This window comes from Acinonyx jubatus, chromosome A1 (genome assembly GCF_027475565.1).
Source record: "Acinonyx jubatus isolate Ajub_Pintada_27869175 chromosome A1, VMU_Ajub_asm_v1.0, whole genome shotgun sequence".
Classification (NCBI taxonomy): Eukaryota; Metazoa; Chordata; class Mammalia; order Carnivora; family Felidae; genus Acinonyx; species Acinonyx jubatus.
In genome coordinates this window covers 88118222-88190310 of record NC_069380.1, presented here as the reverse complement: position 1 = coordinate 88190310, position 72089 = coordinate 88118222, and the positions used below count along the sequence as shown (strand labels likewise).

Below are 72089 nucleotides of genomic sequence, written 5' to 3'. Positions count from 1 at the left end.
GAGGATGTAGAGAAAGGGGAACCCTCTTGCACTGTTGGTCAGAATGCAAACTGGTGCAGCCACTCTGGAAAACAGTATGGAGGTTCTCAAAAAATTAAAAATAGAACTACCCTATAATCCAGCAATTGCACTTCTAGGTTTTCATCTAAAGAATACAAAAACAGTAATTGAAAGGAATCTGTGCACTTCAAAATTTATAGCAGTAACATTTACAATAGCCAAATTATGGAAACAGCTCAAGTGTCCATAAAATTGATTCACGGATAAAGAAGTACTCAGCCATAAAGAAGATTGAAATCTTGCCATTTACAACAACATGGATGGAGCTAGAGAGTATCATGCAAAGAAAATAAGTCAGTCAGAGAAAGACAGATACCATATGATTTCACGCATATGTGGAATTTAAGAAACAAAACAATCATAGGAAAAAAAGAGGGAGAGAGGCAAACCAGGAAGTGGACTCTTAACTATAGAGAACAAACCGATTGTTATCAGAAGGGAAGTGGTTGGGGGAATGGGTTACATATGGGATGAGGAGTAAGGAGCACACTTGTGATGCACACTGGGTATTGTGTAAAAGTTTTTAATCACTATATTGTACACCTGAAAATAATATTACACACTATGGTAGCTAGCTGGAAATTTTAAAACTTTTAAAAATGTTTATTTAAGTCCAGAAATGTAGATGTTCTCAGTACCCCATCCATAGTCTCTAGGTATTCAAGGTACCATTGCACAACAGCAAATGTTGCAAACACTCTGCCACTCTGCCTGTGTCTTCTCTGGATGGGGTGTGGGGTTAGCCACCTGCAGGGGAGACCAGTGGTGCTGAGGAATTCATACCCCTGAGAGCAGCCTACAGCCCATTCATAGGACGGTGGAAAAATGACCCAGCTTCCTTGCCCTTTGAGTTGGGTTCTGTGAACAACTTGCAAGAATGTATTGCACACTCCCTGAAGTCATGACAGGACTTAACCCCACTCATCCATATTTGTGGCCCTGTGTTGGCCCTTTCCATTCCACTTTTCTCTACTTACTTTCTGTGGTCACCTTCCAAATACAATACTTGCCTAGATTCCTAGTCCCAGGTATGCCAACATAAGACAAATGGTTATGGTTAACATGTGAAGGACTATTTTCTCTTCTACTGATCTTAATAACCTAATAGATATTAAAAGAATTGGGGCAGAAAAGTAGAAAGATGAGAAAAACTAAAAATGAAGAAAAAAATAATTTTGAAAAGACGGAGGCCTTTTTCACAGCCAAAGGAGAGAAAAGCACAGAGAGATGCATTATATTACATGAATCTGAACACTTTCTTGGGATATACAAGTGATAACAAGGTTGAGAAGGAAAGAGAAAATTGGTGAATGCTGCAAAACTCATCCTTAATAGAATGTTGTCAATTTCCCCAAAGTACATTGAAAGGCCACAGATGTCTAGTCCTACTGCAGGTGAGCCTGGAATTCCTCCCCATCTTCTTTGTTTTAGATTTCACCTATGAGTCGATCCATCAGATGAACTTGATGTTAAACGAGGCAACCTCTTCTGAGCTGGAGCATCATCCACTGGAAGTAGGAATGAACATCAAATAAGCAACACAACCCTATCCTAATGTGAGACCTCAGAGCAGAGCAAGGTAGTTGAGAAGCCGTTATAGCACATCAGGGAGATCCATCTTAAGCATGAGTTCTGAGGTCTTTCCTTTGATTCCTCTCTCAGCTGACATAGATGAGAATTGTGAGATAGCCATGGGAACCCCTCTAACATAGCCTTAATTGAGATAATAGGCAGTGTCATCCCATCCTCTTCTCAATGCTTCTCAAGCTTTTTCAGGGAGAAATAACCACCTGGTAGATATTCCTCAATAATGCAGATTCCAGGTTCCTACTTCCAGGGATAAGTCATCACATTGCTGTGATACAACATACAAACCAACAATGGCTGGATCATGGCACAAAAATAGAACTCTGACCCACAAACTATAGCAATTTGTCCAGGAATCAACCCCCTTATCTATAATAAACAGCCTAGGAAGTCAGCCTGCCATAAGTCCAACTTGGAAGAAATCGGACTTCTAACTTTAGTAAAATCTAGGAAGATAAACGGTAATTTCTGTAACAATAGTACTCAAATTAATATTTTTGGTTAATAACTTCCAGCTTCCCTAATTCTCCACTTCCAACTTAAGACAAACCAGAGAAATCCCAACATGTCCCTAACCACCCTGCTTTTAGTTAACCTATCTCCTTCTTTCCTATGCCAACAATTCCCAGTTGGAGCAAACCTGAAGCTTCTCTTTTTTTCCACTCTAAAGTTTAACCACTCTACCTTTGAGTCTCTGCCAAAATACAAGTGGAAGTGGCTGACTGCCTTGATATGAAAGCTCTGAATAAATAGCCTTTTCTTTTCTCATTTGGCTGGTCTTCATTTATGTCCACAGTGCTCAGTAAGTATTTGTTGAATGACCAATCAAATAAAATAGAACATCAACTGAGTACAAGTTTTGCAGAATAACTGACCAGGGTCCTGTCATGCATGACAAAACTCCCAGATTGTAGGTTTAGGTATTCACTCTGACCCTCAGTGATGATCATGTTCTCTTCCAGCACCCATGGGTGAGGTAAGGGTGAAGACCTCTGAGAGAAGTGTGAGTGAATATGTCAGGGGATGTCCCGTAGGTGCCTTCTTCCTTTGTTTAGATGCAATCTGGGGTGTTTTTCAGAGTTATGGCTATGGGGAATGAACTTTTTCCTGAAGTCAATTCATTAATTTTGGCTTCTTCCTTAGTGTGGAGATTCTGTCTATTCCCTGAGCTCATTATGAGCTGGATTAGGTGTCCTGAAACATCTGATATGCAACTAGAGATATAAACCTGGGACATGAGCTCATTGTCAGTTTTATGAGAAACAGAAGAGCATCTTGGATGTTTAGTTCCATAAGTTTTTATTTTGGGGCCTTAGAGTTTGGAGGAAAGTGTGTGTAAAGCCTTTCCCAAGCCACCATTTGGTCACACATTGCCCTAAGGATTAGACATTTGCATGGTTCTTGGGTCTAGCACATCTCAGCTGAGATTCACAAGGTGGAGCAGAAGGTGAACTGTGGTGAACTGAATGGGGTTGGGAGGTGCTGAAGGGTGTGAGGGAAGACCTGACAGATGAGATACTAAAAGTGACCAAGAAGTGAGAGAAGTTCTTCTGACTTCAGTCTTCAGCCTAGAGACTTACACTGGACACAGATACCTCCTTGATGTCAGGTGACAAAAGTTGTTGGCATCAGAGACCAGATAGATGGTAATCTAGTTTAACTGGGCAAAATTGTGTCCTTGTTTATCCATTCTCTAGTCTCTGGACTGAGCTCCACAGTCAGCAGGCAGACCTGTTGACCCTTCCCACACATGTTTCCATGCCACTCTGGTGACTGTGGCTGTGTTCCATTCCTGCCTGTGCTGATATTGGAATCTACATCCCTGAGCTGTGTTCTGGCTCCATTTACTGGAATGTCTCTGTAACTTGCTATGTCTTATGACTTTCCTATCTACTGCCATGATCTGACTCTAGACAGCTTTCTCACCACTTCCAAAATAAAGCCAGAGTTATGCACACAGATGGCCCTATTCCAGTGCATGTAAACCTATTTCCCCATCATAATCACCTGGAGGGCTTTTAAAAATCCACATATAAGGGACCTTTTTCATACTCAGTGACCCAGAGACCCAGGGGTGGTATCAAGGCATCTTTACTTAATAAATAAATTTTAAAAAAGGATATCCCCTGGAGTTCTACCACTTCTGGAGTGAGCACTGGCTGTTCCTTCCTTAGTAAATTCAGTGAGAGTGTCTTAGAATATTCAGTGGTTCTAATTAGGTTAGTACCTAACCTAGGTTTGGCACTATGTGAAGTGACTGGTGTACAACTGGGAGATAGGCATATTCCAGTCTCTTCTCTCCTTTCCAAGGAAGAGAGTGGTGGATATGTCCAGAGAGGCATCATGAGATTCTCATGATACATTTGACATCAATATTTAGCTCTGTTTCAGTACCTGTATTGGATAAACACAATAAGTAAATCACATAAATAAATAAGGAAACAAACAAATAAAATGAAAATCTTCATCCAACATAGAAAACATTTTTATTTTTGAACAAGCATTAAACCAGAATGTGATGCCCATTACTGAGGTAATCTGCTGAGAGAATGCAAAACAGAAGAAATATCACCCTTTTATAGACAGGCAGTAACACCCCATTACAAATATGCTTTTGAGATAAACAAGAACTGGTCTTCAAGTAAGAGGATTTGACAGTACCATTTGTGACACGTAGCTCATCTTAGATTCACCTGGTAAAGGGGGTTGCAATCTGTGTTAGTTAATTGGCTTTATCCAAAGGAAAAATAAACTTCTCACACTTTATGACAAGAGGTGGTTTTGCCACTTAGAGCATGGTGCCTGCTGAATTAGGGTCCTACTCTCCCACAGAGCCTGGGAGATAGGGGCACTACCTTCCTTGATAATTACATTTCAAGGAGATGGATCCTAGGTTCTTGAGAAAGACACTCCTGGATCAGAAAGCTGGCAAGAAGCTTACTTAGTTTTTAAAAGTTTTAAATAAAAGGCAGAAACAAGGAGGTTTACAATGAAAAGTTTTCTAAAGTAAATGCTCTAAGAGGGGGTAATCACTTCTTTTATTTTTTTATAAATGTTTATTTACTTGTTTCTTTTAATGGGGAGATGGGGCATAATAAGTATCCTAAGCAGGCTCTTCAGTGTCAGCGCAGAGCCCCCAACGTGAGGCTCAATCCCACAAACAGTAGATCATGACTTGAGCCAAAATCAAGAGTTGGGAGCATAACTGACTGAGCCACCCAGGTGCTCCTAATTTTTAGTTTGCATTTATCCTTACACCTGTCATCCCTTTTCTCTCCTCGTTTCTCTTTCTTGTCTCCCAATACCTCACTTCCCCTCTTAAACCTATGTCTTAAGTCTACAGCTATTCACCTGTCATTTAAGCCCCTTATCTCTATCCCTTGCATTCACTGGCTCCCTTCCTCTGGGGTTCTGCTCCTTGTGTTTTGAGAGAAGTAAGGATCACATCTTGGTAGATAAGGATCTGAGGGAAGCTGAAGAAAAAATGGATTTTCACTGCAGGAGGAAAGGGTGGGGCCATGTCAGAGGGTCAGGCTCTGTCTTTTAGAAGAAACAGGAGAAATATGGTTATTTGGAGATGCCAGATTAGTAGTTTCATTTGTTTGCTCCTTTGTTCTCAGGATCTCAGCCATAGAGCTCTGGAGCCGCACCTCCCTACCAGACTTCATCGTTTTGGGACTGTTCAGTTACTCAACATATGATTTCCTCTTTTTTTTTTTTTCCCTTATCCTTCTGGCCTTTGTTGCTGCCCTGGTTGGCAACATCTTTCTCCTGCTCATCCAGGCTAATAGGCACCTGCACACTCCAATGTACTTTTTCCTCACCCAACTCTCCATAATGGATCTGATCATGATGAACACAGTGGTGCCCAAGATGGCAGCTAATCTCTTGGGCCATAAGTTCATCTGTTGGGGTGGCTGTTCTACTCAGGTCTTCCTAGTGGTCAGGGTAGGAGGAGCAGAGTGCTTCCTCTTGGCAATCATGGCCTATGACCGGTATGTGGCAGTCTGCCACCCCCTGCAGTATCCTGTGCTTATGAACTGGCAGGTTTGCTCCCTCCTGGCCCTGGCATCCTGGATGGGTGGGGTGGCTGACAGTGTTATGGATGTGGGCATGGTCTTAAGTTCCCCCTGCTGTCACTCTCTGGAGGTGGATCACTTCTTCTGTGAGGTCCCTGCCTTGCTGCACCTCTCATGTGCTGACACCTCGCTCTTTGAGGATCTCATCTATGCTTGCTGTGTGGTCATGCTGCTGCTGCCGCCCCTTGGTGTCATTGTGGTTTCCTATGCCCAGGTCCTTGAAGCTGTCATTAGGATTCCCTCCACTGAGGGTAAACAGAAGGCTCTGACCACTTGTTCCTCCCACCTGGCTGTGGTGGGTCTGTACTATGGAGGAGCCATGTTCAGCTACATGCAGTGGGCCTCTACTAAAACACCAGTGAGAGACCAAGCCACCTCCATCTTCTACACCATCCTCACTCCAATGCTCAACCCACTCATTTACAGTCTGAGGAACAGGGACTGTTTTAAACAGGGACTGTTTTACTTTTAAAAGTAAAAACTCTGATTTGAATTTTGGCATGACGAATCACCCATGGTCTCTTGCCCTTTAAGGAATACCTGGCTCCCTTTTTGTGGTTCGCAGGGCCTCCCAGTCTGGCCTCCAAGCCACCTCCAGTCACGTATTGTACCCCAGCCCTGCTGCAGCTTTCAGGTTTTCAAAGGATTTCTTGCTTTTGTTGCATGAACTGTGCCTTTTCCCACTCTGTGGTGCTTTCTTCTGGGGATCGAGCTAACTCCTCATCTTTCAGGCCTCTTTCCTCCCAGAGACCTTCCTTGTCCCCACCTTATCCCCTGCTCAGGCAGGGAGCCCATCATACACCCACTTCACTCCACAGTTTCTCAGTTCCCAGCCCTTATGCTCCTGCTATATGTAAGTGGTCGATGCCTTTACTCCCTGCTAGGCCATAAAATACAGCCCCTGGTGCAAGGCATGACACCTTCTAGGCTTTAAGCACATTGGCCATATCCACAATGGATGACTTTACCAAGTACCTGGTGCCAGGTGAAGCTTCTTGTTCTCTGAAAAAGGGACCACAATGGTCCCAGTCCCAGTCCACCTGAGCTTCTGCTCTGTCTGAGGTCTATGCAGTTCAGCACCACTCCATGTCTGCCCTGCCTGACTTTTACAGAGGTCTTTTGCTACCACGTGGGTCTCTACTGTTTCTTTCTTTCTTTTTTTTTTAAATTTATATCCAAGTTAGTTAGCATATAGTGAAACAATGACTTCAGGGGCAGATTCCTTAATGCCCCTTACCATTTTAGCCCATCCCCCCCCACAACCCCTCCAGTAACCCTCTGTTTGCTCTCCATATTTAAGAGCCTCTTATGTTTTGTCCCCCTCCCTGTTTTTTCTATTATTTTTGCTTCCCTTCCCTTGTGTTCATCTGTTTTGTCTCTCAAAGTCTTCATATGAATGAAATCATATGATATTTGTCTTTCTCTGACTGACTAATTTCACTTAGCATAATACCCTCTAGTTCCATCCACGTAGTTGCAAATGGCAAGATTTCATTCTTTTTGATTGCTGAGTAATACTCCATTGTATATGTATATACAATATGTATATGTGATATATATATGTTACATCTTATTTATCCATTCATCCATTGATGGACATTTGGGATCTTTCCATACTTTGGCTATTGTTGATAAACATTGGGGTGCATGTGCTCTTTTGAAACAGCACACCTATATCCCTTGGATAAATACGTGTTAGTGCAACTTTTGGGTCATAGGGTAGTGCTATTTTTAATTTTTTGAGAAACCTCCACACTGCTTTCCAGAGTGGTGGCACCAGGTTGCATTCCCACCAGCAGTGCAAAAGAGATCCTCTTTCTCTGCATCCTTGCCAACATCTGTTGTTGCCTGAGTTGTTAATTTTAGCCATTCTGACAGATGTGAGGTGATATCTCATTGAGCTTTTAATTTGTCTTTCCATGATGATGAGTGATATTGAGCATTTTTTCATGTGTCTATTAGCCATCTGGATGTCTTCTTTGGAGAAGTGTGTATTCATGTCTTTTGCCCATTTCTTCACTGGATTATTGGTTTTTTTGGGCGTTGAGTTTGATAAGTTCTTTATAGATTTTGGATACTAGCCCTTTATCTGATATGTCCTTTGCAGATATCTTCTCCCATTCTGTCGGTTGCCTTTTAGTTTTGCTAATTATTTCCTTTGCTGTGCAGAAGCTTTTCATTTTGAATAGGTCCCAATAGTTCATTTTTGCTTTTGTTGCCCTTGCCTTTGGAGCCATGTTGAGTAAGAAATTTCTGTGGCTGAGGTCAAAGGGAGTTTTGCCTGCTTTCCTGTCTAGGATTTTGATGGCTTTCTGTCTTATGTTTGGGTCTGCCATCCATTTTGAGTTTATTTTTGTGTATGGTGTAAGAAAGTGGCCCAGGTTCATTCTTCTGCATGTCGCTGTCCAGTTTTCCCAGCGCCAGTTGCTGAAGAGACTGTCTTTATTCCGCTGGATATTCTTTCCTGCTTTGTCAAATATTAGTTGGCCATACGTTTGTGGGTCCATTTCTCGGTTCTCTGTTCTGTTCCCTTGATCTGAGTGTCTGTTTTTGTACCAGTACCATACTGTCTCAATGATTACAGCTTTGTAATACATCTTGAAGTCCAGGATTGTGATGCCTCCAGCTTTGGTTTTCTATTTCAGGATTTCTTTGGGTATTTGGGGTCTGTTGTGGTTCCATACAAATTGTAGGATTGTTTGTTATAGCTCTGTGAAGAATGCTGGTGTTATCTTGATAGGGATTACATTGAATATGTTAATTGCTATGGGTAGTATTGACATTTTAACATTATTCTTCCAATCCAGGAGCATGGAATATTTTCCCTTTTTTGTGTGTCTTCAATTTCTTTCAGAAGTTTAATATAGTTTTCAGTGTATTGATTTTTCACCTCTTTGGTTGGGTTTATACCTAGGTATTTTATGGTTTATGGTGCAATTGTAAATAGGATCAATTCCCTGGTTTCTCTTTCTGTTGCTTCATTATTGGTGTATAGGAATTCACCCCATTTCTGTGAACTGATTTTATATTGTTATTTTGCTGAATTCATGGATCAGTTCCAGAAGGTTTCTGGTGGAATTTTTGGGTTTTCCATATAGAGTATCATGTCGCCTGCAAAGAGTATCTTACTGATTGTCTGACTGCTAAGGCTAAGACTTCCAATACTATGTTGAATAACAGTGGTGAGAGTGGACATTCCTGTCTTGTTCCTGACCCTAGGGGGAAAGCTCTCGGTTTTTTCCCCATTGAGGATATTAGTGGCGGCTCTTTCACTTATGGCTTTTATGATCTCGAGGTATGATCCTTGTATCCCTACTTTCTTGAGGGTTTTTATCAAGAAAGGATGCGTATTTTGTCAAAAGCTTTCTCTGCAGCTATTGAGAGGATCATGTCGTTCTTGTCCTTCTTTTATTGATATGATGTATCACATTGCTTGTTTTGCAGATATTGAACTGGCCCTGCAACCAAGATATAAATCCCCCTTGGTGGTGGTGAATAATTCTTTTAATGTACTGTTGGATCCGGTTGGCAAGTGTCTTGAGTATTTTTGCATCCATGTCCATTAGGGAATTTGGTCTGTAGTTCTCCTTTTTAGTGGGGTCTTTGGTTTTGCAATCAAGTTAATGCTGGCTTCATACAATGAGTTTGCAACTTTTCTTCCATTTCAATTTTTTTGGAACAACTTCGAAAGAATAGGCGCTAACTCTTCCTTAGATGTTTGGTAGAATGTCTCTGGAAAGCCATATGACCCTGGACTCTGGTTTTTTGGGAGATTATTGTTTACTGCTTGATTCCTTTTTTTTTAATATGAAATTTATTGTCAAATTGGTTTCCATACAACACCCAGTGCTCATCCCAACAGGTGCCTCCTCAATACCCATCACCCACCCAACAATTTGTTCTCAGTTTTTAAGCGTCTCTTATGTTTTGGGTCCCGCCCTCTCTAACCTTTTTTTTTCTTCCTCTCCCCCATCGCCTTCTATTAAGTTTCTCAGGATCCACATAAGAGTGTAAACAGATCCACATAAGAGTGAAAAGTCTGTATGACTTTTTTCAATTAGCATAACAGTCTCCAGTTCCATCCACGTTGCTACAAAAGGCCATATTTCATTCTTTCTCATTGCCAAGTCGTATTCCATTGTGTATATAAACCACAATTTCTTTATCCATTCATCACTTGATGGACATTTAGACTCTTTCCATAATTTGGCTATTGTTGGAAGTGCTGTTATAAACATTGGGGTACAAGTGCCCCTGTGCCTCAGCACTCCTGTATCCTGTGGGTAAATTCCTAGCAGTGCTACTGCTGGGTCATACGGTAGGTCTATTTTTAATTTTCTGAGGAACCTCCACACTGTTTTCCAGAGAGGCTGCACCAGTTTGCATTCCCACCAACAGTGCAAGAGGGTTCCCATTTCTACACATCCTCTCCAGCATCTATACTCTCCTGATTTGTTCATTTTAGCCACCCTGACTGACGAGAGGTGGTATCTGAGTATGGTTTTGATTTGTATTTCCCTGATGAGGAGCGACGTTGAGCATCTTTTCATGTGCCTGTTGTTGGCCAGCTGGATGTCTTCTTTGGAAAAGTGTCTATTCATGTTAACTTCCCATTTCTTCACTGGGTTATTTGTTTTTCGGGTGTGGAGTTTCGTGAGCTCTTTATAGATTTTGGATACTAGCCCTTTGTCCGATATGTCATTTGCAAATATCTTTTCCCATTCCTTTGGTTGCCTTTTAGTTTTGTTGGTTGTTTCCTTTGCTGTGCAGAAGCTTTTTATCTTCATAAGGTCCCAGTAGTTCATTTTTGCTTTTAATTCCCTTGCCTTTGGGGATGTGTCGAGTAAGAGATTGCTACGGCTGAGGTCACAGAGGTCTTTTCCTGCTTTCTCCTCTAAGGTTTGGATGGTTTCCTGTCTCACATTCAGGTCCTTTATCCATTTTGAGTTTATTTTTGTGAATGGTGTGAGAAGGTGGTCTAGTTTCAACTTTCTGCATGTTGCTGTCCAGTTCTCCCAGCACCATTTGTTAAAGAGACTGTCTTTTTTCCATTGGATGTTCTTTCCTGCTTTGTCAAAGATTCGTTGGCCATACTTTTGTGAGTCTAGTTCTGGGGTTTCTATTCTATTCCATTGGTCTATGTGTCTGTTTTTGTGCCAATACCATGCTGTCTTGATGATTACAGCTTTGTAGGAGAGGCTAAAGTCTGGGATTGTGACGCCTCCTGCTTTGGTCTTCTTCTTCAAAATTCCTTTGGCTATTCGGGGCCTTTTGTGGTTCCATATGAATTTTAGGATTGCTTGTTCTAGTTTCGAGAAGAATGCTGGTGCAATTTTGATTGGGATTGCATTGAATGTGTAGATAGCTTTGGGTAGTATTGACATTTTGACAATATTTATTCTTCCAATCCATGAGCAGGGAATGTCTTTCCATTTCTTTAAATCTTCTTCAATTAACTTCATAAGTTTTCTATAGTTTTCAGCATACAGATCTTTTACATCTTTGGTTAGATTTATTCCTAGGTATTTTATGCTTCTTGGTGCCATTGTGAATGGGATCAGTTTCTTTATGTGTCTTTCTGTTGCTTCATTGTTAGTGTATAAGAATGCAACTGATTTCTGTACATTGATTTTGTATCCTGCAACTTTGCTGAATTCATGTATCAGTTCTAGCAGACTTTTGGTGGAGTCTATCGGATTTTCCATGTATAATATCACGTCATCTGCAAAAAGCGAAAGCTTGACTTCATCTTTGCCAATTTTGATGTCTTTGATTTCCTTTTGTTGTCTGATTGCTGATGCTAGCACTTCCAGCACTATGTTAAACAACAGCGGTGAGAGTGGGCATCCCTGTCGTGTTCCTGATCTCAGGGAAAAAGCTCTCAGTTTTTCCCCGTTGAGGATGATGTTAGCTGTGGGCTTTTCATAAATGGCTTTTATGATCTTTAAGTATGTTCCTTCTATCCCGACTTTCTCAAGGGTTTTTATTAAGAAAGGGTGCTGGATTTTGTCAAAGGCCTTTTCTGCATCGATTGACAGGATCATATGGTTCTTCTCTTTTTTTTTTGTTAATGTGATGTATCACGTTGATTGATTTGCGAATGTTGAACCAGCCCTGCATCCCAGGAATGAATCCCACTTGATCATGGTGAATAATTCTTTTTATATGCCGTTGAATTCGATTTGCTAGTATCTTATTGAGAATTTTTGCATCCATATTCATCAGGGATATTGGCCGGTAGTTCTCTTTTTTTAGTGGGTCTCTGTCTGGTTTAGGAATCAAAGTAATACTGGCTTCATAGAATGAGTCTGGAAGTTTTCCTTCTCTTTCTATTTCTTGGAATAGCTTGAGAAGGATAGGTATTATCTCTGCTTTAAACGTCTGGTAGAACTCCCCTGGGAAGCCATCTGGTCCTGGACTCTTATTTGTTGGGAGATTTTTGATAACCGATTCAATTTCCTCGCTGGTTATGGGTCTGTTCAAGCTTTCTCTTTCCTCCTGATTGAGTTTTGGAAGAGTGTGGGTGCTCAGGAATTTGTCCATTTCTTCCAGGTTGTCCAATTTGTTGGCATATAATTTTTCATAGTATTCCCTGATAATTGTTTGTATCTCTGAGGGATTGGTTGTAATAATTCCATTTTCATTCATGATTTTATCTATTTGGGTCATCTCCCTTTTCTTTTTGAGAAGCCTGGCTAGAGGTTTGTCAATTTTGTTTATTTTTTTCAAAAAACCAACTCTTGGTTTCGTTGATCTGCTCTACAGTTTTTTTAGATTCTATATTGTTTATTTCTGCTCTGATCTTTATTATTTCTCTTCTTCTGCTGGGTTTAGGCTGCCTTTGCTGTTCTGCTTCTATTTCCTTTAGGTGTGCTGTTAGATTTTGTATTTGGGATTTTTCTTGTTTCTTGAGATAGGCCTGGATTGCAATGTATTTTCCTCTCAGGACTGCCTTCGCTGCGTCCCAAAGCGTTTGGACTGTTGTATTTTCATTTTCGTTTGTTTCCATATATTTTTTAATTTCTTCTCTAATTGCCTGGTTGACCCACTCATTCGTTAGTAGGGTGTTCTTTAACATCCATGCTTTTGGAGGTTTTCCAGACTTTTTCCTGTGGTTGATTTCAAGCTTCCTAGCATTGTGGTCTGAAAGTATGCATGGTATAATTTCAATTCTGGTAAACTTATGAAGGGCTGTTTTGTGACCCAGTATATGATCTATCTTGGTGAATGTTCCATGTGCACTCGAGAAGAAAGTGTATTCTGTTGCTTTGGGATGCAGAGTTCTAAATATACCTGTCAAGTCCATCTGATCCAATGTCTCATTCAGGGCCCTTGTTTCTTTATTGACCGTGTGTCTAGATGATCTATCCATTTCTGTAAGTGGGGTGTTAAAGTTCCCTGCAATTACCACATTCTTATCAATAAGGTTGCTTATGTTTATGAGTAGTTGTTTTATATATTTGGGGGCTCCGGTATTCGGCGCATAGACATTTATAATTGTTAGCTCTTCCTGATGGATAGACCCTGTAACTGTTATATAATGTCCTTCTTCATCTCTTGTTACAGCCTTTAATTTAAAGTCTAGTTTGTCTGATATAAGTATGGCTACTCCCACAGTCTTTGACTTCCAGTGGCATGATAAATAATTCTCCATCCCCTCACCCTCAATCTGAAGTTGTCCTCAGGTCTAAAATGAGTCTCTTGTAGACAGCAAATAGATGGGTCTTGTTTTTTTATCCATTCTGATACCCTATGTCTTTTGGTTGGCGCATTTAATCCATTTACATTCAGTGTTATTATAGAAAGATACGGGTTTAGAGTCATTGTGATGTCTGTATGTTTTATGCTTGTAGTGATGTCTCTGGTACTTTGTCTCACAGGGTCCCCCTTAGGATCTCTTGTAGGGCTGGTTTAGTGGTGACAAATTCCTTCAGTTTTTGTTTGTTTGGGAAGACCTTTATCTCTCCTTCTATTCTAAATGACAGACTTGCTGGATAAAGGATTCTCGGCTGCATATTTTTTCTGCTTAGCACACTGAAGATATCGTGCCAATCCTTTCTGGCCTGCCAAGTTTCAAAAGAGAGATCAGTCACGAGTCTTATAGGTCTCCCTTTATATGTGAGGGCACGTTTATCCCTTGCTGCTTTCAGAATTTTCTCTTTATCCTTGTATTTTGCCAGTTTCACTATGATATGTCGTGCAGAAGATCGATTCAAGCTATGTCTGAAGGGAGTTCTCTGTGCCTCTTGGATTTCAATGCCTTTTTCCTTCCCCGGTTCAGGGAAGTTCTCAGCTATAATTTCTTCAAGTACCCGTTCAGCACCTTTCCCCCTCTCTTCCTCCTCTGGGATACCAATTATGCGTATATTATTTCTTTTTAGTGTATCACTTAGTTCTCTAATTTTCCCCTCATACTCCTGGATTTTTTTGTCTCTCTTTTTCTCAGCTTCCTCTTTTTCCATAACTTTATCTTCTAGTTCACCTATTCTCTCCTCTGCCTCTTCAATCCGAGCCGTGGTGGTTTCCATTTTGTTTTGCATTTCGTTTAAAGCGTTTTTCAGCTCCTCGTGACTGTTCCTTAGTCCCTTGATCTCTGTAGCAAGAGATTCTCTGCTGTCCTCTATACTGTTTTCAAGCCCAGCGATTAATTTTATCACTATTACTCTAAATTCACTTTCTGTTATATTATTTAAATCCTTTTTGATCAGCTCATTAGCTGTTGTTATTTCCTGGAGATTCTTCTGAGGGGAATTCTTCCGCTTGGTCATTTTGGATAGTCCCTGGCGTGGTGAGGACCTGCAGGGCACTTCCCCTGTGCTGTGGTGTATAACTGGAGTTGGTGGGCGGGGCCACAGTCTGACCTGATGTCTGCCCCCAGCCCACCCCTGGGGCCACAGTCAGACTGGTGTGTGCCTTCTCTTCCCCTCTCCTAGGGGCGGGATTCACTGTGGGGTGGGGGTGGCGTGGCCCGTCTGGGCTACTTGCACACTGCGAGGCTTGTGGTGCTGGGGATCTGGCATATTAGCTGGGGTGGGTAGGCAAGGTGCACGGGGGCAGGAGGGGCAGGCTTAGCTCGCTTCTCCTTAGGTGATCCACTTCAGGAGGGGCCCTGTGGCAGCGGGAGGGAGTCAGATCCGCTGCCGGAGGTTTGGCTCCGCAGAAGCACAGAGTTGGGTGTTTGCGCGGAGCGAGCAAGTTCCCTGGCAGGAACTGGTTCCCTTTGGGATTTTGGCTGGGGGATGGGGGGGTGGGAGATGGTGCTGGCGAGCGCCTTTGTTCCCCACCAAACTGAGCTCTGTCGTCCATCCGGGGGCTCAGCAGCTCTCCCTCCCTTTGTCCTCCAGCCTTCCCGCCCTCAGAGCAGAGCTGTTAACTTATGACCTCCCAGACGCTAAGTCGCGCTTGCTGTCGGAACACAGTCCGTCCGGCCCCTCTGCTTTTGCCAGCCAGACTCGGGGGGCTCTGCTTGGCCGACGAGCCGCCCCTCCACCCCGGCTCCCTCCCGCCAGTCCGTGGAGCGCGCACCGCCTCGCCGCCCTTCCTACCCTCTTCCGTGGGCCTCTCGTCTGCGCTTGGCTCCGGAGACTCCGTTCTGCTAATCCTCTGGCGGTTTTCTGGGTTATTTAGGCAGGTGTAGGTGGAATCTAAGTGATCAGCAGGACGCGCGGTGAGCCCAGCGTCCTCCTACGCCGCCATCTTCCCTCATCCCTGTACCAATTTCTAAATGTGAGCATCCTCTGACTGAAAAGTTACATTTCAAGAATCTGATCTACATAAATATTCATACCAGCACCTAAATATATAAGAGGATGTTCACTGCAGCAGTGAAAGCAAGGGTGGAATACCACATACTTGCTACTAGGAGAACAGATAAAAATGGTCTGTATATGCTATGGGCACTGTTGCACCATAAATTTTACAGGGAGTGTGTGTTATTGCTTTTATAATTAAAAAAGTAAGCCAATGCTTTTTTCCATCTGCTTCATGCAAATGGAAACAATTTCAAGAAAACATTTTTTAAATTTTTTTCATTTATTTATTTTTGAGAGACAGAGAAAGCACAAGTGGGGAGGGGCAGAGAGAGAAGGAGACAGAATCCAAAGCAGGCTTCAGGCTCTGAGCTGTCAGCACAGAGGCTGACACGGGGCTCGAACTCACAAACTGTGAGATCATGACCTGAGCCGAAGTCAGACGCTTAACTGACTGAGCCACCCAGGTGCCCCTACAAGAAAATATTTTTAAAATATATAATTGTAAGTCAAAACCATCTGCTTGGATAGTCTTAACACTACAAGGTAGTGACATGACATGTTTTCGTGTCTGTCATAGTTTTCAAATCACTGCCTTTGATTGCCTCTGTAGATAGAGCCCTTCTTTCTTGTTCCTCAATGGCAGATCCCACAATGTTCATATAACTTTATTAAGTGATGTGTCCAGTTTGCAAACTCTGGTCTCCTATCCAACTCTGACATCTGACAAGTTGTGTGCCTGCTGTGGGAGGGGGCTGTTCTGCTTCTAGAGACCTTCTCTTCCTCCCTCTGACAGCTTTTGCTGTTCTCTCTCAATAATGAGGCAAGAAGGAGAGATGAAGGAAACAGTTCAGCCATACCTCCCCTGGGTCCTCCCCATTCCTCAGTTGCCCCAGCTTGGGCTGAACCCCTAACCTCTGCTCCATTTGTTCATGCCAGGATATACCAATGCTCCTGTGATATTGGGTCCGCTCACTTGGAGACTACATTCTTGGGATGGATAGTGCATCAAAGTGGCTCAATTTAGATAGCTTTCCAGATATTTTTTTTTACAGAGGAAACACACACCTTGTGTGTGTGCTGTGTTAAAGCAGGAGTTGGGCAGGCTGTCTCCAAGGACCACACCCTTCAATTTTCTCTTTCTCTGGGCAGACCAACAATCCCATCACATAAGATGCAAAACATTGGGTGGTACACACCACAAAATTATATATAATTTTTGTAGGGTTGGTCTAGGGGAGTGGCAAGTACCCCCACCCTCCTCTCCATGGAGGATAGGAATTGCATCTCACCATGAACATTCCACTCCTAAGGCTTTGGTGACTCCCCCTTTCCAGTATCTTTCCCATTCTCTTCCCCACACAAAACAAATGAGCTCCTCTTTTAGCCACGTATTTATGTCACACGTTTTAAATTAGTTTATGGTCAATGCAAATCAATTCTATAATGAGTAATCAAAACATAAATATGAAAATTCAAAATAAGTATTCAACACAAAAAATACAAGCATAAAAGCAGGTTCATTCATACACACACAGCAACATAAGATCCAGTAGATGCTGTTTCAGAGGATAGCAATGCTTGTTCTTCCCCTTAAAGACTATGGCCACATCAGAGGTAGAAAGCCTAAGCTTATCATTATGTGTTCACACATGAGACAAAATTTGTTTTTAAAAATGTTTTTTATATTGAAACTATTGTAAAAGATATATTTTCCAGAATTAAGCCTCCTCTCTGGCTGCAGTATAGTTTCTAACATCTAAAATCTGACTGTTACAGAAAGTATTCCAAATGTAACCATCTGGCTCTTAAGTGTTAAAAAAAGGTTTTTTTTCAAAAATAATTTAAAGGGATTATTGCAAACTTAACAATGCTGGCATTCTCCCAACCTTACTCCAGCATGGGGGTCTTTGGTTTGGTATCCACAACCTTGGGTCTGACCTTCACCCCATTCCCATCATTCCATGTGCTTCCTTCCCAGGGTCTTCCACTGGCTCCTCCACCCTGGATCCAGGCAGCATTGTGTCTGGTGACTGTGCCTGCTTCCAAAGTCCTGGCTTGGAACTTGTTCCCACACACACCAAGATTCATGGTCCCTCCACACACTGAGGAGACTTGGGAGGCTCTTCCTCCAGCCAGCAGACCCCTGTGTACAGGCTGCCACAACTGGCATCAGGCTGAGGAACTCTCATTGTCTTCCTCTCTCCCAGCAACAATTTGGAGATGATTTTGTAGACCAAGGCCCAAAGCCATGCCATTGTGGGGTTGTGTGTATCTGTCATGGCTGCTTGCCTCCCTGATATGTTCTCCAAACCTCTCCTGGAAAGTGATCTTGGTGAAGAGTTGGTCAGCAAGAGATTTGGGAGAGACCTAGAACTGGGAAACAGAAGTAGTGGGTGGAGTTGGTTAGCATGGGGGCACTGATGAGAGGTTTTTTTTGGCCTGAAGTTGGTTTTGGAAGAGTGAACCCCACACAGACGGGGGCCCATCTGTCATCTGACATCTACTAACCTGGGAGCTCACAACCTCATTGTAGGATCAGGTACTGACCACATTTTTAAACTGTCACTTTCCTGATGGACAAGTTGCTCTCAGTATGTCAAAGAAGAAAGAAAAGGGACAAACTGTATTAAGCTAAACAAGGTCAATACAAGAAAAAGGGGTTATTGGAGAGAGGGAAGATGGCGGCGTAGGAGGACGCTGGGCTCACCGCGCGTCCTGCTGATCACTTAGATTCCACCTACACCTGCCTAAATAACCCAGAAAACCGCCAGAGGATTAGCAGAACGGAGTCTCCGGAGCCAAGCGCAGACGAGAGGCCCACGGAAGAGGGTAGGAAGGGCGGCGAGGCGGTGCGCGCTCCACGGACTGGCGGGAGGGAGCCGGGTGGAGGGGCGGCTCGTCGGCCAAGCAGAGCCCCCCGAGTCTGGCTGGCAAAAGCAGAGGGGCCGGACGGACTGTGTTCCGACAGCAAGCGCGACTTAGCGTCTGGGAGGTCATAAGTTAACAGCTCTGCTCTGAGGGCGGGAAGGCTGGAGGACAAAGGGAGGGAGAGCTGCTGAGCCCCCGGATGGACGACAGAGCTCAGTTTGGTGGGGAACAAAGGCGCTCGCCAGCACCATCTCCCACCCCCCCATCCCCCAGCCAAAATCCCAAAGGGAACCAGTTCCTGCCAGGGAACTTGCTCGCTCCGCGCAAACACCCAACTCTGTGCTTCTGCGGAGCCAAACCTCCGGCAGCGGATCTGACTCCCTCCCGCTGCCACAGGGCCCCTCCTGAAGTGGATCACCTAAGGAGAAGCGAGCTAAGCCTGCCCCTCCTGCCCCCGTGCACCTTGCCTACCCACCCCAGCTAATATGCCAGATCCCCAGCACCACAAGCCTCGCAGTGTGCAAGTAGCCCAGACGGGCCACGCCACCCCCACCCCACAGTGAATCCCGCCCCTAGGAGAGGGGAAGAGAAGGCACACACCAGTCTGACTGTGGCCCCAGGGGTGGGCTGGGGGCAGACATCAGGTCAGACTGTGGCCCCGCCCACCAACTCCAGTTATACACCACAGCACAGGGGAAGTGCCCTGCAGGTCCTCACCACGCCAGGGACTATCCAAAATGACCAAGCGGAAGAATTCCCCTCAGAAGAATCTCCAGGAAATAACAACAGCTAATGAGCTGATCAAAAAGGATTTAAATAATATAACAGAAAGTGAATTTAGAGTAATAGTGATAAAATTAATCGCTGGGCTTGAAAACAGTATAGAGGACAGCAGAGAATCTCTTGCTACAGAGATCAAGGGACTAAGGAACAGTCACGAGGAGCTGAAAAACGCTTTAAACGAAATGCAAAACAAAATGGAAACCACCACGGCTCGGATTGAAGAGGCAGAGGAGAGAATAGGTGAACTAGAAGATAAAGTTATGGAAAAAGAGGAAGCTGAGAAAAAGAGAGACAAAAAAATCCAGGAGTATGAGGGGAAAATTAGAGAACTAAGTGATACACTAAAAAGAAATAATATACGCATAATTGGTATCCCAGAGGAGGAAGAGAGGGGGAAAGGTGCTGAACGGGTACTTGAAGAAATTATAGCTGAGAACTTCCCTGAACCGGGGAAGGAAAAAGGCATTGAAATCCAAGAGGCACAGAGAACTCCCTTCAGACATAGCTTGAATCGATCTTCTGCACGACATATCATAGTGAAACTGGCAAAATACAAGGATAAAGAGAAAATTCTGAAAGCAGCAAGGGATAAACGTGCCCTCACATATAAAGGGAGACCTATAAGACTCGTGACTGATCTCTCTTTTGAAACTTGGCAGGCCAGAAAGGATTGGCACGATATCTTCAGTGTGCTAAGCAGAAAAAATATGCAGCCGAGAATCCTTTATCCAGCAAGTCTGTCATTTAGAATAGAAGGAGAGATAAAGGTCTTCCCAAACAAACAAAAACTGAAGGAATTTGTCACCACTAAACCAGCCCTACAAGAGATCCTAAGGGGGACCCTGTGAGACAAAGTACCAGAGACATCACTACAAGCATAAAACATACAGACATCACAATGACTCTAAACCCGTATCTTTCTATAATAACACTGAATGTAAATGGATTAAATGCGCCAACCAAAAGACATAGGGTATCAGAATGGATAAAAAAACAAGACCCATCTATTTGCTGTCTACAAGAGACTCATTTTAGACCTGAGGACAACTTCAGATTGAGGGTGAGGGGATGGAGAATTATTTATCATGCCACTGGAAGTCAAAGACTGTGGGAGTAGCCATACTTATATCAGACAAACTAGACTTTAAATTAAAGGCTGTAACAAGAGATGAAGAAGGACATTATATAACAGTTACAGGGTCTATCCATCAGGAAGAGCTAACAATTATAAATGTCTATGCGCCGAATACCGGAGCCCCCAAATATATAAAACAACTACTCATAAACATAAGCAACCTTATTGATAAGAATGTGGTAATTGCAGGGAACTTTAACACCCCACTTACAGAAATGGATAGATCATCTAGACACACGGTCAATAAAGAAACAAGGGCCCTGAATGAGACATTGGATCAGATGGACTTGACAGGTATATTTAGAACTCTGCATCCCAAAGCAACAGAATACACTTTCTTCTCGAGTGCACATGGAACATTCACCAAGATAGATCATATACTGGGTCACAAAACAGCCCTTCATAAGTTTACCAGAATTGAAATTATACCATGCATACTTTCAGACCACAATGCTAGGAAGCTTGAAATCAACCACAGGAAAAAGTCTGGAAAACCTCCAAAAGCATGGATGTTAAAGAACACCCTACTAACGAATGAGTGGGTCAACCAGGCAATTAGAGAAGAAATTAAAAAATATATGGAAACAAACGAAAATGAAAATACAACAGTCCAAACGCTTTGGGACGCAGCGAAGGCAGTCCTGAGAGGAAAATACATTGCAATCCAGGCCTATCTCAAGAAACAAGAAAAATCCCAAATACAAAATCTAACAGCACACCTAAAGGAAATAGAAGCAGAACAGCAAAGGCAGCCTAAACCCAGCAGAAGAAGAGAAATAATAAAGATCAGAGCAGAAATAAACAATATAGAATCTAAAAAAACTGTAGAGCAGATCAACGAAACCAAGAGTTGGTTTTTTGAAAAAAATAAACAAAATTGACAAACCTCTAGCCAGGCTTCTCAAAAAGAAAAGGGAGATGACCCAAATAGATAAAATCATGAATGAAAATGGAATTATTACAACCAATCCCTCAGAGATACAAACAATTATCAGGGAATACTATGAAAAATTATATGCCAACAAATTGGACAACCTGGAAGAAATGGACAAATTCCTGAGCACCCACACTCTTCCAAAACTCAATCAGGAGGAAAGAGAAAGCTTGAACAGACCCATAACCAGCGAGGAAATTGAATCGGTTATCAAAAATCTCCCAACAAATAAGAGTCCAGGACCAGATGGCTTCCCAGGGGAGTTCTACCAGACGTTTAAAGCAGAGATAATACCTATCCTTCTCAAGCTATTCCAAGAAATAGAAAGAGAAGGAAAACTTCCAGACTCATTCTATGAAGCCAGTATTACTTTGATTCCTAAACCAGACAGAGACCCACTAAAAAAAGAGAACTACCGGCCAATATCCCTGATGAATATGGATGCAAAAATTCTCAATAAGATACTAGCAAATCGAATTCAACGGCATATAAAAAGAATTATTCACCATGATCAAGTGGGATTCATTCCTGGGATGCAGGGCTGGTTCAACATTCGCAAATCAATCAACGTGATACATCACATTAACAAAAAAAAAAGAGAAGAACCATATGATCCTGTCAATCGATGCAGAAAAGGCCTTTGACAAAATCCAGCACCCTTTCTTAATAAAAACCCTTGAGAAAGTCGGGATAGAAGGAACATACTTAAAGATCATAAAAGCCATTTATGAAAAGCCCACAGCTAACATCATCCTCAACGGGGAAAAACTGAGAGCTTTTTCCCTGAGATCAGGAACACGACAGGGATGCCCACTCTCACCGCTGTTGTTTAACATAGTGCTGGAAGTGCTAGCATCAGCAATCAGACAACAAAAGGAAATCAAAGACATCAAAATTGGCAAAGATGAAGTCAAGCTTTCGCTTTTTGCAGATGACGTGATATTATACATGGAAAATCCGATAGACTCCACCAAAAGTCTGCTAGAACTGATACATGAATTCAGCAAAGTTGCAGGATACAAAATCAATGTACAGAAATCAGTTGCATTCTTATACACTAACAATGAAGCAACAGAAAGACACATAAAGAAACTGATCCCATTCACAATGGCACCAAGAAGCATAAAATACCTAGGAATAAATCTAACCAAAGATGTAAAAGATCTGTATGCTGAAAACTATAGAAAACTTATGAAGTTAATTGAAGAAGATTTAAAGAAATGGAAAGACATTCCCTGCTCATGGATTGGAAGAATAAATATTGTCAAAATGTCAATACTACCCAAAGCTATCTACACATTCAATGCAATCCCAATCAAAATTGCACCAGCATTCTTCTCGAAACTAGAACAAGCAATCCTAAAATTCATATGGAACCACAAAAGGCCCCGAATAGCCAAAGGAATTTTGAAGAAGAAGACCAAAGCAGGAGGCGTCACAATCCCAGACTTTAGCCTCTCCTACAAAGCTGTAATCATCAAGACAGCATGGTATTGGCACAAAAACAGACACATAGACCAATGGAATAGAATAGAAACCCCAGAACTAGACTCACAAAAGTATGGCCAACGAATCTTTGACAAAGCAGGAAAGAACATCCAATGGAAAAAAGACAGTCTCTTTAACAAATGGTGCTGGGAGAACTGGACAGCAACATGCAGAAAGTTGAAACTAGACCACCTTCTCACACCATTCACAAAAATAAACTCAAAATGGATAAAGGACCTGAATGTGAGACAGGAAACCATCCAAACCTTAGAGGAGAAAGCAGGAAAAGACCTCTGTGACCTCAGCCGTAGCAATCTCTTACTCGACACATCCCCAAAGGCAAGGGAATTAAAAGCAAAAATGAACTACTGGGACCTTATGAAGATAAAAAGCTTCTGCACAGCAAAGGAAACAACCAACAAAACTAAAAGGCAACCAAAGGAATGGGAAAAGATATTTGCAAATGACATATCGGACAAAGGGCTAGTATCCAAAATCTATAAAGAGCTCACCAAACTCCACACCCGAAAAACAAATAACCCAGTGAAGAAATGGGCAGAAAACATGAATAGACACTTCTCTAAAGAAGACATCCGGATGGCCAACAGGCACATGAAAAGATGTTCAGCGTCGCTCCTTATCAGGGAAATACAAATCAAAACCACACTCAGGTATCACCTCACGCCAGTCAGCATGGCCAAAATGAACAAATCAGGAGAGTATAGATGCTGGAGAGGATGTGGAGAAATGGGAACCCTCTTGCACTGTTGGTGGGAATGCAAATTGGTGTAGCCGCTCTGGAAAACAGTGTGGAGGTTCCTCAGGTAATTAAAAATAGACCTACCCTATGACCCAGTAATAGCACTTCTAGGAATTTATCCAAGGGATACAGGAGTACTGATGCATAGGGGCACTTGTACCTCAATGTTCATAGCAGCACTCTCAACAATAGCCAAATTATGGAAAGAGCCTAAATGTCCATCAACTGATGAATGGATAAAGAAATTGTGGTTTATATACACAATGGAATACTACGTGGCAATGAGAAGGAATGAAATATGGCCTTTTGTAGCAACGTGGATGGAACTGGAGAGTGTGATGCTAAGTGAAATAAGCCATACAGAGAAAGACAGATACCATATGGTCTCAATCTTATGTGGATCCTGAGAAACTTAACAGGAACCCATGGGGGAGGGGAAGGAAAAATAAAAAAGAGGTTAGGGTGGGAGAGAGCCAAAGCATAAGAGACTCTTAAAAACTGAGAACAAACTGAGGGTTGATGGGGGGTGGGAGGGAGGAAAGGGTGGGTAATGGGCATTGAGGAGGGCCCCTTTTGGGATGAGCACTGGGTGTTGTATGGAAACCTATTTGACAATAAATTTCATATATTAAAAAAAATGGAAATTGGTAACATTAGCAAAATTGACCTCAAAAGTTTCCAATTTATAAGCCCACCAAAATGTGTTGAAGTGCTCAATCCATGGGGATATGTGTTTCCCCTGTAAGATTCCCACGGTGCCAATAATAACTTTATTCCCTTCCTCCGTTAAGGTTAAGGCCCTCTCTCAGCTCTGCCCACGCTTGTGAGTTAGCCAGGCCTGGGCTGCCTCAAGCAAGGGAAGCCTCACTTCACAGTTGTATTTTTACACAGCATTGGGATACACACAGAAGTTCTGTGTTCACTATTTCCCAGTTTTGAGGAATAGCTACATGAAAAATGTAAACAGTGGACAGAACTGAATATATCATGTCCTATTTTTAGAAACTTTCAAGAGGGTCATGGTGTTTGACTGGAAGGAGACTTGGGTTTCTACTCTGAATATTCCAGCCTCTCAGGTGGCCTCCAGCATGGGCTCTATGGTTCACAAAACATGTAGCTGACTGTCTAAGATCCCTTTCAACTTTAAAGCTAGCCTTCCCCATTACTGAAAATGCACTGGTAGAGCTATCAGTTATTTAAAAATAATTTAACTTGTCTTTTGTATCAGCTGTTTGTTTTTATTATTTAATGCATAAAAACAATATTAAAGGAATGGATAATCATTGTATACAGTCAAGGAACATACTTCTAATGTTATCATACAACATTTGTGAGTAGGACACCAAAATATTTGCACACTAATACAAATGATTATACATAACCAATTTTTTCTGAATATCATACATAGTATGTTAATAAGGCTATAACTTTTAGAAAGTTTTTACTTTAATTCTGGTTAGTTAACATACAGTGTTATATTAGTTTCAAGTGTACAATATAGTGATTCAACAATTCCATACATCACCCAGTGTTTATCATGACAAAAGCACTCCCTAATTCCCATCACCTATTTAATCTATGCCCTGACTGACCTCCCCTCTGGTAACCATCAGTTTGTTCTCTACAGTTAAGAGTCTATTTCTCTTTTTTAATTATGTTTATTTAATTTTTTGGAGGGGAAGGGGCATAAAGAGAGAGGTGGGCAGAGGATCCAGAGTGGGGTCTGTGCTGACAGCAGAAAGCCAGATGCAGGGCTCAAACTCATGAGCCCTGAGATCATGACCTGAGCCAAAAGTCAGACACTTCTTAATCAACTGAACTACCCAGGCACCCCAGCAGTCTATTTCTTGATTTGCTTCTCTCTCTCTCTGTTTTTCCCTGTTTCCCCATTATTTCTCTTAGTATTTTTTTAAGTTTTTATTTTATTTTTAAGTTTATTTTTAAGTTTTTATTTAAATCCAGTTAGGTAACATACAGTGTAACATTAGTTTCAGGTGTACAACTTAGTAATTCAAAACTCACCTACAACACCCTGTACTCATCACAAGTGCCCTCTTTAATCCTCATCATTTATTTTACCCATCCCCCCACCTCCCCTCTGGTAACCATCAGTTTGTTTTCTATAATTAAGAGTCCGTTTCTTGGTTTGTCTCTCAATCTCTTTTTTTACCATTGCTCCTTTGGTTTCTTAAATTCCACATATGAGTGAAATCATATGGTATTTGTCTTTCTCTGACTTATTTCACTTAGCATAATACTCTCTAGCACATCCATGTCATTGCAAATGGCCAGATTTCATTCTTTTTTATGGATGATTAATGTTCCATTATCTATATATCATCTATCTATTTGTCTATCATCTATCTATCTATCTATCTATCATCATCATCTCACTCTCTCTCTCTTCCTTATCCATTCATCACTCAATGGGCCCCGGGCTGCTTCCATATCTTAGTTATTGTAATAACGCTGCTATAAACATCAGGGTGCATGTATCCCTTTGAATTAGTGTTCTTGTAATCTTTGGATAAATACCCAGTAGTGTGACTGCTGGATCATAAGGTAGTTCTATTTTTAATTTTTTGAGGACCCTCCATATTGTTTTCCAGAGTAGTGGCACCAGTTAGCATTCCGACCAACAGTGCAAAAGCATTCCCACATTGTCGCTGACACCTGTTGTTTCTTACATTGATTTTAGCCATTCTGACAGGTGTGAGGTGATATCTCACTGCAGTTTTGATTTGCATTTCCCTGATGATGAGTGATGTTAAACATCTTGTCATGCTTCTTGCTAGTCATCTGGATGTCTTCTTTGGAAAAGTGTCTATTCATTTCTTCTGAACAAGGCTGTAATTTTATAATAACAGGTAGCCAAGCATTTTCATAAACTCAAAAATGAACTTATTTGATTTTTTAGAGAAACAGTCACATAGATGACCAAATGCTCTATGTAGAATCACATAAAATCAGTGGTATGCTGGAGCTGGTGGCTTGAGAGCCAGTTGTGGGCATTTCTTCCCAAATCCATCACTGATGTCGCATCAATGGCTTGACATCAGCCACAGTAGTATTTACACCATGGAAATGAACAAGTGCTACAATTTTTTCTTCCCAGAAAGCCAGTTATTTAGCACTTATATGATACCACTGCATTCATTTATCATTCTCTCTATATATTACTCTATTGCATTAGTCGTCCTCTGTCTTTAGTTTCCTTCAATCTGAAATAATTCTTTAGTCTTGCCTTGTTTTTAATGACCTTGACAGTTTTTAAGAGTATCAGCCAGCTTGTCTATTTCTTCATGATTTATGAATTTTGGGGGCAGGAATACCTCAAAAGTGATGCTGTTGTTTTCTCTTCACTGTTTTGCATCAGGAAACACATGGTATAAATTTATGTCATATCTGGTGATGTTAACTCTTGTCACTCTGTTATTGTGATGTCTGCCAGTCTCCTCCTCTGTAAAATCGGTAAGTGTATTGTGCTTCTAAATTAATAAGTAATTGCTATTTTGTGGGAAATACTTTGAAACTTCTGTTGTAGAGTTGAATTTTCTCTTCTCCCCTATTTGGGTATTCATTTATTTATGTATATCAGTGTAGATATACATATGCTTGGATTCCTATTTTTACTTATTTGTAAATTCCATTAATTACTGTGATCAAATTTGGCTAGTAGAGTTCCTTTAAGCTGACTTTTATGTCAAATTGACATCTCCCCTTCATTCTTTTTTTTTTTTTAACAGAAGCTCTGTGAGAGATTCTTTCTACATCTGTTAATTCTCAATTGCCTTCAGCTCAAAATAATTTTCATTCCAAAGTGGCAGATATTGGGGTGGCATATTATAATCCCCTTCAGTGTTGTTCAAAATTTTGTTTTTTGGGCTGAAGGGTAGCCAAATATGCCACCCCAAAATATGCCCCTTTGGCATGCAGATCATTCTGAGCTGATTTTTTTTTCTTTCTCAGTAAACTTTATTTTTTTAATATGAAATTTATTGTCAAATTGGTTTCCATACAACACCCAATTTGACAATAAATCCTCTTCATTCTTTGAGTACTTCCTTACTTTCTAGTAGATTATTTATTTATTTATTTATTTATATTTTTAATGTCTATTTGTTTTTGAGAGAGAGACAGAGAGTGAGCAGGGGAAGGACAGAGAGAGAGAGAAGGAGACACGGAATCCTTAGCAGGCTCCAGGCTCTGAGCTGTCAGCACAGAGCCTGACTTGGGGCTCGAACTCAAGAACCACAAGATCATGACCTAAGCCGAAGTCAGATGTTCAACTGCCTGAGCCACCCAGGCAAGATCTTTTCGACCCATTCTGGTATATTTTTTTAACACCAAGCTGTTAATTCTGACACTATTTACCTAGAGATAGTGTCATATTCCAAAAGTTAAGGACTCAGTCCTATAAGACTGCCCCTCATTTCACACACCCTTGCAAGTCCAGGTTGTTACCTGTGCTTCTGACAGCTATAAATTGGAGGTTCCCACAACCTTCAGAAGTTTAGTAATTTGCTAGAGCACCTCACAGAACTCAGGAAAACAGTTTATTTACTAGATTACTGGTTTATTATAACCCAGGAACAGCCAAATGGAAAGATGCAAAAAACAAGGAATGGGGTAAAGTGTGAGGCTTCCATGCTTTCTGGGTGCACCACTCTCTCTCCCTCTTCAAGAGTTCACCAACCTGGAAGCTCTATGAACCTGGTCCTTTTGAGTTTTATGTAGGTTTCATTACATATATTCTGTTGATTAAGTCATTGGCAATACTGGTGATTGCACTTAATCTCCAGCCTCTCTTCACTGAGTTTGGAAGTGGAGGTTGGGAGATGGGTCTAAGTTTTAACCTTTTAATCACATACTTGGTTCCTCTGATAACCAGCCCCATCCTTAGGGGGCTTTCCAAAAGACATATCATTAACATAAATAAGGTATGGTTGAAAGGTGCTTGTTATGAATACCAAAAGCCACCCTAATAGCTCTTACCATTTAGGAAATTCTAAGGGTTTCAAGAGCTCTGTGTGAGAGTCTAGGTGGAAGAGCAAATATATACTTATTAATCATAATATCACACCTATTTTGTGTTTTCCCCGCCTCAGCCCTGGGGTCCACCATTTCTCAAAGGAACCTTCATTCCTTTTGTGGAAAACAGTACTAAAAGCTAAATTCTGGGTGCTAGGTGTGTTATTGTTTCTAAGCTGTCAAAACTGACAGAGCTAGGAACCATATGCATGCAGACACACATCTATCTACCTACCTACATACCTATCTACCTATACCTATCACATGTGTGTGTGCTCCACATATCTGTACATATAAAAAAAAAACGTGAGTTCATAGAGTTACCTTTCATTTTCTTCTTTCCTTTTTCTGCATTTTTGTATTTATTTTCTGACTGAGAAACCTCTCGGCACACTTAGGGAATTTTCTTATTTGCTCAATTCCTTGTTGATCAATTCTTGTCATTATTCATTATAATGTTCAAGCTGTCTCATAACTGGCTAGTGGAGCCTCTTCATCCTAGTTCCTACGTCCCCATCAGTTTCTGAGCACATTTGAATACACAGTGTTCCAGATTCACCTGTACTTTCTCTGCTCCAACCCTGGAATCAGCCATTTCTCCAAGTTCATTTCAGTGAGAAGTGCCATTTAACACTGGGATCTAAGCCCTAAGTGAACTCATTGCTTATGAAGTGTCATTGCTTCTAGACATTTTAGAACTAGAAAACATATACAAAAAGTATAAGAAATATACAAGCTAACCGATACTTCTTATCCAGTCCAGTAAGATTTCCCTCCAACTTTCCTCCATTCCAGTTTCTTTCTGGTCTTCCACAGTGCATACTATGGCTAATGACAGCATGAATTTATTGTTATTCATTTGCTTTTTCTTACCATCCACACAAACAAGCTTTGGAATTGCCTCTTTTTCTTAAAGAAAATCGTGTGTGTGTGTGTGTGTGTGTGTGTATTTATATGTATATATGTGTATACACACACATATAAGCAAAGGTTCCTCTTTTTGTTCCCTTTCTGCTGTGCTCTTTAGCCTTTGCTGACATTTTTGTGATGCTTCCTCCGTAGAAGCGGGAGAGCATAAAGTATCCAGGAAGCCGCCAAAGACCCAGACCCGCAGGCAAAAGAGTGCCTCACTATAGGCCCAGGGTGGGATCTGTGGGCTCATAGGGCTGTAACCAGGTGTCACGGTCATCCTCTTCCAGGTCTTGTGTCCCCCTAATAGGCAATGGACAGATGGTTAGGGGATCCGGGTGTTCACCACCGTCGTGAGCTCTGGGCCTGAAATACGCACAGAGCGTGCCTGAGAAGGTGTCGGTAAAGGTGAAGATGTGGGAGCCGTCGGACACGTTGAAGAAGGACAATTTTCCTGCCTCCCAGTCCAGGAAGATGCCCACACGCCGGGGCGGCACGCGCAGGGTGAGCGGGATGCGGTGTGGGTCCAGGACGAAGTACTCACAGTGGTTCCACAGCCCCATCACCCAGTAACCGCTGGCCGGGCTTAGGCGCACTGGCCCCAAGCGGGGAACTGCAGCCAGACACACACCCAGGAACCAGCGGCTGCGCCGTCCCACATACACTTCCCAGTAGTGTCGGCCAGCTGAGAAGCGCTCACAGCTCAGCACGCACGTCTGCTCAGAGAACCGCTGCTGGTCCGCCGCCACAGAGCCGGACACTGCTGCGCAAGAGGACACGCTCTTGCCATCCTCGGAGACCTCCAGGCTGCGGTGCGCCGAGGCCGGATCAAGGGTTACATGCACTGTGCAGAGGCACGGGTTTAAGGTTTGTGGAGGACGGTTCTGGGCCCTGCCTGTCCCCTTCCCTGACAAGTAAACCGTAGTGCTCCTGGTGGTCATTCCCACCCTAAAACCATCCCTGTTTACTGAAGCAGCTTGCAAGTCACTCCTGAGCACCTGAAAGCCGCAGGAGGAATCATATTTCTTTCCTGAAGTTTCCTGAATGCCATACTAGGTGCCACGGAGAGCAGAGATAGAAAGCAAGATAGATTCGTGGAGATGGAGGCAGGCTCACTTCTCCCAACTCCTGGTCAAGGTGAAGAGGCTCCTGGCTGGTCCAATTCCTGGATGCCACCACTCTGTGTGACCTTGAGATCATCATGTGAACTCTGAGCCTCAGTTTTATAGCAATGTTAGGATTTTAAAATGGAAAGGGACCTCTGAGATCATCTGGTCCAGTGCCCTGCACTTCAACACCTCACCCCTCAAAGCACACCCATTTAATAGATGAGAACCTTAAGGATCTCTTCTTTCAGATAAGAGGTTCCTACAAACAGGCCCTAGCAGCCTTCCTGCCAGATGAAAACAAATCTGGTAAAACGCAGAAAATGATGTGCTTTTAAAGAAGATATGCGCGTGTATGAGTATAATGTGCATGCACAAAAATGTGCATGTGTGAGTATAATCAGATGTGCACATGCAGGCATATGTGTCATGTCGTATATGTGCAAAGGTAGGATTATGCTGTATGTGTGTGTGTGCATGCAGGCTTCATACTTGGCTCTTGGACAGACCCTTCCTCTAATCTCAGATCTCTCCACCTCCCTTGTGTGTAAAATCCAGCCAACCCAATCACAAGTTACAGTCCCTTGACTTCAGTTACCTGCATACTGTTGGGCTGCCCTCCATTCTGAAACCAAGAAGAAAGGAAAACAGGTTTAGAGATCTGAGCCAGTAACTCTAGAACGTTGAGGGAGACTCAAGATGCATGAGGAATGGCACAAACCCAATGATCTCCTTCCTACTGTGACAGGTAGAGTCCAGATTGGTCTGGGTTCACCATGGCATTTCTCTGGGAATTTAGAATTGGGTAGGTGGGTGGTGTCATTGCTGGGTTATACCAAATCTGTATGCAGTCTAACCTTGTGCTGAGAAAGGCAGGAGAACAAAGGATGTAGGCAAAGAGAACCAATACAGGTGGCTGAGATGCCCTGAAAGTTGCACATGAAGTTTCAATCTGACCAGCAGGCTCAGTCCAAGGGGGCCTGGTTGAACATGGCTCCTGTCCTAACATGTCCTTTAGACATTATGTCTTGCATCCTTTCTTAATATGAACCATTCTGAGTTGATTTCTGTTTTGTTTTATCTTATTTTGCTTTACAAAAGAGAAATCAACAAATCACAAAATAGCAAAAGTAATAGAAGTTTTCAGAGATTCATAAATTTATAGCAGGGCCTTTCAAACCTGTTTTTACATCAGAATAACTAGTAGAACTTTATTTTTTTAAGTTTATTTATTTTGAGAGAGCAAGCTAATGGGGGAGGAGCAGAGAGAGAGGGAGAGAGAGAATCCTAAGAAGGCTCAACACTGTCAGTGCAGAGCCTCATGTGGGGCTCGAACTCCCATGATGTGGGACATCATGACCTGAGCCAAAGTCAGACGTTTGACTGGGCCACTTAGGCACTTTTGGATTTTTTAAAAGGATTTTGTAAATTTATCCTAAAATTTAAAATGGACCTAAAAATGTCCGTTCACTTTTAAAAATGTCTGTTCACTCCCAGAAAAGGAGAATAACTTGTACTTTTGGGTACAAAAGCCACAGCAGTGAGAACAATGAAGTAATAGGTGGTCAAAATATAGTCCTATCTACACATGGGAACCAAATATTAACTAAGAGCAATACCCACATCAATGGGGAAATCACAGATGATGTAGTAGATGGCAACCTTCAGATGGATTAAAGACATACACATAACACATATAAAGTGAACAGAAGAAAGTGGAAGAGAGTATCTTTGTGACCTAAGTGTGAGGAAGTTTTTCTTCAGTAGAATTTCAAAAACACCTGACATAAGGTAAAATTTTGATGAAGATATATCTGCATAAGAATATTAATCCCTCACTGGTATTAAACATTGTAAATTCCTTCTTTAATCTGTCACCTGCTATCAGCTATGTCCATGGTTTCCTACTGAAAAGAAATCATTAATTTTGATAAAATCTAATTCATCAAATTTTTATCTTATGACTTGAGTTTTTGAAACTTTGTTGGTGATATGTGTATGTATGTACACATGTCTCCTTGAATCAATAAAAGAAAGATAGTAACCTCATACTAAAAATAGCCAAAGGACATGAACTGGCAATATTCAAAAAAGGAAGCCCCAAAAGTCATCTAGCATATGAAGAGATGCCCAAACTTCTTAGTGTCCAGAGGAGGACAGACTGAAAGAACAATGAGCAATCACTCATCTCCATTGACAAGCTAACTTAGCAAGCTGGCTCATATGGGATGTAGCATGTGGAACCTCCATGTACTGCCAATGGCAGGATGATGATACTGCCTTTGGGGGATCCTTCTATCCCACTTAGTGACATATCCCCTCCCCCATGGACCAGCAATTCCCTTCCTGGGTACACATCCCAGAGAAATATCCACATAAAGCCAGAAGGCAACACATTTGAAGCTATTCAGTCAGCAATGTGTGTGGTGGTATGGAGTTAGAGGCAGGCTGGATGTCTGTTCCAAGAAGGTGGCCGGCTAAAATGGAGTACTCCACTGCAAGGAGACACAGACCAGATGTAGTGGCAGGAACGGGTATTAAAACACAGTGATGAGTGAAAAAAGCAAGGAACAGCACAAGACTGTAAATGTCATTTACAGAAACTAAAATGTTTGTGCACAAAGAAGAAATTCACCTTTTGCAAGAATACATACAAAATAAACCTACACATTAGACTGCTTTATGTAGGGAATGGAAGAAGGTATAGGGGAAAATATTTACATATAGGTCAACATGCCCATTCTAGACCCACAAGTCACAGTCTTTGAGGGTCGGTACCAGGATCTAGATAATTCTGATGTGCAACCATAATTTTCACCAATGGCTTACAATATGCTTACACCTCAGGACGATATGAAAGTAAATATGAGAGCAAAACTAGAATATGACTTCTATTAAGTGACATACATTAATGCATGCCATGTGCCTGTGGAATAAAACAGAATGAAGCATGGGTGGTTAGTCAGAGTGAGTGACTGGGATGTTGAGATGTAAAGTGGACAGTGGGAGGGAGACAGATTTCACTCACCAGCCTGGCCTTCAGCCCTTCTCCAGTCTGAAGCAGTCATGGAAAAATGGAATCAGAACATCAGGTCAGTGCTGCTTCCCTGCTCACACACTGCATTTTGCACCCACCCCTGCCCTTCTCCTCTTTCTCCTGACACCCACATTGCTATCAGCATTTTCTCCCGCCACCCACATTGCTATCAGCATTCCATACTGGGCATCATAGTTGGTTGGGATATGAAAAGAACATACATGGAAAATCAGATGCTAAAAGGTAGACAAGAAGAAATAATCCCAAAAGGGGTCACTTACCAAGCTCTGTCTGAAGCTTCCCTGTAAGCAAAACACACAGAGAAAACATCAGTCTTTGGGTAAGGGGAACTACCTTCCCAAGGTAGTTAGGCCACTGGGAAGAGGTTTCTTAGTCTTAAACCACTGCTCACCACATCTCATCTTAGTCTCTGTACCACCAATCTACGGGATTCTTCTGCTTCATCCTATTCTTTGCTCTAAGGCAAAAATCTGCACAAGGCTGGAAAAGAAAAACAGGTCCTGATACTAAGGGGCTTCTTTCCAGGGCTCATGTCTGGTTTGAGAGACTACTGCTCTTTTGCCCTGCAGTCAGAAACTTTTCCTAGGGAGGAGGTCCTTCATAAGTCCAGGCATTGAACACAGCCTGTGTAAGCCTCAGGGTCACTTACTAGGTACACTATTTAAAAGACTGGGAAGACATCACACTCAATTATTTCCCCTGGCCAGATATTAAGACCTTGATATTTTACCACTAGAAATGCATTCCTTTGACTTCTCCACCTTATGTCTCATTTTAAAAGTAAATCATTCTAGCAAGAAGCTTGGGAAGATGGCAGAGGTGGAGGACCCTGAGTTCATCCCATCCCATATTTTCAACTAGACATCATCTACATCCAAGTTAATCAACCGGACAGCAATCTGAAGACTAGCAGAACAAACTCCACAACTAAACACAGAGATGAAGCTGCATCTGAAAGGTTAGGAAGGTCAGAAAGGTAAAGGAGGCTGTCTGTAGGAAAGAAGGAGCTGCACACATGGAAAGAGCAGAGAAATGGGCCCTCACACCAGGGTGTTCACACGTGGAAGAGTGAACCATATTTTAAATATTTTATTTATTTTTAATTTTTAAAATATTTTATTTTAAATTAAAATATTTTAAAACCATAATATTTGGTTTTAAAAACCAGAGGGACTGAATTCCTTGAGTCTGTAAAACCAGTGGGACTTGGAGTCTGGAGTTTTAAAAGTCAGCTGACTCAGTTCTGGGCAAGTCCAAGGGTGAGTGATAGTTGGGTCACTGCCCTTAAGGAGACAGCAGCCCACACAGAGAGGCAACATAAAAATCACAGTTTACACAACACTGGAGACAAGCAGGAGACAGAGCTGTTCATACTGATTTCAGAGCATGTTAGGGGACTTCAAAAATGAGAGAGCTGGAAGATGCCATTTTCCTTCCCCAAACCCCAGCATAAACACAGAGCCACCTATGGGAGACAGGGCTGCACAGACACTTTCTATAAAACCCACTGGCAGTATGCCATGTCCACAAGTTCTCCTGGGAACTAGCACACACCAACCAACTTACTAGCTTTGATCCTGGGCTCAGGGAAAATTTTGTTAAGCCATGTCACCTCCAGTCATGCATCCCCAACCACTGTTGAGCACAAGTACCAGCTATGCCCAGCCATCCTCACTCTCTTGCCCAGGCTTTTGCCCCTAGAAACCCCATAACATAGCCACCAGCCCCTGGAGTGTTTCAGGGCATCTGGCATAGGATTAGTGATCCAGCACAAACTTTGTTAGCATTGTCACCCGGCTCCCAAGTTCCCCAGCAGTCATGCCCCCTTAGAGTTGAACTGCGTGGGTCCTACTAACATCACAGAGAGCAAGCACAGCCCACAACAGGCAGCTAATTAGAGAAGACAACTACACTGAAAGGAAAAGTGACTCAAGACACAACAGCAGGACATAAACAACACATATTGGATACTCTCATGAACTGCCAGGTGTGGTGAAGAGGGGACAATGTACTGCAGGACACTCCAGGGCCCCTTCTTCATAAAGTCACTATTTCCAAATTCAGAAGACACAGTTGAATTTCTTGAATAGAAGGAGAGATAAAGAATCTCCCAGACACACAAAAACTAAAGGACTTATGACCACTAAACAAGTTCTGCAAGAAATATTAAAAATGAATCTTTGAAGATGTGGTATATATAAAATGGAATATTACTCAGGCATAAAAAGAGTGAAATCATTTGCAATGACATGGAGGGAGGTGGAGGGTATACCATATGATTTCACTCCTGTGTGGAATTTAAGAAACAAAACAAAGAAGGAAAGGGAAAAAAATAAGAGAGATAAAGGCAAACCAAGAAACAGATCTTAATTATAGAGAATAAACTGATGGCTACCAAGGGGAAATGGATGGAGGAGGGGTTAAATAGGTGATGGGGAATAGGGAATGTACTTAATTTGATGACCACCAGGTGTTGTATGGAAGTGTTGAATCTGTTGAATCACTATATTCTTCAGCTGAAACTAATATTACAACGTGTGTTTACTAACTGAACCTAAACAAACACAAAAACAAAAAGACATAAGATGACAGAATGGTTAAAAAGGAAGACCCATCTAGGGGCATCTAGGTGGCTCAGTCGGTTAAGCATCTGACTTCAGCTCAGGTCATGATCTCATGGTTCATGGGTTCAAGCCCCATGTTGGGCTCGTGCTGACATCTCAGCATCCATGTTCATTAGGGAATTTGGTCTGTAGTTCTCCTTTTTAGTGGGGTCTTTGGTTTTGCAATCAAGTTAATGCTGGCTTCATACAATGAGTTTGCAACTTTTCCTTTTATTTCTATTTTGCTATTTATGCTTTGCTGTGCAGAAGCTTTTTATTTTGATGAGTTCCCAGTAGTTCATTTTTGCTTTTGTTTCCCTTGCCTCCATAGACGTGCTGAGTAAGAAGTTGCTGTGGCCAAGATCAAAGAGGTTTTTGCCTGCTTTCTCCTCAAGGATTTTGATGGCTTCCTGTCTTACATTTAGGTCTTTCATCCATTTTGAGTTTATTTTTGTAATACACATTCTTTTCAAGTCCGCACAGGATATTCTCCAGAATAGATCACATATTAGCCCACAACACAACCCTCAACAAATTCAAGATTGAAATCATACCATGCAACTTTTATGACCATAATGCTATGAAACTAGGAAACAACCACAAGAAAAAAATATGGAAAGACTACAAATACATGGAGGTTAAACAGCATGATACTAAACAATGAATTTCTGGTCAACCAGAAATCAAAGAAGAAATTTAAAAAGTACATGGAAACAGATGAAAATGAAACCACAATGGGCCAAAACTTCTTGGATACTGCAAAACTGGTTCTAAGAGGGAAGTTGAGAGCAATACAGACCTACCTCATGAAGCAAGAAAAAGCTCAAACAGCCTAACCCTGCACCAAAGAGGTTAGAGAAAGAACAACAAACAAAACCTAAAACCAAAAGAAGGAAAGAAATAATAAAGATTAGAAAATAATTAGGTGATATAGAAACTACAAAAACCATAGAACAGATTAATAAAACCAGAAGCTGGTTCTTTGAAAAAAATCCATAAAATTTATAGCTCTTTATCCAGACTTATCAAGAAAAAAAGAGAAAGGACTCAAATAAATAAAATCACAATTGAGAGAAGAGAAAGAACAACCAACACCACAGAGATACAGTCATAAGAGAATATAACTAAAATTGGACAAACAACAAATTCGACAACGTAGAAGAAATGGATAAATTTCTAGAAATATATAAACTACCAAACTGAAACTGAAGGAAATAGAAAATTTGAAAAGACTAAAAACCAGCAAAGAAATTGAATCAGTAATCAAAAAAAACTCCCAACAAATAGAAGTCCAGAACCAGATGGCTTCACAGGAGAATTCTACCGAACATATAAAGAAGGGTTGATTTGGCCATACTTTTGTGTGTCCAATTCTGGGTTCTCTATTCCATTCCATTGGTCTATGTGTCTCTTTTTGTGCCAATACCATACTGTCTTGATGATTACAGCTTTGTAGTACAGGCTAAAATCCAGAATTGTGATGCTTCCAGCTTTGGTTTTCTTTTTCCACATTACTTTGGCTATTCAGGGTCTTTTGTGGTTCCATACAAATTTTAGGATTGCTTGTTCTAGCTCTGAGAAGAATGCTGGTGCTATTTTGATTGGGATTGCACTGAACGTGTAGATTGCATTGGGTAGTATGGACATTTTAACAATATTTGTTTTTCCTGTTCATGAGCATGGAATGCTTTGCCTTTTCTTTGTGTCTTCTTCAATTTCTTTCATAAGTTTTCTATAGTTTCCAGGATACAGATCTTTTACATCTTTGGCTAGGTTTATTCCTAGGTATTTTATGGTTCTTGATGCATTTGTAAATGTAATTGGTTCCTTGATATCTCTTTCTTTTTTTAATGTTTATTTATTTTTGAGAAAGAGAGAGACAGAGAGCAAGCAGGGGAGGGACAGAGAGAGAGGGAGACACAGAATCTGAATCAGGCTCCAGACTCTGAGTCATCAGCACATGCCTGATGTGGGGATAGAGCCCACAAACCATGAGATCATGACCTGAGCTGAAGTCAAACGCTTAACTGACTGTGCCACCCAGGTGACCCCCCCCCTTGATATCTGTTTCTGTCACTCCATTATTGGTGTACAGAAATGCAACTGATTTCTGTACACTGATTTTACATCTTGAGACTTTGTTGAATTCATGTATCAGTTCTAGCAGTTTTTGGGTACAGTCTTTTAGGTTTTCCTGAAAGGTAGAGTATCATGTAACCTGTGAAGAGTGAAAGTTTGTCTTCTTCTTTGCCAATTTGGATGCTTTTTATTTCATTTTGTTGCCTGATTGCTTAGTCTAAGACTTCCAACACTATGTTAAACAAAAGTTATGACAGTGGACATCCTTGTCATGTTCCTGATCTTAGGGGGAAAGCTCTCAGTTTTTCCCCATTGAGGATGGTATTAGCTGTGGGCCTTTCATATATGGCTTTTATGATGTTAAGGTATGTTCCTTCTATCACAACTTTCTTGAATGTTTTCATTAAGAAAGGATACTGTATTTTGTCAAATGCTTTTTCTGCATCTATTGATAAGATCATATGGTTCATATCCTTCTATTAATGTGATGTATCACATTGATTGATTTGCAGATATTGAACCAGCCCTGCAGCCTAGTAATGAATCTCACCTGATCATGTGCTATCAACAACAGTCAAATTATGGAAAGAGCCCAAATGTCCATCAACTGATGAATGGATAATGAAGATGTGGCATATACATACATACAATGGAGTACTACTTGGCAATAAAAAATAATGAAATCTTACCTTTTGCAACAACATGGATGGAACTGGAGGGTATTATGCTAAGTGAAATAAGTCAGTCAGAGAAAGACAGATATCATATGTTTTCACTCATATGTGGAATTTGAGAAACTTAACAGAAAACCATGGGGGGAAGGGAAGGAAAAAAATAGCCACAAACTGAGACAGGGCCAAACCATAAGAGACCCTTAAATATAGAGAATAAACTGAGGGTTGATGGAAGAGGGTAGGGTGGAGGGTAAAATGGGTGATAGGCATTGAGAAAGGCCCTTGTTGGGATGAGCACTGGGTGTTGTATGTAGGTGATGAATCATAGGAATCTATTTCTGAAGCCAAGAGCACACTGTATATTCCGTATGTTAGCTAACTTGACAATAAATTATATTTTTAAAAAAGTAAAAAAAAAAAGAAGAGTTAATACCTATTCTTTTCAAACTGTTCCAAAAAATATAAAAGAAAACTTCCAAATTCATTCCATGAGGGCAGTATTACCTTGATGCCAAAACCAGATAAAGACACCAAGGAAAAAAAGAGAGAGAGACAGAGACAGACGGAGAACTACAGGCCAATATCTCTGATGAACATAGATGCAAAAATCCTCAACAAAATCCTAGCAAACCAAATCCAATAGTACTTTTAAAAAATCATTCACCATGATCAAGTGAGATTTATTCCTGGGCTGCAAGGGTGCCATATTCACAAAGCAATCAATGTGATACATCACATCAATAAGAAAAAAGATAAGAACCATATCAGCCTTTCAATAGATTCATAAAAAGCATTTGACAAAGTACAACATCCACGCATGACAAAAACCCTCAACAAAATAGGTTTAGAGATAACATGCTTCCACATAATAAAGGCCATCTATGAAAAATCCACAGCTAATATCATCCTTAATGGGGAAAAATTGAGAACTTTTCTTCTACGGTCAGGAACAAGACAGGGATGTCCACTCTCAGCACTGTTATTTAACATAATCCTGGAAGTCCTAGCCTCAGTAATCAGACAACAAAAAGAAATAAAGGGAATCCAAACTGGTAAGGAAGTAGTAAGACTTTACTATTTGCAGATGACATGGTACTCTATATAGAAAACCCAAAAGACTTCACTAAAAAACTGCTAGAACTGATAAAAGAATTCAGTAAAGTCACAGTGTAACAAATCAACACATAGAAACCTGTTGCATTTCTATACACCAAGAATGAAGCACCAGAAATAAATTAAGGAATCAGTTCCATTTATAATTGTGCCAACATCAATAAGATACTCAGAGGGGCATCTGGGTGGCTCAGTCAGTTGAGTGTCCGACTTCGGCTCAGGTCATGACCTCACAGTTTGTGGGTTCGAGCCCCACATCGGGCCCTGTGCTGACAGCCCAGAGCCTGGAGCCTACTTCCGATTCTGTGTGTGTCTCTCTCTCTCTGCCCCTCCTCTGTTCATGCTCTGTCTCTCTCTCTCTCTCAAAAATAAATAAACATTAAAAAATTTTTAATAAAATACTTAGAAATAGACCTACCCAAAGAGATAAAAGAACTGTATTCTGAAAACTATAAAACACTGATGAAAGAAATTTAAGATGACACAAAGAAATGGATAGACATTTCATACTCATGGATTGGAAGAACAAATATTGTTATAATGTCTACACTACCCAAAGCAATCTACACATTTGATGCAATCCATGTCAAAATATCAACAGCATTTTTCACAGATCTAGTACAAACAATACTAAATTTTGTGTGAAACCATGAAGAATAGCCAAAGATATCTTGAAAAGGAAAAGCAAAGCTAGGTGAATCACAATTCTGGACTTCACGTTATATTACGAAGCTGTAGTAATTAAAACAGTATGGTATTGGCACAAAAATAGACACACATAGATCAATAGAACAGAACAGAAAACTCATAAATGAACCTACAACTATATGGTCAGTTAATCTTCAACAAAGCAGGAAAGAATATTCAATGGAGAAAGACATTGTCTTCAACAAATGGTGTTGGGAAAACCAGACAGCAACATGCAAAAGAATGAAATGGACCACTTTCCTACACGATACACAAAAGTAAATTCAAAATGATTGAAACACTTAAATGTGAGACAGGAAACTATTAAATTCCTAGGAGAACACAGGTAGTAACATTTTTGACATTGGCCACGGCAATTTCTTTCTAGATACATCTCCCAAGGCAAGGAAAACAAAAGCAAAAATAAACTATTGGGACTTCAGCAAAATAAAAAACATCTTCACAATGAAGGAAACAATCAACAAAACTGATTGTTTCGTGAATCTGATAAATTACTCACACTTCCTTGCAAATTAGTATCCAAAATCTATAAAGAACTTATAAAACTCAACAACCCAAAACCAAATAAACATGAATAGACATTTTTTTCCAAAGAAGACCAAGACATGGCCAACAGACACATGAAAATATTCTCAATATCACTCATCATCAGGTAAATACAAATCAAAACCACAATGAGCTATCACACCTATCAGAATGGCTAAAATCAACAACTTAGGAAACAACAGGTGTTGGCAGGGATATGGAGAAAGGGGAACCCTCTTGCACTGTTGATGGGAATGCAAACTGGTGCAGTCACTCTGGAAAACAGTATGGAAGTTTATCAGAAAGTTAAAAGTATAGACCAATTATGATCCAGCAATTGCACTGCTAGGTAGTTATCCAAAGAATACAATGAATACAATGAATACAAAGAATACAATGCTCATTATTGCAGCATTATTTACTATAGCCATGGAAGCAGCCCAAATGTCCATCAATTGATGAATGGATAAAGAAGAAGTGGTGTGTGTGTGTGTGTGTGTGTGTGTGTGTAATGTAATATTATTTAGCCATAAAAAGAATGAAATCTTGCCATTTGCAAGACATAGATGAAGCTGCAGAGTATGATGCCAAGCAAAATAAGACGGAGAAAGAGAAATACTGTGTTATTTCACTCATATGTGGAATTTAAGAAATAAAACAAACAAGCAAAAGGTAAATATAAGAGAGAAAGAGATAAAGACATCAAGAAATAGACTGGAACAAACAGAGGGGAGGTCGGTGGGGGTGGGTTAAATAGGTGATGGGGATTAAGGAGTGCACTTGTCTGTATGAGCATTGGGTGATGCATGGATGTGTTGAATCACTATATTGTACACCTGAAACGAATATAACACTGTATGTTAACTAACTGGAATTAAAAACTTTTTAAAAAAGTAAATCCTCCTAGGGGCGCCTGGGTAGCTCAGTCAGTTGAGCATCTCACTTCAGCTCAACTCTTTATCACCCAGTTCATGGGTTCAAGCCCCACATCGGGCTCTGTGCTGAACTCTTGCTCAGAGCCTGGAGCCTGCTTCAGATTCTGTGTCTCCTTCTCTCTCTGCCCCTCCCTTGCTCGTGCTCTCTGTCTCTCAAAAATAAATAAATATAAAATTAAAAAATTAAAAAGTAAATCCTCCTAGGAAAGGCAACACTATACATTAATTTAGACCAGCGTGTTAATTACTTACTATAGTTGCCCTTCCACAGGACTAGGTGGACTACAACACAAGATTCTGGAACCTCATAATTTTGCCTGGAGTTTTACTGCAGCATGCAAGGTGGTTCCTGAGGTCTTCCCCCCACCCACCCACCCAATCCCCACACCTATTGTGGCCTTCTCCTCCATCTCTCCATTCCTTTGGATTCACTCTACCCTCCTCTGTTCAGGCACACAGCCCATGGTGCTGAGTTCCTTGGGGAGAAAAGTGAATCTGATAAATTACTCACACTTCCCTGCAAATTAAACGTGCCTCCCTTCTCAGTGTCATTTGCATTAAAAAGAGAAAGATATCCTAGGAAGATGAACGTTTAATGGTGGAATTGTAACCGAATCCTATAATTTGCAGGAGAGGGGCTGGCAGGGTTTGTCTGGGGGCGGGTCTGAAGTCAGACATACTTCACTGCTGCACGAGAGTTATTTGGGGGTGGAGAGGTGGGCGGAGCAGAAGGATGGGTTTAGAATTAGATTGTTGCGGTCCATCACTCTCCACAGGGAGCCTAAACTACTGAACATCTTCCACCCCGCACGCATCGGGTTACCCCACTAGTCGGTAGTCTCACTGTGGGCGTGGTACCCAGAACTTACCCAGCTCTTCTGTGAGTCTCCCTAGAGAAAAAACGAAGAAAAGAGGAAAATCTCAATTGATGTACACTGAGGCTTCACTTCTCCAAAGAGCACAGACTCGGCCCCAGTGCGTTCTGAGGAACCAGGAGGGGCTACACGCGAGGGAGGAGCGGGCTCCGTGGCAGGGGAAGTGGCAAAGCAAACCTCCGCCACCGCGTTTCTCACTTCCAAGCGCCCCGGGTCTGAAGTACTCGCCTTCCTGAACCAGCAAATTCCCCCTCTCCCCACCACCTTCAGCTAGTTAAGGGTGCGGGCAAAGAGCGCGCCTCTTTCCCTGCTTACCTTTGTCCTTCTCAGCCTGCTCCTTCAACTTTTCTGAAAAGAGGAAAGAAGGGGAGGGCACGTAACGGTACACACTCGCCTGCTGTTTCCAAGGCCCACCCCAGCCCCGCGTTTTCGCAAGACCGCACCTCTTTGGTGCCCTCTCCGCGGGCCTCCTCCTCCACTTTCCTCCCAGCAAAGCCTGAGCCTGGCGGGAGGCCCCCAGCCTGCCCCGTACCTTGGGACCTACGTTGCTTCTGAAAGAAGTACAGCGCCAGCGTCAAGAGAAAAGCCAGGAGGAATGGCAGTCCCACCAGAGACCCAAGGAAAGCTCTCTTCCAGGGTGAGGTTCCGGGTAAAAATGCATCTGGAAAACACCCCACAAGGAGTTGTTTCGCTTTAGGCGCCACTAAACACTAAGTGAGAAGACTATTCTGGACCCAGCGTGCCGGAAATCCTTCCAAGTTGGCAGGCGTTAAACCTTCTGGGCAGCACCATAGCAATCTGTGAAAACTGGCATCATGACAGCGGCCGCACCACGCTCTCCCCAGGTAGGACCCTGAGGAATAGTGGCCAGCTCGAACTTGCTTAGTGGAAAAGGGAAATTGAAGGATGTGGAAGGGAGGTAGTGATGGACCCCACCCACTCTCCCAGCTTAGAACTTCTGTGACCATGGCTCTGTCCTCCCTCTACTCTCCACAATTGTCCTATATCTGAAGAACTTGAAAATCCAAGGTGTTGGTATCCAAAGAACGGTGAATTATTGCTCTCTACTGCTAGGGTCAACTCCACAAGTCATTTCATTTTGCCAACTTCTTATAAACACTTGCTTTTACTTCTCATCACACCTTTGGAAGAAATGTTAGCAAAATTGCTTAAGGGTTGACTACCAGTTCCCCCTTGTCCTCCCCAGGCTCACTGAGGAGGCTCTGCCCTGAAGCAAGATGTGGCCCAGGCCCACTCAGACAGGGGCTAGATGGCAAAGAGATACATGGAAAATGGAAGGTAACTCTTTCAAAATTCTTGTGGCAATTTAATGGAATAATTTGGTGTCTGTTAAAGATAATTATTTTTCAAGTGATGATTTTAGTTCAGTGGTCTTTTTAAAAATACATTTTTCTTTTTTATTGTGGTAAAATGTATAACAAAATTTACCATCTTAACCATTTTTGAGAGTACAATTCAGTGGCATTAAGTTACTTTCACATTGTTGTGGATCATCATCATCATCCATCTCCACAACTCTTTTCAAATTCCCGAACTGAAATTCTACTCATTAAATACTAACTCCCCATTTCCCAGCCACCCCAACCCAGTCTCTGGCAACTCCTATTCTACCTTCCATCTCTAAATGAATTTGATGACTCCAGTCACCTCACTGTAAGTGAATCAAACAATATTTGTTCCTTGGTGTCTGGCTTATTTCACAGCATGGAGTTTCCTCAAGAGTTAAAAATAGAACTACCTTATGATCCAGCAACTCACAATTAGATATTTGCCCAAGGATACAAAAACAGAATTCAAAGGGATTACATGCACCCGTATGTTTATTGCAGTATTATCAACAATAGCCAAGATATGGAAGCAGCCCAAGTGTCCATTGTCTGATGAATGGACAGAGAAAACATGTATACATATACAATGGAATATTACTCTGCCATAAAAAGGATGAAATCTTGCTATTTGCAAAACATAGATGGAGCTAGAGAGTTTTATGCTAGGTGAAATAAATTAGTCAGAGAAAGAAAAATACCACATGATTTCACTCATGTGTGGAAATTAAAAAACAAAGGAACAAAGGGAAAAGAAGAGAGAGAGAGGCAAACCAAGAAACAAACTCTTAACTATAGAGAACAAACTAATGGTTACCAGAGGGGAGGTTGGGTGAAGGATGGTTAAATAGGTGATGGGGATTAAGGAGTGCACTTGTCATGATAAGTACATCATCACTGGGTGATGTTTGGAATTGTTGAATCACTATGTTGTACACTTGAAACTAATATAACACTGTATGTTAACTAACTGGAATTAAAGTAAAAACTTTAAAAAGTTATGGCCTTATTAATATACTATGTATGATATTCAAAAAAGTTGATTTTGTATAATCATTTGCATTAGTGTGCAATATTCATTTTTACTGCTTTTGTGTTTCCTACCTTTATACTGTCATTTTTGATCTCTTCTTTCCACACAAAGAGTCCCTTTTAATATATCTCCCAGGGCTGGTTTAGTAGGTCATTAACTCCTTAAGTTTTTGTTTGTCTGGGAAACTCTTTATCTTTCCTTCTATTCTTAATGATAGCCTTGCTAGATAGTATATTCTTGGCTGCAGATTTTTCCCATTCAGCACTTTGAATAATCATCATTTCCTTTTGGCTTGCAATGTTTCTATTAAAAAATCTGCTAACCTTATGGGCTTTCCCTTGTAAGTTATTGACTTCTTTTGTCTTGGTGCTTTTAAGACTTTTTATCACTATATTTTGCAAATTTATTTTTTATTTCTAAAAAAGTTTTTTAATTTTTATTTATTTTTGAGAGAGAGAGAGACAGAGCATGAGCGGGGGAGGGGCAGAGAGAGAGAGAGAGAGACAGAGACAGAGACAGAGACAGAATCTGAAGCAGGCTTCAGGCTCTGAGCTGTCAGCACAGAGCCCAATGCGGGGTTTGAACCCATAGACTATGAGATCATGACCCGTCTTGATCAGTAATGTCCTTCAGTCTTTTCTCAAGTCCAGTGATTATCCTTATGGTTATTGCTTTAATTTATCTATCAGGTATGTTACTTATTTCTGTTTCACTTAGATCTCTTTGTGATAATTTTCTCTGTCATTTTGTCTGCCCCTCTGTGTCTGTTTCTCCGTGTTAAGAAAGTTAGCTATGTTTTCTGCTTTTGAAAGTTACTTTATGAAGAATCGATCCTGGAGTGCCCTGCAGTACAGTGTCCCCTGTTTACAAGGAACAGGAACTTCAGGAAAACATCCTATGTGTTTTGCTTATGCCTTACTGTTGAGTTTGAGTCAGTTTTCTTTTCAATGTAGTTGTCTTCCCTCACTCTTCTCTTGTTGTGGGCTATGCTTGCTCTCTGTGACATTAGTGGGACCTAGGCATGCTAGCTGTGATGGACACTTGCGAGTGTGGTGGAGGTGTTAGCAATATTTGCATTGGACCACTTCTCCTATGCCAGATCCCCCGGAACACTGTGACAGCTGGGGGCTTTCACCAGGCTGGTATGGAAATGAGGCTGGTCACAGCACTCAATGATGGCTGAGTGTGACTGAGTATGGCCCATGATGGTGGCTCGTGGTGCAGGGCTGGGCACTGCACTGCAGCTGGGCAGGGTAGGCTGTGGAGCTGTGCACCTGTCAGCTGGGTGGGATGCATGTGCAGCTTTAACAAAATTTGCCCTGAACTCTGGGTCAAGACTACAAGTGTCTGTGCAGCCTCACCTCCCACAGATGGCTCTGTGTTTATGCTGGGAGGTGGTGGAAAAAAATGTGCCTGCTAGCTCCCTCATTTTTGGAGAATTCCCCCAACACTCTCTGAAATCACTATGAACAGATCTGACCTCTGTTTACCCCAACTTTGTGTCAACTGCCTTTTTTTATGTTGCCTCTGTGTGCAGGCTGCTGTCTTTTTAAGTGACCCAGCTGTCACACTCCCAGCTCACCCAATGCCAAATCAGCTGACTTTTAAAGCTCCAGGCTCCAAATCCCACTGTTTTTACAAACTCACAGAATTCAGCCTCTCCAGTTTTTAATGACAAACATTATGGGGAATAGTCTTCCCCATGTGAAATCCCTGGTGTGAGGGCTTGTTTCTCTGCCCTCTCTATGTGGGCAACCTCCCTTTGCATTTTTGACCTTCCTAACCTTTCAGCTGCAGCTTCTTCTCTATATTTAATTGTGGAGTTTGTTCTGCAAGTCTTCAGATCACTCTCTGGTTTGTTGACTTGGATGTGGATGATATTTAGTTGTAAATATGGGATGGGATGAGTTCAGGGTCTTCCAACTCTGTCATTTTCCCAAGTTCCTCTCTTCCTTATGGGTTTCTTAATACCATTTTCTTTTTTCTAGCTTACTTGATTGTCAGAATACAACATATAATACATATAACATACAAAATGTATGTTAAGCTCCTATTTGTGTTATAAGTAAGGCTGCCAGTCAACAGTAGATTACTAATAATTAAGTTTTGGGGAGTCAAAAGTGGTCAGCACTCTTAACCCACTGAGTTGTTTAAGGTCAACTGTAATATAACTTTATTTATACCAATGTGAAAAATGCTCCATAGGCTAGGTTTATCTTCAAGACTTAAAACAATTGGTCATGAAAATTAAAACCTTCAGTGTGTGCCTTATAATAAAATTTTGGCCCTAGATAATGGCCTCACCCTTCAGCTCATTGCCTAACCATCTTCTTCCCTGACCTACCACTTTTAAATCCACATACACACCCTACCATGCCCTAGCACACTTCCCTGCTTCATTTTCTGTACAGCACCTAAAATACTTTTTTTTAGCACCTAACATCCTCTAACCTTACAATATAATTCACTCTTTTATTTGTATTTTCTCCACAGGAATGTGAACCTGAGTGCAAGAGTTCGATATTTATTGAGGGCTCTCAATAAATATCATTTAAGGGATGAAATTAGGAACACATGGGATCTCATGATGACCTCTAATTAATAGTTTCTGGATTTCAGGGCATGGACTTTAGTGCATAAGTTGGTTCCCTGGGGCCTCCCCTGCATACTGTCTGGGTGAGTGGTAGCTGTTGTACTCTTAGTAGGTTCCTGATATCCAAATCACTAACTTTTCAGGTGTCAAGACCAGCCCACCCCATAGACAGCCAGGCCCCAGTACCACTGTGCCCTTTTAGATGGCCTTTGGAACAATGTACAGGGAGGACATGATGAGTAAGAAGATGAGGGTTAGTTGGCACCAACTGACCTGCTATCTGGATGGTGAACTCTTTCTTCTGTATCAGGAGAGAGTTCTGGATGGAGCAGGACACATTACTGTGGGCACCCCCTTGAACAATCACAGATGTTTCCAGATTGAACAGGCCCTGGGCATCCTGGACTATGGCTTCCATCTTTGGAGGCAGGCACTGTCCTTTATGATCTTTCCACTGAGCCTGGGGCTTGGGGTACCAGCCACTGGAACTGCACTTCAGCTGAATGCCTCCCTCCTTGAAGCCCTCAAGGGAGATGTGAGGGTCTGAGCCCATCCCTGGGAAAAGCAAGAAGAGTGGGAAAGATCAGGCTCCTTCCCAGAAGTTGTACATGATGTTCATGCCACCACTCACCATCTGCAGTCATTATAAGGAATCATGACTGTGACTGCTCCTAACACACATGTGGGCTCACAGCCCCCACCTGTGGAATGTAAATTACAGTTTATTTTTAAGTTTATTTATTTATTTATTTTGAGAGACAGAGTATCTGCATGTGCAAGTTGGGGAGGGGCAGACATAGAGGGAGAGAATTCCAAATAGGCTTCATGTTGTCAGCGTAGAGCCCCATATGGGGCTCGATCCCACAAACCATGATATCATGACCTGAGCCGAAATCAAGAGTTGGATTATTAACCTACTTAGCCACCCAGGTGCCCATAAATAATATTTTAAATTTGTGGTGGCATGTGGGACATGGGAACAGTAGTACCCATGAAGGACATTTGGAAATATTATGGGGGGCTATTTGGCCAAGAAGAGCTGCTGGAATTTAGTCATATTACATAAGGGACAGTCCCTTGAAGTAAAGAAAAATCCCACCCCAAATTTCAATATATTGCCCTCTGTGTCTCTTGAATCCCACCAGCATTCAAGTGCCTGTGTCACATGCACTCCTTTATTTCTCCATCCTGAGGAGCTAACTTTATATTTTGAATATGCAAAACATTAATATGTTTAGGAACATGCAGAAGAATGAAACTAGACCACTTTCTTACATCATTCACAAAAATAAACTCAAAATGGAAAAAGGACCTGAATGTGAGATAGGAAACCATCAAAACCCTAGAGGAGGAAGCAGGAAAAAACCTCTCTGACCTCAGCCGCCGCAACTTCTTACTCGACACATCTCCAAAGGCAAGGGAATTAAAAGCAAAAATGAACTATTGGGACCTCATGAAGATTAAAAGCTTCTGCACTGCAAAGGAAACAATCAACAAAACTAAAAGGCAACCAACAGAATGGGAAAAGATATTTGCAAATCACATATCGGAAAAAGGGTTAGTATCCAAAATCTATAAAGAACTCACCAAACTCCACACCCAAAAAACAATCCAGTGAAGAAATGGGCAGAAAACATGAATAGACACTTCTGTAAAGAAGACATCCAGGTGGCCAACAGACACATGAAAAGTTGCTCAACATCACTCCTCATCAGGGAAATACAAATCAAAACCACACTCAGATACCACCTCACGCCAGTCAGAATGGCTAAAATGAACAAATCAGGAGACTATAGATGCTGGAGAGGATGTGAGAAACAGGAACCCTCTTGCACTGTTGGTGGGAATGCAAACTGGTGCAGCCGCTCTGGAAAACAGTGTGGAGGTTCCTCAAAAAATTAAAAACAGATCTATCCTATTAACCAGCAAAAACACTGCTAGGAATTTACCCAAGGGATACAGGAGTGCTGATGCACAGGGGCACTTGTACCCCAATGTTTACAGCAGCACTTTCAACAATAGGCAAATTATGGAAAGAGCCTAAATGTCCATCAACTGATGAATGGATAAAGAAATTGTGGTTTATATACACAATGGAATACTACTTGGCAATGAGAAAGAATGAAATATGGCCTTTTGTAGCAACATGTATGGAACTGGAGAATGTTATGCTAAGTGAAATAAGTCATACAGAGAAAGACAGACAACATATATTTTCACTGTTATGTGGATCCTGAGAAACTTAACAGAAGACCATGGGGGAGGGGAAGGGGAAAAAAAAGTTGGAGAGAGAGGGAGCCAAACCATAAAAGACTCTTAAAAACTGAAAATAAACTGAGGGTTGATGGGGGGTGGGATGGAGGGGAGGATGGGTGATGGGCATTGAGGAGGGCACCTGTTGGGATGAGCACTGGGTGTTGTATGGAAACCAATTTGACAATAAATTTTGTATTAAAAAAATAAAAATACATTAACATATTTAAAGAGCCATACTGTAAAAAATGTGTACCAGGAAAGCCCCAAACCTTTCTCCATCCTTTCCATCCATTGCACCTTCCCCCTCTCAGGTAACCAATTTCATTAGTTCCTAGTGTATCCTTCCTGTGTTCCTTTTGTGCAATGTTTATTTTTCCTCCCACAAAAGTTTAAATGCTATAGAACTCTTTTGCACCTGTTTTTTTCTCTTGCCAACAACGTAGAAGTCACTCCACATCAGTTCATAGAGCTCCTCCTCATTTTTTCAGCTGCATACTGTGGATCATTCCAATGTGTGACATAGTCAACACCTACGCTTAGATACTAAGGTAGTTTCCACTGTTGTACAATTACAAATGATGTTACAAAGATTAAATTTATATGTATGCCTTTTTCATATTGGAGTTGTAGGAGGTTTATCTTCAGGGTAAACTCCTAGAGATGGGGTTGCAGTTTAAACGGTAGATGTGCAAGCAATCCTGTTAACTATTGCCAAATCCCCCTGCACTGGAGTTTTGCTTTCAACTTCATCATCAGGGTACAGAGCAGAAGGCCTGCTTCCCCTGTATGGTCAAACTGTTGAATTTTTGCCAATCTCTGAGGTAAAATATTGCGCATCAGGGTAGCTTTAATTTACCTTTCTTTCATGATGAGTAAAGGTGATCATCTTTTTATATGTTTAAGGGCCATTTGTATATATTTTTTGTGAACATTTACTTTGTTCATTTGCTAATGAATCTTTCTTTTTAATAGTTTTTTTTAATTAGATATATTTTCCCTTTCTCCATGTTTCTCTGTCTACTCTTGAGCAAAGCCAATCTGTCCAAATGGACCCCTTTCTCTGTCTCTCCTACTGGGGCTTGGCTAGGTCACATACCTGCTACCTCCAGCTCCCAGACTGCTTCCCTGGAGAAGTTGCTGGAGAGGAAACGGCACCCATACAGGCCCTCATCAGCAGGAATGATGCCAAGGAGTTGCAGGTTCACACTACCATCCATGATATCATCTTTGAGGAGTTTGGTCCTGTTCTGGAACTGCACCATCTGCTGGCTGTAGAGCTCCTGCCGCCCCTGGTACAGGTGGACCACTTCAGAGGTCCGACTCCGGAACCAGCGGATCTCCATATCCTCAGCATCCAGGTATGGTGACAAGTGGCATGAGAACTCCACTTCTTCCCCCACAAGTGCCAGGATGGATTCCCCAGGGCCTACCACACTGACCTCCTCTAGGATGAGAAGCCAGAAAACAGCCCAAATCAGTTCTCATCAAAGATAAATTTTTATCACATTCCTTTGCAGCTCAGGAATCTATAGTAAAAAACTCAAATAACAAAAGTAAGACACTTTACAGAACAATGGTCTTGGCTTCTTGAAGAAATAATTGTCAAATATGCCAAGTTAAAATATACACAAGGGATATTACAACCAGATACAATGTGTGGTGCTGGAGTGGTAATTTGTTTGAACCAACCATTTGCAAATGTTGCTTTGGGGACAGTTATGTAAATATAGCCAGGACATTACATGAAAAGAAATCTTTGACCAAAAAAAAAAAGAGGCAAGTTGCAGAACCATATGTACACTACTCTTTTATTTGATTAAAAAGTGACATGTTTGCATAAAAACATGTGCAGGAAAAAAAAGGCCTGAAATGAGATATACCAAATGGTTGATGGTGATAATTTCTGCATGATGGGAATAGATGTTTTCTTATCTTTTTCTTCTCTGATTTTCTAAATTTTTATAATGCACATGTACAGCTTCTCTAATAACAAAAGGTATTAAAATAATCTATGGGGGGCTCCTTGCTTCATGGATTTTTCTATCTAAAGGCCAAATCTTGCCTTCAAGATTTTTATTTATTAGAATTTTTTTATTTGATCACCCTCATAAATGGTGTCTCCATGTGGTTCCTTTACTCCCTGTTTTTTGAAATTTCCATGAGAGTTGCCATTCCTGTAGCAGTCCCTTTGCATATTGTTTCCTGCCACTCAGCATGCCCTCACTCTTCTTTCTGGCTTCACCTTTTCTCATACCTCTTTTTCTTCCTTTGAAGCTCAGCTAAAACCCAATCCCAAAGCTTTCCCTTCATGGATCCTTCCCATCCTTCACTTTGCTCATAGAATATAGTGGTGACTTTTTTTGTTTGCCCCATTTGAGACTCCTTCCTGCCCTCTGGGTATAGCCCTAACACACTTCCTACTAGCTTCCCTTTTCAGATTCCCTCAAGTTGTCTCTTCACCCACACCTGATGGCTGGCCTTCTCCTTGGGGCACGGCCTGCCTCAGTTAACACTCCATCTGTCATCTTCTTGAAAAATATATGTCCTTAAAGGGTCCACTCAAACAGTACCTTCTCTCTAGGGTTCTTCTTGGCTTTTTGGAAAAGACAGGTTTGTCTCTTACCTGTGCTCACAAATCTTTGGGTATGTTTCTCTTGCAGCCTCGTTCACATCCCTGAACAGATTTTATGTCACATCTGTCCCCCTCCCTTGACCTTCTTAAGGACCTGGGACGTGCCTCATCATTTTGGTATCCCTGGTTTCCAGCTCAGGGAATTCGAGAATTATGTTTGCATAATTAGTGTATCATCTCTGTTGGCTGCTTCTTTCATGAGAACTGTTAAGCCTGAGGTCCTTTCTGCCCTTCAAAAGCTATGGCTTATATGTGGGAGTGGAGCACTTGGCATGGCCTGGTAGGGTATGGATTTCAGCTCTGGAAGCACCTGGCAGGAGGGGTGGGCAGAAGTGGAGGTACGCATGGCCTGGCTGGCTGGGCTGCAAGTTTGACACACTACCTGAGTTCATCTCTCCAGGCCAAAGAAGAAGAAGGAGATGTGTGAATAAGAAGAGATTGTTGGACAGAGATACTTGCTGGGAGAAGTCTGGCAAGACTGGGAAATCCACCATTTCTTCTTGGCAGTGGGGCCACCTGGAGAGGAACAAAGAGATGCTGGAATGGATGCAGAGGAGCTGGAACACAGCCCAGCAGGCCTGAGGTCTGTTGCTGCCTCAATTATTTTTTATAATTACTTTTTATAATAGTTCTTATTAATCCCAGTGCTTAGCTTCTTTTAAACCATAGCCGGATGTGAGAGCTGTTTCTAATTTTACCAGGTATCACTGCTAGTGGTGTTCCTGGCCGTGCTTGGATTCATGGAGCTGCAAGGAGGCAAGGCCAAAGGGTCCCAGAGGAAGCAGCTTCTCAGGTTTTCATTGTTTAGAGTCAGGAATAGAGCCACACATTGTGTGTGGGCTCAGCTGGGACTGAGTGACTTTCCCCAAACAAAAGGAAATCTATAAGGACTCTCAGAGGAATTTTCATTCTCCCTGCCCTACTTCCCTTTGGCCTAGAACATCAGGTCCACAAACAGAGGAACAAACAGAGTTCTGATTGTTCAGAAGTGGGATGCATGCCTGACAGCAGCCTGACAGCTCCAACCACAGCCAAGACACCTTCCTCCAGTCCTAAAACCTCAAGTGAAGCCTCCATGAGGTCAGCTGGTGACTGTCTCTGTCCCTGAAAGACGTGTCTTCTAGGCCACATTAATGGAGTCATCCCATCTAGCCACACCCCCATTAGGGATCCAATAGACTCAGCCCTAGCATAGGCAAGGGATGTCCCCTTTCTGTCCTGAAACTCCCATGGGACCTGTGGTAACATTTCACAGTCTGATAGCCAGTGAGTGTGGGCAGCCCATACATCTTGGGAGACATACAAGCCTTTCCACATCTCTCCTCAGTTTAGTGGTGGGACTTTAGGCAGGTTCTATAGCTGGCTGAACCTTGATTTCTTTGCCTGAACAATGGAAGAAACCAATGCTGACTCAGGGGTCATTAAGCCTTCCATGGGAGGGCTAGATGCTCTTTAATAAATAAAAGCCAGCACCTCCTCTCTCTCTGCCTCCACCTTCCAAACTTCTTGTTCTCCATCTTCTTTTAGAGACTGCACCCTTCTCCTTTCACTCCATCATAATACCCGCAAGGGGAAGGAAGCTTTCTTCAGCCCCCCAGTCTCCCCTTCTCCTTTTTCTGCCACCCCACCCCTTTGCTTTATTCTCCTTCTCCTGAAAACATGTTCTTGGAGTCCTGTGGCTGCAAAACACTACCCACACAGCAATAGCATCATCAGGGTGTAAAGTAAAGACTTTAAAAGCTGCTGGATCCTATAGCAGAGGAGTGGTCAGAGGAGGTATATAAGCAAGTTAATGGTCTGTGTAAGTTGGGGGGAGAGGGAAATCCCTGAACTGGAAGGACCCAACCAATGGGAATACAACAGTGAGTGGGCAATGGCCTGTGAAGCCCTCCCCTCCTGGAGCTCACATGCAGGTGGGCAGGCAGAAGGGTAAGTTGGAACAGCTCCATTAATGCTTCAAAAGGGACCCTTCAGCAGGGAATGTTAGATCCCCCAGAGAGGGCTGGACTATTTTCATGGTCAGTAGCTATTGGAATCACTAGTTATAGAATAGCCAGCATAAATGGGGGCTGTGGGCTGAGGTCCAGGCTCTTGCCAGACCAGCCTCTTCCCCTTTTGGTGATGACAATAAACTGGCAGCAAAGGATTCCAGAACAGGAAGATCACCCTGGCTTTGCACTTTCTCTCCCTCTCCCTGTTCCCTTCTCTTGTACTTTATGGCTCAGTGTTTCCTGGACTCTCAAGATAGAACCCCATGAAGGCAAAGCAATGAAGGTATATCAGCACCAGCTAGTACTTTGCAAAACATGAGGGGCTCATAGACTATTTATGGATCCATTTAGATGAGTCAGATGTTGAGGAATCAGTCAAGACTTGTGTCAGGTGGTAACTCGGGTTCTCCTACCACACAGAGACAGAGCATTAGGCTCATAGTTATGGGCAGGTGGGCCTCAGAGGAGGAGCACATGCCCTGCTTTCCCTACCTCTTGGGGGGCAGTCAGTGTTCCAGGCCCAAGAATGACTAATGTGACCACAGTTCTCTGTTGTGATACACCCATGTGAATTCCATCACTAAGGCTACAGGGGAAGGAGGTCATACACACACACACACACACACACACACACACAGGCATACGTGTGCACCATAATAAAAACTAATATGAACTGAACACTTACTATCTACCAAGCACTTACCTACACAAGGAGTATTATTATTATTATTATTATCACTAATAAGTCTGAGTCAAAGACAAGTTAACTGAAGCACAGGAAGTCTAGGCAATATGCCTTCACACACAGCTAGGAGGTGGTAGAATTGGGGGGAGACAAGCCCTCACTTGTCTGGATGCAGATTCCTCACCAGCTGTGTTGTTTGCCAGGGCTGGATGCACCCTCAGTTTTCCTGTGCCCGGGAACATGGCTCCTGTTAGGGACCACCTGACTACAGCACTCACAGCAGCTCACATGCAGTGAGGAAGCAGACTGAGTCCCCAGGTGTCAGCCACAAGACCAAGCAACCAAGCATGAGCAACCAAGCAACTAATGAATAAAACCCCAAATCTCCCACTACTCATAAAACAACTCAAAACTGGAGTCTTCCTCAGACCTTGCCAAAAGCATCTTCTTGGACAGAAGGGACATGCCCTGTGATCACTTTGCTCCCAATGCACAAGGCATTGAAAAGCCTTAAATTGGAGGAAGACTGGTGATTTCCTGAAGGAACTTCAGAGGAGCTGAATGCTCCCTAAAGGGCCCCACTTCTTCCCACCTGCTGCCTGAAGTTCGCCTTTTCTGAACGCACTGTCCATCTTAACGGCTCTAATCCTCACAGGAGTGCAAGTACCCTGTGAGGGGAGACACTTTCGGATCTCAGCTATTCACACCACAGTATAGATTGCAGACTATTTCTGGTGAGGAGGTTTTGCTTGGGACAGAGTCTGGAGACATAGGATATCGGAGGAAGATTGAGGACCCAGGAAAGAGAAAGACAGCCAGAAAGAGTCTTGGTATGGAGCTAATCTTTGCAGGTGGGGCATATTCTCTATATTCTCCTGGATCTTCTGGGATGTCTCCTGAATACACTTGGAGGAGTAAGGGTTGCACACACTAAAGATAAAGAAATGCCACCACCCTCCACCCAGGGAGGCAGCCCATTTCTCCCCTTCCTTCTTTTCTTCTCATTTTCTCCCTGGCCTCACCCAAACCCCATTCCAGTCTCTTTCTGCATCTCCAATTCCTAAACAATACTTGATGTTCTCTTAGTTTGCATTCCCTCAGCTCTTAAGTATCTCTTTAAAGATTATTTTTTACTTTTACCACTCCCATGAGCTTGGGCTGTGTAACAGCAGTGTGTTTGTCCTTCTCCCATTCCTGCATCTCAGTCTGTACACCTTGAGGGGTAGAGTACTCTCCCACCCTCTCCCCCTCCAGTACCCACTGCAATGTTTTGCCCTCCACAAGCTGTCAATTAATGCTCACTGGCTTACTCTGGTTTGATTTCAATTGAACCACAAGATTTCCACCCCTTGTCTCCAAGGTAGATGAACTGCCCCAAGAAAGGACCTTAGGGAGGCTGGAGGGGGGAATGGAGACCATCAGAATCCTACCTCCTCAGGTGGACCTGCCTGAATGAATATCTCCTCTTAGCCACACTTGAAACAACCCATCCTGCAGCCAGGTTCAGTCTATAAGATGGTGTCAACTCATCTTGTCCTCTCTTCAAAGCCATCATTTTCTTCTTTCCATTTCTGGAAGGTGGGGGTTTAGATAGGTGTTGAGAATGAGCCACATACCTGGCAGGAAGCAGCAAGGGGTCTGGAATGGCAGATGATTCCTGGTGATCTTAGCTCCCTGCAAAAGACATGACTGTAGTAAAATGTCTTGGTCTCAGATACTAAGGTCCCCTGGACATGAGCTGGTAGCTAAGTTCAGGGGACCAACTCATCTGTGACAGAATTACCCACCACCCACCTTCTACCTTAATACACATGCTGCTTGCTCTTCTCTTTGCTATATAAAAAGATAGAGAGAACAAAACGAGGAAGTCTCTGTCACATCCTGTCTCTGTGAGAAATATCATGAATTGAATTTCCATAGACAATATCCCCCTAAGGTCTTAGAAGGAGGGGAAAGGTAGCTGGAAGCTTTGCAGAGACCGTGAATTGCAGAGACTCAGAGCAGGGAGAAAATACTCCAGTTGGTTGCCTGAGATTTTTGGGGTCCCACGGAGAGAAGATGGCCATCCTCAGCTAGCCCCTCTCTGCTCAATGGCACAAAGATACAGAGACTGGACTGGACTATGCACTAATGGCTGGTGTCCAACTCTTAACCAGCTATACCCTTCTCTGCATGGCAAGGGCAGTAAAGAAGATAGACTTGGAGAAGTTGCCATAAGTAAAACCTGCAAAAGCTATTCACATACAACTTGGAACTAGATTTCCAAGGATTTCTGGAACTGGGATTTCTCTGGGCACTGAACTGGGATTTCTCCAATGGAGTGGAGCTCAACAAAGAAGAAGCAAACATACCTCACCCTACCCCATTACCATAGGCCACAGTGCAGCCACCTGGATGTACGCCTTCCTGATATCTTTCCTAAGGGGCAGGTCAGAGCTGGGACATAGGGTACCTCCAGTACAGGCAGGATGCTCTCAAGGACTCCCAGAGATGCCTGATGTTTGGGGAGGGGCCTGTGCAGGAGCCAGGGCTTTGAGTAAGTGGAAGTGAGAACAGTGGAAGTGAGCTGACGGTGACATTCCATGTGCAGGCAGGCTGCTGCATGCATCATAGGCTTATGCATGCATAAAAATGTCCTAGGATGGCAAAGGGACTGTGCAGCAAGCTCAAATGGTGGGTCCATGTCCCTGGAGCTGGAGAAATAGAGGAGAGCTCAGGAATAGATTAAACATAAAATCAACACTAAACAAGATCAGGAGCAGGAGCAAAATAATGATGAAGACAAGGGGAAGGGAACAGACATTCTGAGTGGAAAGAGGTGGTTAGCATGTGTGGGTAGGAAAAGGCTATGGGCTTGCTCTGACAGTTTATGAAACTCAGCAGTAGAAGGGAAGGCTGACCAAAAAATATGAGGCAAAGTAATATGATTTAGCTCATATGTGGAATTTAAAAACAAAACAAACAAGTAAAGGGAAAAAATGAGAGAGAGAATCAAAGCAAGAAACAGATTCTTAACTGTAGAGAACAATCTGATGGTTACCAGAGGAGAGGTGTACCTAAGGGGCGCCTGGGTGGCTCAGTCAGTTGAGCCTCCGACTTCGGCTCAGGTCATGATCTCGCTGTCCATGTGAGTTCGGCCCCGGATTGGGCTCTGTACTGACAGCTCGGAGCCTGGAGCCTGTTTCAGATTCTCTGTCTCCCTCTCTTTCTGCCCCTCCCCCACTCACACTCTGTCTGTCTCTGAAAAATGAATAAACCTTAAAAAAAGTGCACTTGTGATGATGAGCAGCTGGTATTGCATGGAAACTTTGAAATGCTATATTGTCCAACTGAAATTAGTGTAACACTGTATGTTAACAAACTGGAACTAAAGTAAAAACTTAAAGTAAAAAAAAAAATAGATGGGATCAAGTTGCAAAGGATCTTTCCTGTCACACGGTGAAACGGAACATTGGTGAAACGGAACATTGTTCTATGGACAGCCAAGAGCTATTTTGAAGTTGAAAGGACGTGAATTGATTCAGGCTAGAGAAGAAAAGTGGTGACCACACTGACAGGCTATTTGGCAACATTTATCTTGACCTTTTTATTGTCCTTCCCCTGGGGTCCTCCACAGTGCCTGGGGAAAAAAGGAACTGTCACAGCAGAAATGCCAAGGCCACAGGCAGAGTCCACTTGTGTGACTCTGGATACAGCCCTGCTGAGATGTGGAAGGCAGACACCACCTGCTACTCCCTGCACATCAGGGTGCATCTCCAGCAAGGACAGGGCCCCGTGCCCCATCCACCGGCTGCATATGGGTACCTCCATTTGAAGTCCTCGGGAAGCACATAAAGGCCTGTATCCAAAAAAAGAATGACCTCTGTACTCCCGGAGGCTGTAAGTGGGGAAGGAAGAACTTCCACCTGCCCTTAGACAGTGAAGAACCCACCTCCTTAGAGCTTCTCCGTCAGTTCATTTAAACCAGTTCTCTTTGGTGTACCCTGGCCCTCACCAGGGGGTTGTCTAAGGGAACTTGGGGGTGGGCCAGAGAATCTCCTCCACAGCACAAAGGCCACTCTCCAACACCACATTGGGGCACTGGAGGAGATGCAACAAAAAGTCTTGCTGAATACACAATGAGATGAATTAATCCTCCTCTTCCCAGGAAAGACAGCAAAAGAAATGACAGTAAGAGGGGCTTATGATGAATTTGTGAGCACAGAGGCAGGCTTGGGAAGGATGGGGAGTCATGTCTTCTCCTTAGTTTGAAAAAAATCTGTTTTCCCTCATCTTCAGAGTCCATGCAGAAATATGTGTCACCTCTATCTCCACCTCTCAGACTTCTCTCCTTTTATTTTTGGCCCCTAATCTTCACCAGTCAGCACCTGCTGCCATCATGCTTTTTCACATGGCATTCTACCCACCTCTTCTCTCTGCCAATCCATGCTCTTTCCCCAACACCCTGCTCATAACTCCTTCTTCCAGTATCTTCATGGGTGAACTCTACCTCTCTTTGTGTATAAATATCTTCCTTCTCACTCTTCAAGTTGCCCCTCATAGTTTGAACTTATATAAATGTCTCATAGGGACACATTTGTGTATGTCTTTATGTGGCTCTATTTTCATCTATAATTCTGGCCCCTGGAGTTTAGGGACCAAGTCTTCTTGGCCTTTGCCATGTTCTCATACACCAGCAAATGACTCCTTACAAAGGAAGCTAGTCAGTTGTGTGGATTGACATATGAAAGAAGAGACAATTATTAACAAAGATGGATTTTGCTCTGTACTATTCAGGGGCAGAAAGAATGGATTTGCTAATTTCTCATTGCTTGCTCCCTCCACCCCGCTCAGCCCAAAGCATGGCCCCCTGAGCTTTCCTCATTACATAACTTCCTTTGTTGTTTTCCAAAAGCTCAGACTGAAAGTCCTGTGCCTGTCAGCCAGCATGAACCTGATGAGGGAAACAAAGGCAACAAAAATGTAGCTTGAATTAAATCTCCTTACAGCTTGCAGCCCACTAATAGACAACTGAAACATGCAGAGTGTGACCTTGCTCAAGCAACTCATGGCTGCCTTACCTCCTTAATGTTTTTGTTTTATCAAAGACTAAAAGTAATTTTATTTTAACAGTAGCTAGCCTCTCAAGGTCCTGAAAGTCTTGTGTTCAAATTCCTAAGTGACTTAACACTATCCCTAACCCCCACTAACTTAAAAGTATACAATCAGTCACTCCTCACAACCCCAGTGCAGTTCTTTCTGCCCACAGATCCTGCCCTTGTGCTTTAATAAAATCACTTTTCTTGCACCAAAGACTTTCAAGAATTTTTTCTTAGCCTTTTTCTCAAGAACCCCATCATACTCACCACATTTGTCATACAGATGGTAAAGCACACTCACTCACACACACACACACACACACACACACACACACACAGAGTGAGAGAGTGGGATAAGTACACTGTCTGCTCTCTGAGTTGCAGGCACACATCCTTAGCTGGGTCCTGGGAGGAGGGAGGGGTTTGGAGCAGCAAGGGTTTCACACTGCCCAACAAGCCTGAAGTCTACAAGGTCAATGGACATTTCTGGGATAACTTGAAGAGTGTGCCCTAAGGCATCAGCATTGGGCACTCCCACCTCAGAAGACTTTCTTTGCAGTAGAGTTAGCCAGCATCCTTTCATAATATGCAGAACTGTGTAGAATGAGAATTGGTTGTAAAGAAGCCACCAGCTGAATGCAGGCCCTTTGAGAACAGCATTCACATGAATCCTTTCCACTTGGAGGAAGGAAGTGGATGAACTCTGGTTACTATACTTTGATTATGCTTTTTCAGAGAGTTGGTCCAAACTTAGAGTTGGACAGAGACTGAATTATATAAGGAGGTTGTAATGAAAAAAAAAAAAAAAGATCTGATCTTAAAGATGGTGCTCCACATTCATGGACATCAAACCTGTGATTCTTTCTGCAGTAAAGAGAGAGCTCTATTACGTCATCTACACCAATGCTGAAGAGTTCTTGTATTCCTAGAATAAATTCTACTCAGTCCTGGTGTAGTACTTTTACAATATTCTTCTCTGTATACTAATATTTAATATCAGCTTTTCTTCTATATTCATTAGTGAGGTAGGTATGTAATTTCCCTATATTTAATTCTCTCCCCACCGCCACCCCCAGTGTTATTCTCATCAATTTGGAGTAAAGATTATGTGGCTGGAGCACCTGGCTCAGTTGGTGGACCATGTGATTCTTGATCCCAGGTTGTGAGTTCAAGCCTCACCTTGTGTTTCTTAAAAATAAAATTATTAAAAAAAAGATTGCACAGCAATCTTAGAACAAATAATGAAACTTTCCATCTTCTTTGCCAAGGATTTTTTTTTTTTATGCACCACAGAACTGTTGGTTTTCTAGCATTAACTCAGGGAACCATCTGGACAAGAGCTTTGGGGACAATTGATGTGTAACTTGTAAAAATATATTCAGTATCTGAATAGACCAGAATTGACAAATAAATCAATTTTGGTCATTTATATTTTCCTGGAAAATTATTCACCTTACCTGTATTTTCATATTATTGGTTTAAGTCCTCTGCAGAGCTCATCCTTGCTTGCAGTGGTGGAGTGTTTGGACCTTTAACTAAGTCTGATTTGATCTGTTTGTTGAAGCAAACTTGGAAAAAATGGGTGGAGCATGATCTCAAAAAAGGAGAAAAGAAAAAGGAACATTTAAAAAAAGAGAATAAAAAAAAATAAGGCTTATTCCAAAGAAAAAGAAAGAAAAAACTAAGAAGAAGAAAGGAGAAGAAAAGGAAAAAAAAAAGGAAAAAGAACAGAATAAAGTGTGGTCAAAAGAGAGAGAGAGGGAGAGAGATAAAAGGAAATGGAAAAACAAAAAGAAAGAAAGAAACATGATCCTGATTCCAAAAGAAAAAAAGAAGGTGGAAAAATAGGAAAAAAAAAAAGAGTTGTCTGGTTTTTGTGCATGGGTGTGGGAGGCGGGTGCTGGCTGTGCTAGTTTGGAGATGAGGCCAGCTGCGTTTGCTCAGTCAGTCTTGCCCCAGTAAATAAGCAACTGCCAGGCTAGGAGGGGCAGGTAAGTGAGTCCTGCCTCCAGTGGGGGCTGTTGTTTTGCTCTCTGAGGTCCCACCGTGTTGGTGTTGGGGGGAAAATGCCACCATCCCAATCTTTCACCCCTAGACCAGGATTTTCAAACCTGCTGTTCAGGCAGCCCTCACAGAATAGTGAGGGCAGTCAGCTCACTCTGCCCCACAACTATCCTGTATTTTATCTTTGGCATATGGCTGAGATTCAAAACCTAAATTCTTAAAGGACCCAGCATGGCATGGATCTTCTCCCCTTGTTCAACATAGAGTCTCTCCACCTTGCTGATGAAAGGCCTTTGCCTGGCACCTGCAGGGTCTTTTGTCCTTGTGGAGTCAAGAAACCCTCTTCCAAAAGTACTCCACAAAGGCGACTGTTCTCTCCCAGTGCACCTCAGAGATGTCTACACCTCATTATGCACTCTGGGACCAGCTCCCTCCTCCCCAGAAGTGCACACCACAGCTCCACTCCTGAGAAAGTCACACACTTCCAAAACCTCAGAGTTTGAGCTCCAAAAGCTGTTTGAAAAAAAGAACTGGAACACTCAGTACTTCTCCCTCCCCAGTCCATGGTCCAGAGAGGTTTTTCCCCTGTGCTAACTCAATGCCACACTCTCTCAACCCCTCTCTCTTTCTAGCCCTTCTATCTCTACAGAAACGGTTCCCTCCCCTTTGTGGCACAGCCATTTTTCTCTCCCCCAATTCACTTCCACATACCTCACACCTACCAAGCTGTCTCCCTTCCACTGTGGAGATCATTCTACCAGTCCTTAGATCAATATCCTAGGTGTTCCAAGTAATCAGACCACAGTAATCAGACCAGTTCAATAGAATTGTGTTTGAGGGATGAAGAAAGCCCAGGGTCCCCCTACTTTAGCGTCTTAAGCCTTCTCCTGTATATTCTATATATATTGTGTATATAACCCCTTATCAGAAATATAATTTGCAAATGTCTTCTTGTTTTGTTGATGGTTTTCTTTGTTTAGCATGAGCTTTTTATTTTGGTGTATTTTCAATAGTTTGTTTTGCTTTTGTTTCATTGCCTGAGGAGACATAGCTAGAAAAGCGTTGTTGCAGTCAGTGTCCAAGAGATTACTGCCTATTTCTTTTAGAAGTTTTATGGTTTCAGTTATCAAATTTAGCTATTTAATTTTTTTTTCAGTTACCACAAAGGTACTTTTTTTTCTACCCAAGTTTAGACATTTCATCCATTTTGAGTTTATTTTTGTGTATGTGGTTTTAGAAAGTGGTCCAGTTTCCTGCTTTTGCATGTAGCTCTAGTTTTGTCCCCCCAAATTTATTGAAAGTACTATGTTTTTTCATTGTATATTGTTGCCTCCTCCTTTTATATAAATTAAATGATAATATAAATGTGGAATTTTTCTGTGTTCCACCAATGTGTCTATTTTTTTGCGAGTAGTATACTGTTCAGATTTCTATAGCTTTCTAGTGTACTTTGAAATCTTGAATTGTAATGCCTCCATATTTTTTTCTTCTTTTTCAAGATTGCTTTGGTTATTGGAGATCTTTTGTGATTCCATATGAATTTTAGGATTTTTTTTAGTTCAGTGAAAAATGTTATTGGTGTTTTGATAGGGATTACACTGAATCTGTAGGTTGCTTTGGGTAGTGTGTACATTTTAACAATCTTTGTTCTTCCAATACATGAGCATGAAATATATTTTTATTTGTTTGTGTCATCTTCAATTTCTTTTATCAATATCACATAGTTTTCAGAGTATAGGTCATTCACGTTCTTGGTTAAATACATTCCTAAATTCTCTTTCTGCTACTTCATTATTAGTGTAGTGATATTCAATGGATTGCTGTACATTAATTTTATATCATAGAACTTTATTAATTTTTCAATTCTAATATTTTTAGCAGATTCTTTAGAGTTTTCTATACATAGAAAGGCATTATTTGCCTTCTGCAAATAATGATGGTTTTACTTCTTCCTTAGCAATATGGATTAATTTTATTCTTTTTCTTGTCTGATTGTTCTCGCTAGGACTTCCAGTACTATTTTCAACAAAAGTGATGAGTGTGGACATCCTTATTTGGATCCTAATCTTAGAGGAAAACTTACCTTTTTTCACCATTGAGTGTGGTGTTAGCATGGGCTTGTCATATATGCCCTTTATTATATCAAGGTATGTTTCCTCTAAACACACTTTGTTGAGAGTTTTTATTATAAACAAAGGCTTTATATTGTCAAATACCTTATCTGCATCTATTGAGATGATCATATAATTTTTATTTTTCCTCTTGTTAATGTTATATATCACACTGATTGACTTCTGAGTATTTAAGCACTCTTGCATCTCTAAAATAAATCCCATTCGATGGTGGTAAATTATTTTTTAATGCAGTGCTGAATTCTGTTTGCTAATATTTTTTTGAGGACTTTTTTGCATCTATATTCATCAGAGATTTGGGGCTATAGTTTCCTTTTATTTTGTTTTTGTAGTGTTTTTGTCTGGTGTAGGTATCTGTAATTTTGGCCTTGTAGAATTAATTTGTAAGTTTTCTTTCCTTTTCTATTTTTTGGGATAATTTGAGAATAATAAGTACTAACTTGTCTCTAAATGCTTGTTGGATGGGGCACCTGTGTGACTCAGGTGGTTAAGCATCCAATTTCAGTTCAGGTCATAATCTTGAGGTTTGTGATTCCGAGCCCTGCTTCAGGCTCTGTGCTGACAGCTCAGAGCCTGGAGTCTGCTTTGGACTCTGTCTCCCACTCTCTGCCCCTCCTCCACTTTCTCTCTCTCTCTATCAAAACTAAAAATAAACATTTAAAAAAATTTAATGTTTGGTAGAATACACCTCTGAATCTACATGGTCCTGGAGACTGTTTTTTGAGAGATTTTTTTATTACTGATTCAATTTCATTATGAAAAAATTGAAGTTTTCTATTTTTTTCCTGATTCAGTTTGGAAGATTATATGTTTCCCATAATTTATCAATTTATTCCACATTGTTCAATTTATTTACATATAATTTTTCATGTATTATGAAAGGAGGAAGGAGGAAGAAGAGAAAGTGCCACAGTATGTGTTGGAAGACTTATTTGGACATTCTTTTTTTCTTTTTTTTTTTTGTCAATTTATTTATTTATTGTCAAATTTACTTACATACAACATCCAGTGCTCATCCCAACAAGTGCCCTCCTCAATGCCCATCACCCATTTTCCCCTCCCCCTGCCCCCCCCCCCATTCACCCTCAGTTTATTCTCTGTATTTAAGAGTCTCTTGTGGTTTGCTTCCCTCCCTCTTGGGCATTATTTTTTTCTTAATTGTCTGTTTTGGTGATTTTTTTCCCCAGTAGCATAAAGTTTACTTCAGTTCAACTATACAAACACCTATGAGTCCTTTATATGGCCATTACTATTATTGGTGCTGAATATAAGATAGGCTAAATTATGATATTTACAGAATAGTAAAGCAAAACACAGAACAGTAAAGCAAAAAGAAGAGGAAGAGGAAGAAGGGGAAGGAGGAAAAGAAGGAGAAGAAGAAGAGGAAGAAGGAGAAGGAAAAGGAGAAGGGGAAATGCATGTATCACGGGAGTATGGGAAATGGGTACACATTATTACATTATTCTGGCATGATTGAGAGTATGTTGTGTGAGATTTCTTGATGATGATGATGATGATGATGATGATGATGATGATGATGATGATAGATGATAGATTGTAGATAGATATAGATACTCAATTTGATGTAGAAATAATGTTGAGACTGTATTTCTAAGACTTTATACAACATAGGTTTACTGATTAACTGGGTGAAATAAAAACATGGTGATGATTTTGACTATAGCATAAATAACATGGATGGTGTGAGGTCTTTTTTTCTAGATGTACAAAATTCATTTCTTCTTTTCCACTATGATGATTGCACTTTCCATGCATGTTACTATTAAATTATGTCAATTTTTACAAGTTGGCATTGGAATCTTAGCCAACACCTTCCTCCTCTTCCACATCTTCACATTCCTTCTGGATCACAGACCTAAGCCCACTGACCTGATCATCTGTCACTTGGCCTTTGTCCACATAATGAAACTCTTCACTATACTGTTTTTGTTGTCTAGAGCTGTTTGAATTACCAAACTTTCTGAATGATTTCAAATGTAAGGCTTTATTCTACATGAGCAGATTTGATGAGAGGTCTCTCCATCTGCATCACCTACTTCCTGAGCATAATCCAGGCCATTACAATCAGCCCTATCACCTCCTGGTTGGGTAGATTTAAACATAAATGCACAAATAACATCTTCCATTCCTTCATCATCTTGTGGTTTCTCGATTCGTCTCTCAGTATTAATCCCATCTTTTTTACTGTTGCATCTTCTTTAAAATTTTTAAATATTTTTTTTATTTTTGAGAGAGAGAGAGAGAGAGAGAGAGAAGGAGACTGAGCATGAGTCGGGGAGGGACAGAGAGGGAGACACAGAATCCGAAACAGGCTCCAGGATCTGAACTGTCAGCACAGAGCCCAATGCGGGACTTGAACCCATGAACTGCAAGATCATGACCTGAGCCAAAGTCAGACCCTTAACCAGATGAGCCACCCAGGTGCCCCTACTGTTGCATCTTCTAATGTGACCCAGACCAGTCTACTGAAAGTCAGTAAATACTGTTCACTTTTCCCTATAACCTCCAGCATCAAGGCACTGTTTTTCACTTTGACATTATATAGGGATGTCTACTTCATAGGAGTCATACTTCTCTCAAGTACATACATGGTGACTCACTTGTTCAGGCATCAGAGGTGGTGCCAGCACCTTCACAGCACCAGCCTCTCCTCAAGAGTCTCCCCAAAGGAAAGAGCCAACCAGACCATCCTGTTGTTGGTGAGTTTCTTTGTGATTGTGTACTGGGTGGACTTCATCATCTGTAATCCTGTTATGGGTGTGTGTCACCATCATCCTAGATTGCCAGAAGATTTGGGGCAATGTCTATGCCACTGTCAGTCCTTTGGTACTAATTAGTTCTCACAAAAGAATAAAAATATGTTGCAAAAATGTGGCAAAATTACAATCAATTTTAAACAACTTATTCATGAAATAATTATCCAAAAACTTATTTTCTCTTTAATAAATTTTTATCTTATACACTAAATTCTTTGGTATTTTGTCTATGTGTATATGTTTAGATATTGCCTAACTCATGTGTAATGGTTAAACACTCTAGCTTTTTAAATTTTCATATCACAATATCACAATATTATTAATTTCACAATGACATTCTTTATTTACTATGCCATTTTTATATAATTATATTTAAACTCATTTTTGTGCCCTAACTATTGATGCAAAAAAGAAGGTAGAGTTAGTCCACAGTCTTGATAAAATCCAAAATGAAATGGGATATTTCCCTATTTGTTTTTATTCTGTACTTTCTTTGTCCCAAACAATAAATATGAGTAGTAATTACAGAAGTGATAGGTATATGGGGCGTCTGGGTAGCTCAGTTGGTTAGGCATCTGACTCTTGGTTTCAGATCAGGTCATGATCTCACCGTTCATGAGTTTGAGCACCACATCGGGATCTGTGGTAATAGTGAAAAACCTGCTTGGGATTCTCTCTCTCTCTCTCTCTCTCTCTCTCTCTCTCTCTCTCTCCTGCTCTCTCTGCTCCTCCTACGTCCTATCTCTCTTTCTCTCAAAAAAAAAATAAACTTAAAAGAAAAAGGAGTGGTAGGTATATTCTTCTTCCTGCAATTTTATAATCTGTGACAGTGGTACTCATAAATTGCCCCCAAAGTCTCATTCTCCTACATTATTACTCTTTGTTTTTCCATCTCAATTTGCATGGCAACTTAGAAACAAAGAATACTACCAATTAGAATTAAATTCCTACATAGGTACAAATAATCTGAGTAAACTCGGGAGGAGATAGAACACATGAATAGACCTGTAGCAAGTCAAGAGATTAGGGAAATATTTCACAAAGAAAAACCCAGACCCTATGGGCTCACTGATAAAGTTATCAAGCATTTAATAAGGAATATTTACCAGCCCTTTATAAACACTTCAAAAGTGGGGAAGAACTGGGAAATTTACCAATTCATTTACCAGTTTATTTTATGAGGCCAGTTACTATCCAGATAATAGAACAAGCAACACCATCACAAGTAACCTACAGACCATGTATTTCATGAACATAGGCACATTCACTTTCCAAAAATAATGTGTAAACTGAATCCACCAGTCTATAAAAATAATTACACATTATGAACAGGTAGGATTATCTTTAAAATGTAAATTTGGTTTAACATCCAAAACTCAATTAATGTAATGCATAATATTGGTAAATTATAGGACTAAAAATAATTATTTCAATAAATATAAAAAGCATTTGACAAAACAAAGAACTGATCATTTTATTTTTATTTTATTTTATTTTTCCCCAAGTTTTTATTTAAATTCCAGTTAGTTAACATACAGTGTAATATTAGTTTCAGGTATACAATTTAGTGATTCATCACTTACATACAACACCCGAAGCTGATCATTTAAAAACCCTCAGATAACTAGCTGTATAAAGGAACTGTTTATATCTACCAAAGCACATCTAAGAATCATGTACAGCTAATGTAATATTTAATCATGAATAAACAGGTGTTTTTTTTATTTTTAAAGCTTATTTAAATATAGTAAATAAACAATGTTACATTAGTTTCAGGTGCGTAACATAGTGACTCAACAACTCTATATGCCATTATGCTGTGCTCACTACAAGTATAGTTACCATCTGTGACCATGCAACACTATTAAAATACAATTGACTGTATTCCTTCTGCTGTAACTTTTATTCTCATGACATTGTGTAACCGGGAGCTTATTTCTCCCACTTCCCCTTCACCCATTTTGCCACGCCCAAACTATCTCTGTCTTGGCAACCATCACTTTTTCTCTGTATTCATATGTGTAATTCTACTTTTTGTTTGGTTATTCATTTGTTTTGCTTTTTAGATTCCACATATAAGTGAAATTATATAGTGACTTATTTCATTTAGCATAATACCCTCTGGGTCCATCCATGTTGTCACAAATGGCAAAATTTCATCCTTTATTATGACTGAGTAGTATTCCATTGTATATCATGTGAAATGAAGATCTATATTACATTTCCCTTAACCATTCTTCTACTGATGGACATTTGGGCTGTTTCTGTTAAAAGGATTGCCCACCACAATCAAGTGGGATTTATTCCACAGATGCAAGGATGGCACACAGTCACAAATCAATCAATTTGGTAGAGCACACTAAAAAAAACAAATGATAAAATCATATGCTCATTTAAATAGATGCAGGAAAATCATTTGATGAAATTCAAAATAAGTTTATAATAAATACTCTAAACAAAATAGGTTTGGAGAGGACATACCTCAACATAATAAAAGCCATATACAAAATACCCACAGTGAAAATCATCCTCAATGGGGAAAAACTGAGAACTTTCCCCTAAGGTAAGGGAGAAGACAAGGATGTCCACTCTCACTACTTTTATTCAACATAGTACTAAAGTCCTAGCCACAGCGAAAAGCACCCATATTAGAAAGGAAGAAGTCAAACTGTCACTATTTGCAGATGGGATACTATAAAACCATTAAAAATAACAAGTGCATGTATTTTATGCTACAGTTTATGACCAAGAGAAGAATGTCCAATTACACCACTTCTATCCAAAATTATACTGAATAGAATACCATGTAACATGAAGAAACAAATGGCTTCCAGATTGGAAACCTATGCAGATGACATTATCTTTTATATACTATTTGCAAGGTTAATCAGGAAAAACCCACTAAAACTAACAAGTTAGTTGTACAAATTGGACTATAGAAGAGTAACATACAAAATCAGTAGAATTATTATACACTAAGAATAAAAAATCTCAAAATTATATATTTTTATTTAAATTGTAGTTAGTTAACATACACTGCAATATTGGTTTCAAGAGTAGAATTTAGTGATTCATCACTTACATACAACACTCAGTGCTTATCACAAGTGCCCTCCTCAATACCCATCACCCATCTAGCCCATCTCCCACCCACTTCTCTCCATCAACCCTCATTTTTTTCTCTATCACTAAGAGTCTCTTGTGGTCTGTATCACTCTCTCTTATTTTTCTCCTTCCCATATATTCACCTGTTTTGTTTCTTAAATGCCACATGAGTGAAATCAGATAGTATTTGTCTGTGAGTGGCTTATTTCACTTAGCATAATACATTCTAGCCCTATCCACATCATTGCAAATGGCAAGATTTCCTTCTTTTGGTGGCCGAATAATATTCCATTTTATATGTATGCCACATCTTCTTTATTCATTCATCAGTCGATGGACATTTAGGCTCTCTCCATTGTTTGGCTTTGTTGATAATGCTGTTACAAACATCAGGGTGCATGTACCCCTTTGAATCTGTATTTTTGTATCCTTAGGGTAAATACTTAATAGTGCAATTGCTAGGTCATAGGATAGTTCTATTTTGAATTTTTTGAGGAACCACCATACTGTTCCCCAGAGTGGCTACACCAGTTTGCATTCCCACCCCAGTTTTAGAGGGCTCCCCTTTTTCTGCATCCTCACCAACACCTGTTATTTCTTGTGCTGTTAGTTTTAGCCATTCTGACAGGTGTTAGTCAGTATCTCATCATTGTATTGATTTGTATTTCCCTGATGATGAATGATGTCAAGCATCTTTTCATGTGTCTGTTAGGCATCTAGATGTCTTCTCTGGAAAAATGTCTATTCATGACTTCTGCCTATATCTTAACTGAATTATTTGTGTTTTGGGTGTTGAGTTTAATCAGTTTTTTATACATATTGGATACTAACCCTTTATCAGATATGTCACTTGCAATTATCTTCTCCTATTCTGTAGGTTGTCTTTTAGTTTTGTTGACTGTATCATTTGCTGTGCCGCAGCTTTTTATTTTGATGAAGTACCAATAGTTCGTGTTTGCTTTTGTTTCCCTTGCCTTCAGCAAGATGTCTAGTAAGAACCTGCTATCACTGAGGTCAAAGAGGTTGTTACCTGTGTTCTCCTCTAGGATTTTGATGGCTCTCATCCATTTTGAATTTAGTTTTGTGCATGGTGTAATAAATTGGCCCAGTTTCATTCTTCTGTGTGTAACTGTCCAGTTTTCCCAATACCATTTGTTGAAGAGACTGGCATTTTTCCAATGGATATTCCTTCCTGCTTTGTTACAGATGAGTTGACCATATAGTTCTAGATCAATTTCTGGGTCCTCTATTCTGTTCCATTTATCTATGTGTCTGTTTTTGGGCCATTACCATACTGTCTTGATAACTACACCTTTGTAATATAGCTTGAAATTCGGAATTGTGATGCCTCCAGTTTCATTTTTCTTTTTTAGGATTGCTTTGGCTATTCGGGGT

The 72089-nt window shown here is 41.3% G+C and overlaps 2 protein-coding genes, 1 long non-coding RNA gene and 1 pseudogene across 3 annotated transcripts; 3 read left to right on the top strand and 1 right to left on the bottom strand.

Annotated features, from left to right (window-relative positions):
* Nucleotides 1-2614: 2614 nt before the first annotated feature.
* LOC106970350 (olfactory receptor 2M4-like) lies at nt 2615-6198 on the top strand. The gene is made up of 3 exons (XM_015066965.3): nt 2615-2623; nt 3059-3126; nt 5268-6198. Exons 1-3 carry the CDS (start codon nt 2615-2617, stop codon nt 6196-6198), a joined length of 1008 nt encoding a protein of 335 aa, XP_014922451.3.
* A 22491-nt stretch (nt 6199-28689) lies between these two features.
* On the bottom strand, nt 28690-54524 carry BTNL9 (butyrophilin like 9). The gene is made up of 10 exons (XM_015086494.3): nt 53305-54524; nt 51387-51734; nt 48308-48589; nt 43595-43723; nt 43378-43410; nt 43057-43077; nt 33811-33831; nt 33521-33547; nt 31091-31117; nt 28690-30230 (listed from the first exon to the last, which is right to left on the bottom strand). Exons 1-10 carry the CDS (start codon nt 53414-53416, stop codon nt 29608-29610), a joined length of 1623 nt encoding a protein of 540 aa, XP_014941980.2. The 5' UTR covers nt 53417-54524; the 3' UTR covers nt 28690-29607.
* LOC128314877 (uncharacterized) lies at nt 42912-49301 on the top strand. Its single transcript, XR_008297040.1, has 3 exons — nt 42912-43907; nt 44270-44361; nt 47935-49301. It is a non-coding gene; the product is annotated as an uncharacterized LOC128314877 (long non-coding RNA).
* Nucleotides 54525-66079: 11555 nt separating the features above from the next.
* On the top strand, nt 66080-67799 carry LOC106988092 (putative vomeronasal receptor-like protein 4; annotated as a pseudogene).
* Nucleotides 67800-72089: the final 4290 nt, after the last annotated feature.

Bases quoted from the DNA above. Each gene is read 5' to 3' on its own strand.
- LOC106970350 (XM_015066965.3), top strand. The intron at 3,127-5,267 runs GTGCTGAAGGGT...CTTTGTTCTCAG, and splicing joins GAACTGAATGGGGTTGGGAG to GATCTCAGCCATAGAGCTCT.
- BTNL9 (XM_015086494.3), bottom strand. From the start codon at position 53,416: ATGGTGGATTTCCCAGTCTTGCCAGACTTCTCCCAGCAAGTATCTCTG. The intron at 51,735-53,304 runs GTAGTGTGTCAA...TTCTCATCCTAG, and splicing joins GCCTGGAGAGATGAACTCAG to AGGAGGTCAGTGTGGTAGGC. The intron at 43,078-43,377 runs GTAAGCAGGGAA...TTTTTTCTCTAG, and splicing joins GCAGGCTGAGAAGGACAAAG to GGAGACTCACAGAAGAGCTG.